At 37.8% G+C, this 72,089-nt stretch overlaps 4 protein-coding genes across 7 annotated transcripts; 3 read left to right on the top strand and 1 right to left on the bottom strand.

Moving 5' to 3' along the window:
* The first annotated feature begins 11,964 nt into the window (after positions 1 to 11,964).
* Positions 11,965 to 17,016, top strand: igfals (insulin-like growth factor binding protein, acid labile subunit). Its single transcript, XM_065255124.2, has 2 exons — positions 11,965 to 12,077; positions 14,069 to 17,016. The coding sequence occupies exon 2, from the start codon at positions 14,074 to 14,076 to the stop codon at positions 15,925 to 15,927; it is 1,854 nt and encodes a 617-aa protein (XP_065111196.1). The 5' UTR covers positions 11,965 to 12,077; positions 14,069 to 14,073; the 3' UTR covers positions 15,928 to 17,016.
* Positions 17,017 to 17,145: 129 nt separating this feature from the next.
* Positions 17,146 to 34,937, top strand: LOC135736793 (dynein axonemal assembly factor 8). Its single transcript, XM_073814034.1, has 29 exons — positions 17,146 to 18,278; positions 18,475 to 18,582; positions 19,165 to 19,189; positions 19,271 to 19,406; positions 19,484 to 19,681; positions 19,764 to 20,042; positions 20,116 to 20,239; positions 20,337 to 20,528; positions 20,619 to 20,771; positions 21,271 to 21,465; positions 21,550 to 21,663; positions 23,145 to 23,283; positions 23,348 to 23,627; positions 23,707 to 23,789; positions 23,899 to 24,053; positions 24,176 to 24,302; positions 24,386 to 24,517; positions 24,589 to 24,738; positions 25,857 to 26,150; positions 30,109 to 30,159; positions 30,233 to 30,271; positions 30,347 to 30,513; positions 30,595 to 30,790; positions 30,864 to 30,958; positions 31,034 to 31,516; positions 31,600 to 31,685; positions 31,764 to 31,833; positions 31,915 to 32,014; positions 34,483 to 34,937. Exons 1-28 carry the CDS (start codon positions 18,111 to 18,113, stop codon positions 31,984 to 31,986), a joined length of 4,311 nt encoding a protein of 1,436 aa, XP_073670135.1. The 5' UTR covers positions 17,146 to 18,110; the 3' UTR covers positions 31,987 to 32,014; positions 34,483 to 34,937.
* Positions 34,938 to 42,080: 7,143 nt separating this feature from the next.
* Positions 42,081 to 61,644, bottom strand: unkl (unk like zinc finger). Of its 4 annotated transcripts, none has more exons than XM_065255129.2 (16): positions 61,501 to 61,644; positions 60,437 to 60,646; positions 55,149 to 55,325; positions 54,433 to 54,566; positions 53,638 to 53,773; positions 51,688 to 51,805; positions 51,523 to 51,607; positions 51,255 to 51,421; positions 50,700 to 50,888; positions 49,805 to 49,867; positions 47,707 to 47,884; positions 47,286 to 47,378; positions 46,980 to 47,204; positions 46,650 to 46,846; positions 42,707 to 42,964; positions 42,081 to 42,497 (listed from the first exon to the last, which is right to left on the bottom strand). In XM_065255129.2, exons 1-16 carry the CDS (start codon positions 61,563 to 61,565, stop codon positions 42,342 to 42,344), a joined length of 2,451 nt encoding a protein of 816 aa, XP_065111201.1. In that variant the 5' UTR covers positions 61,566 to 61,644; the 3' UTR covers positions 42,081 to 42,341. The 4 variants fall into 4 exon arrangements, with proteins under 4 accessions (XP_065111201.1, XP_065111208.1, XP_065111289.1 ...); XM_065255150.2 differs by having other exon boundaries at positions 42,355 to 42,613; XM_065255136.2 differs by lacking the exon at positions 47,286 to 47,378.
* A 765-nt stretch (positions 61,645 to 62,409) lies between these two features.
* On the top strand, positions 62,410 to 64,244 carry h3f3a (H3 histone, family 3A). The gene is made up of 4 exons (XM_065255309.1): positions 62,410 to 62,507; positions 63,373 to 63,513; positions 63,605 to 63,758; positions 63,868 to 64,244. Exons 2-4 carry the CDS (start codon positions 63,386 to 63,388, stop codon positions 63,994 to 63,996), a joined length of 411 nt encoding a protein of 136 aa, XP_065111381.1. The 5' UTR covers positions 62,410 to 62,507; positions 63,373 to 63,385; the 3' UTR covers positions 63,997 to 64,244.
* The last annotated feature ends 7,845 nt before the right edge of the window (positions 64,245 to 72,089 follow it).

Genomic DNA, 72,089 nt, shown 5'->3' with positions numbered 1-72,089 from the left:
ATTATAGAAATGCTATGTGTCTGGTTTTTCCATTGTATAACACACTGTTTGTTTTCTGGCCTGTTCAGTTAAAGTTTTCCCCAGTGATTAATGATCTTACATTTGCTATGTTTGGAAAATATCCTTTGGTTAATTGTGGTCGGGGCAAGGATGATATTTTAGGAGTATGTGTCAGACCCTACTTCCCTGTTTTTAGTATCACTTCCCCTTATGTAGGTTGAACACAAAGCTGTCTTAATTAATCATACGATTATTGGCTAGATGGATTCGTCAATGTTTTGATCACAAGATTGTGCCAGACAACCCAGGTGACTAACGTTTCCTTTTTGCATCCTATATAATGTGAAGGATGTCTAATAAAATTTGGTCTATGATTGAAACTGCATCTCGGTGTCAGTGTCTTTCATGGTCCTCTGATATCAGATTTCTCTGTTGCTCACCTCAGATCCTCACCTAACAACCTAGGTACCGAACTTGAAAGAAAATCTCATACTCCTAGACCTGCTTAGAATTAGATTCTAACAGTTTCCTTACAAACAGATTCGACTATTAATGTCTTGCAGTCGCATATAAGTAGTATTCAGTATTTAGCCTTTTGTTTTTGGACAAATATCTTATCATTTAATGTGAAACTTTGTGAGTGTCGATCTAAAGCACAGACGATTGACTGACAGCTGAGCGGTCAGCAGCGCGCTGCGCTTATAGCCTGAATAACTAATGGCCAGATAAGTTGATAATATGAGTACAGTGATTCCAAATGAATGTCCAAAAACCTCGTAATATGTTAAATCAAAAGTTTAATAATGTCTTTTCTCGCAGCCCTGCGCTGTGTTGGTGTAGATTTGCGCCGGTGAACATCATATTCTTGATGACCTTGCAGCTTAAATTACCCTAAATTTATAGTCATAAAGATAAAAGTAAAACAACATTCGAAACTTCAAATGATGTATTTTTATTTGTGTAAACTCACAATAAGGAGAAAACCTTGTGCTTATTTATAATCATTAAAAACATGACGTGCTTTCTGCTGGTTTGGTTTTAGGGCGCGTCACAAAAAAAGAACAGAAACTCAAATACTTTTTTATTCGTTTAGTCAATTTAATAATTATTGAAGTGCAACATATTTCGTTTAGGCTTATTTATTTTATTATTATTTCTCAAATAATAATAAAAATAAATCCTCTGTTGATTTAATAATAAATCCTCTGTTGATTTAAATCTATTTGTGCATGAAACTAAACCCATGGAGGAAATTATTATATTTTAGGAGATTTATTTATAAATGAGTGAACAACGCAAATCCAGAAAGGAATTTATTTCTAGACAGCCAGTCTCGCAGAGCGGACATTTCGGTAGCTTTTTGCAAGCTGCCGCTGTGGGTTTTGTCTAGAAGGGATACAGCAAATGCCGAAAAGTTAAGGATTAGATTTGGAGGTATGATTATTAGGATGAAAACAGCGGTTCTGGCTAAATTAGATACAAATACATCCTACAATCGTGTGAAATTTTGTGTTTAGAGTTGGGTTTGGTTAAAGGATTAGGATAAAACAGTGCTCATCCAACGAGATTTCGTTTGCTGTATCCCTTCTATCCACAACGGCAGGCGTGGCGGGGATGTTTTAGGAGTGGCGGGCCCCACGGTTGAATGTATATAGCGGAAACACTGATTTTGTAATCAACCAAAGCCCAAGATAAAAGATAAAAATTAAATATTTTTGCTGTGTCGTATTTCTCCTTTAACCAGAATCCTTAATTTATGTAAAAAAACCCTAACTGTTTCTTTTAATGCCATTTTCTGTTACATCTTGTGTATGAATTCAGTAAGATTCCTAGGCAATGAGTGCGTTTACATGCACAGTCTTACGCCGATTATGCTTAATAAACTGATAACACGTGGGGTCATGTAAACGCGTAAATCGGTTTTCTTTAATCGGAGAAAGCCCATAAACAGCGCAAAAACCGATCGGCACAGGTAGTTTTTTGCTCATTACGCCGATTTCGCGTGGCATGTAAACACCTTAACCGGCTTTCTCACGGTTTTGTCCATGTGCGCATGTCTCCGCGTATGAAAGATAAACGTCACACGCGGAAGTAAGCGCAAAGTAACGCATAAAAGTCTCCGCTTGACTAAAGCAGTTGGCACAGAAACTGTGAAAATAGAAGCTTAGCAGAAGAGATACAACACTACAGCTTTAGACAGACATGCCGTTGGCTTTTTGATTGACTATTATGTACTATAGGTGGTGACGTCACTGCCTGCGAGAAAACTGATAATTCTCCATGTAAACGCAGTTGTCTGCATAGCCGGTTTATTGATTTGCATGTAAACAGTTTTCTATAATAAGCAGATTTTTGATAGTTATCCGCTTATTCTGTGCATGTAAACGCACTCAATGATTCTGGAAGGTACACTTTACATTAAAAAAAATTCCAGTTAACGCAGTTAGGGGAATAGCACAAGGCAAAGAAATACCCAGTTATGAAACTTGTGGATCCAATCTGGTTCACTGTGCACTAATGAACATTTAAATCAGTACACCTTAATTAAAAGCATTTCACTGCCAATCTCTCATCTGTCTCATGGATATCTACCATCAGCAGATGATTTACCTGGGATGGTTTTTCATTTGTGAACGTTCACAAAGGCATACCTACTGTGTAATACTCATTTACAGTCAATGCTGGTGGGAAAAGACTAAACCATGACAACGGTGAGCCAAAGAAAGGCCTGCAAAGTCGGTGCAGCTCGTTCTGTAATGATACTTTCCCATTGTGTGCACCTAAAATAAGACGTGATATTACAAATCATCACCCGTGCATTGTTCAGCCTAAACCCAATGACTATTAGGCCTGCATGTGCTGGGAAGCGAGGGCAAAATGATTCGCTAATCACACTGCAGAATAAATCACACTCTTTTATTACCACATCGATTTCAATGGGCACGAACCTTATTGCCGGAAGATCATGTGATACCTTACAACATAAAGAAAAAGCAAAACATATGTCAAACGGCCATGTATGGTCAGATAATGATTGCAAAACAAAAGCCAGAAGGATGGCATGACCGATAAACTCAGTGGTTAATTGTTAGATCTAAATGATGTTAATGGCAATGGGCATGTTGTGTCATTATTTCGGTTGTCTAGTTCACGTGGCACTTAGAGGTGTGTAAACAATGCTGCAATCATTTGGTAAGAGCTTACCGTTCCTACCTGTCACTAACAGACTATGTCGTGTTCCCAAAGGGAAAAGTGCATTGCCCTTATTGGACATCATTTAAAACCAAAGCCTTAGAGTTGTACTAAGAACTGCTATTTATGTAAATAGCACAGACTGAAATAATTATGCTGCCCTCATCCACAACCCGGTATATAAGAGGTGGATACAGTGGTTATTTCTAAATACTACTCAATGAAGGGAATGATTTGATTGTATGATTAGAAAAAGGTATAACTTCCTGGCAACAAAGACTCTGCTTTTGTGTGATGAGAAACAAACTGCTGTTTCAATTTGTTTCTCAGCATGTTTAAATCTGAAGTGAAATCTTGTTAAAGGTGGGGTACAGGAAAATATTTATTTTTTTACGTCTATCAAACATGAAATTATTTATGGAAGTTTATTTCTGTTTTGACAGACTGGATGGAAGTTAATTGTATAACATAAAGCATGTTTGCATTGGCACATTTATTGAATCTACCTACATAGCCTATATATAGCGCATGTGATTAAACTACATCTGCAGCTATTATGCTACAACATCTGTGTGAAGCTGATGGAAATTGACTTCATGCGTCCACTAAAATCACCATCAAAATTATAAGGCGGCCATATTGGGCGATGCATTGCCCCTATAGTAATAGGAGTGTTCAATCGTGTTATATTCCATATATTTGGTGATACTTGCTTGGCAAAATACAATTTTAATATATTAATATGTAATGCAATAGTTTGTGTGCCTACATTAAGGGAACATGGTGTAATCTTACAATTTACTGGCTGTAATACCTTCAATATTATTCTTTGGAAGGCCCTAATTTTATTTAGACTGAAGGTTGTGGTAAATTCTTACAGTGTTGCGATAACAAAAGCTAATTCTGTCTTCAAATCTTGTTCTGAATACATACATTGTCTATAATGTTATTGTATATCATATTCTAAAAAAACAGAGCTGTACAACTTCACTCAGTTGCATTACATATAATCTACCAGACACTCGAAAACAAAACCCAGAGGACTGTCAACATCTTTCACTACTTAATACAAAAAATTGTTTTCTATTTCTGACTTTACACTTTTTATCAAGCAGTTAGCAAAGTTCTGTAATAGTATGTTATCCCACTACACCCCTTTACATCTTTGAAAGTATCTCATAATCATCATGACTCTAAAAGCATATGTCTTTGTATCGCTAAGACGGATGTCCCTGAATTTGAACATTTATGCAATATCCTGAGATGGGAAAGCTTGCTTAATTTTATCTCTTTATACAGGGGTAAATAAATAAATAACAGTGGTGGCTCATGACTTAATTTCCGAGGAGTCATGAATGCAAAACTCGTCAAAACATTGTCATGTGTGTGGATCTTTATGTCAAAATATGTGTTCGTTGTGTCATGTCAAAATAAGTGCCTGCTACAGACACTTCGTTGGTTTATAGATAGATACTCGCTTAATCTCATGTGTAATAAGAGTTTAGTGTAAAGTACCTGTCTTGTGAGACGTTAGCGTCTCTTTTATCATGAACCCTTTCAACGCATATGCAGCAGGCACGCATTTTGACATGACACGCAATGCACATAGGTTACTATGACGCCCCAAACACACATTTTGACATGACGATCCACACACGACACCCAAACACTTTTTGTGGCCGCCACAGATAAATAAATTAAGAATTTTGTTTCAAAACGTGATAAACGCCATTAAAAAAAATTGTTACCACTAAAATCAGTATTGTATCAGGTCAGTATTTTCTGCAGAATGCAATAAATCCATTCAACAAATCAGAGTGCACTATTCCACGCATTGTAAACAACAATGGCGGCGCGTTGAATACACACAGAATCCTAGTTTTCCTCATCTACTTTGTCCTTCGTAATCAACAAACAAACAAAATAATACTTTTGATGGGATTGATAAACCTGTGTGGTGTTCTGCAGCGGGGAAGAAACATTAAGCCACCAAAATCGAATAATTTACGTGAAAGGCACGTGAGCGAAGGAAAAATGTCGGCTGTTGCTTGTTCTCCTGACAGCATCAAGCTTTTGTCATGTTAACACATTGACCCCAGGGGATCTTATGAAAAACTTTCCATTACTTTACTCAATCAACGAAAATCGAGAAGGACCAAAACATTTTACAGATGATCGCTGTCAAGTTCAGCAACGACGTCCCAAGGATGACAGCAGCAATGACAAAGCAAATGTTTTGCTATGTGAACATTTGTATCAGAAAACAGTGGTTTTCATCTTGTCACTTTCTTGGTAAAGAAAACACATTTTTACTGAAATTAGTCAAAATGGATTTATTGCGTTTTGGAACCAAACTCTTCAAATAAAGACTAGCATACAGCAAGATTCAAATTTGCAATATGCAAAGTCATGAGAAGTGGTATCACTTTTGCTGATGATTTAATTTAGGTTATAAAATGGTTAGTTTCAGTCCTTGATTCTGATTGGTCAATAGTTGTGTTTTATTTATAATAAAACACAGCTACGACCGCTGCACCCAACAATTTTGTGTATTACCGCACAGCACCCTTTGCAACGTAAACATTCTGTTGCTGTTCTTAATCGGTCAGAGGCTATTTAATCCAGCGAAATGAAGGTTTTTGTGTTGAAAGTTGTGTTGATACATAATTTATCCATATAAAATATTTTTATTGTGTGGTAACTGTTTTACAAAACCAGCGAAGTACTCAAGGCAAGTGCTGTATCGTGAATAAATCACATGATCGTGCCTAACAACGCCCTTCAGCCATGGCTACTAGGGATGCTTAATGATTAATCGCGATTAATCGTTAGCAGAATAAAAGTTTTTGCTTACATCATATATGTGTGTGAACTGTGTATAATAACTTTGTATAAATAAATGTACACACACGCATGTATATGTTTTAGAAATGTTTACATGTGTATATACATTTGTATATTTATGTATAATTTATATTATATATAAATATAAATACTTAATATATAAAAAAATTCTTAAAATTATACATGAATGTGTTCATATTTATATATATACATATTTATTATACACAGTTTACACACATATGTGATGTAAACAAAAACTTTTATTCTGCTAACGATTAATCGCGATTAATTGTTTAGCATCCCTAATGGCTACAGCGTGCACAATACCAGCAACTTTGTTGTTAAAAGGCGCCCCTCATCCTTTTTCCTAGTTATACTTAAAAAAAAAAAAAAGAGTAAACATCCACTGCTGTAACTGACAAACTCCCCGCTTAATTCCCATTGAAGATTTTTCAATTTTTTACATTGCTGAACAAACCCCATCCACCAAAGGTCACTGTCGCTCTTGACACCAGACATCACCAGCTCTCCATTAAATAATATTAATAATTAGTTACATTTATAAGTCGCTTTTCTGCAGCACTCAAAGCGCTTTACATATGAATGGGGATTCTTCTCAAACACCACCAATGTGCAGCATCCACCTGGATGATGTGACGGCAGCCATTGTGCACTAGAACGCCCACCACACACCAGCATATTAGTGGAAAGGAGACAGAGTGATATAGCCAATTAGTAGGCTTATATGAGGGGATGATTAGGCCAATGAGCAAGTTTGGCCAGGATGCCGGGGCACACCCCTATTCCTTTCAAAAGACATCATGGGATTTTTAAAACCACAGACAGTCATGACCTCGGTTAAACGTCATCTGAAGAATGGAGCTTTTTGAAAATGTAGTGTATCCATCACTATACTGTGGTGTTAGGACCCACACAGACCACAGGGTGAGCAACCCCTGCTGCATGGTCTCACTAACACCACTACCAGCAGCAACCTGGTTTTCCCAGGAGGTCTCCCATCCAAGTACTGACCAGGCTCAGCCCAACTTAGCTTCAGTGGGCAACCAGTCTTGGGCTACATGGTGATATGGCTGCTGGTTAAAATAAATGAGATCATGTCGCTTCGTCTATGCATGTCGCTTGTAATGCGAATGAGGCATTATTCCACATTACAGAACAGTCTCTCATACCTTATTGCTTATTTATATTCAACATCTGCATTGAGAAGAGAGAACAGAAAATGCAGCAGCCATAAAAATCCACCAGAACAGTGCGTCTCTGTGAAATATGTGGACTTCTTTATGCAGATAGGGAAAAGAAAGGAAGATAAATATCAAAATCACAGGTGTTTCTTTCTCTAACTCAATGTGACATCATGCCCTTTAGGCCTGCTTAGCTCTCTGAGCAAAGACAAACAACTTCTACCACTAGTTAGCTCAGTTGACGCAAGAGGCTGTTTGTGAAGTGCGCTAACATCACCGAGCGCCACCTCTGTCTAACAGGCAGGGTGTGTTCAAGCAGTTGGCACTGTCATTCAGACTGACACCTTTTGCGCTCATGGTGAACCAAAGCCAAATGACAACGCTCCAAACCTTTGTGTCTCATTGACTGTTGGAGAATGAGCCAATTAAGCCTGTTTGTCTGGGAAGAAGCAATCATTAAAAGCCACAGTGTGGCAGATTACCCTCCAGTAGTGAGTTGTTCCTTTGTATATTCTTCACAAATATTTAAGTATTTTTACAGGGAAGGAACTTATAGATAATAGTTTATTTCTTTTACACTCTTTAATTGCACTGCATGTGTGGAGGTCATTTTAATGTTCTCTTCGTTTTGATTAGATGCTTAACCCACTTATTACGTGGCTAGTTGGAATGCTTGATTCTGATTGGCCAGTCGCGACATTTGCAGGTTTGTTATTCCCAGATATGAACCGCTCAAAACTAATACAATTTCAAATTAATATTTAATGTTCCTTACTGTCACAGTCCTGTCTTGTGTTTCTCTTGTCCAAGTCTCTTATTTTGAAGTTATGTCTTTGTCTGCCATGTCTGTAGTCCTTTGTAGTTCTTTGGTTTCATTGGTCCTTATTTAATTTGTTTCCCAGGTGTGTCTTGTTATCTTGTTAAAGGAATAGTCTACTCATTTTCAATATTAAACTATGTTATTACCTTAACTAAGAAGAGTTGATACATCCCTCTATCATCTGTGTGCGTGCACGTAAGCGCTGGGGCGCGTTGCGACACTTCAATAGCATTTAGCTTAGCCCCATTCATTCAATGGTACCACTCAGAGATAAAGTTAGAAGTGACCAAACACATCAATGTTTTTCCTATTTAAGACGATTAGTTATACGAGCAAGTTTGGTGATACAAAATAAAACGTAGCGCTTTTCTAAGCAGATTTAATAGAGGAACTATATTGTATGGCGGAATAGCACTTTTGGGAGTACTTCGACTCGCCTGTGTTACTGCGCCGAGTCGAAGTACTCCCAAAAGTGCTATTCCGCCATACAATATAGTTACCCTTTTAAATCCGCTCACAAAAGCGCTACGTTTTATTTTGTACCACCATACTTGCTCGTATAACTACTCGCCTTAAAGGAATAGTCTACTCATTTTCAATATTAAAATATGTTATTACCTTAACTAAGAACTGTTGAATCATCCCTCTATCATCTGTGTGTGTGCACGTAAGCGCTGGAGCGCGCTGCGACGCTACGATAGCATTTAGCTTAGCCCCATTCATTCAATGGTACCATTTAGAGATAAAGTTAGAAGTGACCAAACACATCAACGTTTTTCCTATTTAAGACGAGTAGTTATACGAGCAAGTTTGGTGGTAAAAAAATAAAAAATAGCGCTTTTCTAAGCGGATTTAAAAGAGTAACTATATTTTATGGCGTAATAGCACTTTTGGGAGTACTTCGACTTGGCGCAGTAACACCCTCCCTCTCCCATTATGAGAGTGAGAAGGGGAGCGGACTTTTCAGGCGAGTCGAAGTACTCCCAAAAGTGCTATTACGCCATAAAATATAGTTCCTCTTTTAAATCCGCTTAGAAAAGCGCTACGTTTTATTTTGTACCACCAAACTTGCTCGTATAACTACTCGTCTTAAATAGGAAAAACGTTGATGTGTTTGGTCACTTCTAACTTTATCTCTAAATGGCAGCATTGAATGAATGGGGCTAAGCTAAATGCTATCGTAGCGTCGCAGCGCGCTCCAGCGCTTACGTGCACACACACAGATGATAGAGGGATGATTCAACAGTTCTTAGTTAAGGTAATAACATATTTTAATATTGAAAATGAGTAGACTATTCCTTTAAATAGGAAAAACGTTGATGTGTTTGGTCAATTATAATTTTATCTCTGTTTGGTACCATTGAATGAATGTGGCTAAGCTAAATGCTATCGAAGTGTCGCACGCACTAAGATGATAGAGGTATGTATCAACTCTTATAACATAGTTTAATATTGAAAATGGATAGACTATTCCTTTAACCCAAGTGTAAATAGCCCTAGTGTTTCAGTTGTCCTTTGTCAAGTATTGTTGATGTATGTGTTAGTTCCCGTGGTCAGTTCTTGTGTTGCCATTCGATGTTTATCTTATGTCTGTTTTACTCTTCCTTGTTTTGTGTTTATTTATTAAAGAGCACCTATTGTCTGATTCACGTTTTTAAATTTGCTTTGGTGTTTAGGTGTGTATTAGTACGTTAACGATATGCAAAAGGTACAAACCCCAAAGTAAACAATGACACGAGTTATCATCTATAAACGTAAATCTCTTTTTTTTTTTGGACAACAACAAACACACGGGTTGAAGGCAAGTTTACTACTTGGGATTGCTGATGTAGACAAGACCGACATTATCATTATTCCTGCCGCTTCAGACTCACAGCCAACTCACAGACTCACTTTCAAACATGGTAAGGAGCATCACGTTTCCTGCTGATGCAGAGGTATTCAGATTAGCTGGCCAATCAGGGACATAGAGCTTTTCAAATCCATGGGTTTCAGGAATAGAGTGAAATCTGGAGCTACAAAAATATACAGTATGTGGAAAATAATGTGTTTTTTAACCATAAACCACGCGAACACATTGTATTATACCAAATACACAAAATAATGTTGTTTTTAGCAATGAAATAGGTGCTCTTTAAAATGCTGCTTTTGGATCCCCTATCTCTGCCCTCCGCCCTCCAACCTTACACTTAACTCTTTCCCCGCCATTGACGAGATTTCTCGTCAATTAAGAGAAAACGCTTCCCCGCCAATGACGAGATATTCCGTCTTTCCGCAATACCGCTATTATCCACCAGGTGGCGCCCTTCCGCAACTTTTTAAAACCGGAAGTATTTCCCTATGCCAAGCTGCTGCATGTCCGTGTCTGTTTTAAAGATCGCTCTGAATCGGATCTCTATGAAAAGTCCGTCATAAAAATGGAATTATTTCTGCTTTTTGCTCAAAATATGGTGTTTTTGCAAAAACCTACCCATATTCAAAAGCTGATTGCAAAAGAACCACTAAAGGTAGGATGAAACGTTTTTTTTTGTTTGAAAGCAGAGGGTCTGTTCTTTCATTTGGTATATTGTATGTTTATATATTTAAAGAAGAACATTTTCTGGAAGGCATTAAACTTTGGTGAAAATCATGAAAAACGCTGGCGCTGGCTGGCAACTTTTTTTAAAAACGCTGGCGGTGAAAGAGTTAATACGTAATAATAAAGCCAAGTTATAAGCGTGATAATGTACAGGCAGCTGGTTGTTATTGCGAAATAAGCCCCTTTAGTGTGATACAAGACCCTCCACTTCGCGTCGGGTCCTGATCACACTGTCAGAGATTATTTCAATCGGGTGCCTATATATTATCCCTTACAAAGGTTGTACTTCCCTCTACTGGTGACATAACAGTAATGTGAACTTAATTAGTTTTTTGCTTGTGCCTTGTCAATTAATTACCATGAACTTAGATCTTTACAGCACAGTTTTTACAATAAACTGCTAACATAAATTCTAACCAACAAGAATTTTTTATATCTACGTTTCTATACAGTTACGCATGTTGTGCTTTGAACATAAGCTTAGCAAAAATATGTGACAATGGTCTTGACAAGCTTTTTGGATTTCACTGTGTTATTAAGCCAACACATTAGCATTTAAATTATATCTGTTAAAGCATATCTCAGGTATTTCAATGGTCTTTTATGGTTCAATAACCCTATGACAAAAACCACCTGCAAAGAAAAATTACAGTACAGTTTGTGAATGAGATGTCTGTATTGATTTTGTATGCAATGTTTGCCAGAGCAGGGTCCCATTACTGTTTACCTTTACAGTAGATGTCACTTCCAAAATTCTTTGAATGCCACTAAATGCTAATACTTTATGTGAAATGGTTTTACCTTTTCTTGTCGTAAATACTTTCTGTTGTTAATCTGTTATCAATATCCTGCTTTTCATAAGATAAACTAAAGTTTAAATTCAGACAATGCGGCTTTCATTTGGGTTTGTTGTTTAGCTGAATCATGTTTTAGATTTGGACATCATCCAACAGATAACCCAAACTGGAGTAAGTACCATCTGTGAAATGTTACTGATGCCTCGGCAGATATACATGAACTTTGAAACACCATTCACAGAAGTATTTTGTGAAGAGATTGTGGTACTTTTAGACAGAAAATTTGGTAAAAATTCAAAAACAATCTGTGATACGATTTAGAAACATTACTTAATTACCAAAACAATCAATGTCAGCATATATATAATTATACCAACTCATATGCAAAACATACTAAAGTTAGTATAGAAGCTGGACAATCTATTGTTGATAGCAAAAACATTTATTATACTGTAGTTACTTATTATTTTACTTTTTTGATTAGGATTATTGTTATATTCACTTGCTGAAACAACTGCAGAAATGAAGAGGTTAACTCTGTGTTTTTTCTAAGTGATATATAGGGGCAGAGGTAGTTTAGACATGACAAACACACATGCCACTTGTTTAGTGATCACCTGCTGGACTGCTGTCACAAATAAACGGTAGAGCCAATTTTTTTCATTGGGGATTTTTTTATATCTAAACACAAAAAGTAATCTACAATATTTTTTATGAAGTTTATTTTGATGATGATTATTGGGTGATTATTTTCTGTTATGAGATTTTCAATGCGTTTATGAAATGTGCAGGGGAGAGCGGGGCTGAAAGTAAAGTTTTTTTTTTTTTGCTTTGTCTTTATCCATGATCCTTCATCTAACCATCCCTGTATTATGCATCAATGCATATAAATATTTATATTTTTTTAACAGCTGCACAATTAGGAAAAACAAATCATAATTGTCAGTTATTTCCCCTATGTATTAATAGTTACAATTTTGATTAATAGTATTTACATTGTTTTAATTTCATTATCATTAACACTGTGTGACAACTAACCCCGCTGTGTAAAAAATATTTCAATCCCAGCTATCAGTTACTAAAAGTTGCTGACATGTTTTAAAATGGTGTTATGTTTTAGGTAACAAGACATTGATTAAAATAATATAAGGTGGATTTGGTGACTTACACACCCAACTCAGAAATCGAAAAAACATGAGATAATGAAATTTACTTCCATAAACACTCTTTGTTCAATATCTTAACCAAAACACATCAAAACTTTTCACAAATTCACAGAAGTTCATCTTCTGACAGTAAGAGAAAAAGACCAAAAGCACAGATTGCTCGGCCCTGTAAAAATATATAAAGGAGCCGTGTTACCATTAACCCAGAGTTTGTGTCCCGCTCACCCCTGCATATACGGGGCTGTTTACACTTGGTATTAAGATGTGTTTTCATCGATCGGATCATAAGTGGACGAGAGAGAGACATTACGTTTACACCTGGTATTTAAATCCGTCTCTTTTGTCCACTTTCGGCCGCTTCTGTCTGGAATACTGTGAGGGGGTGGTATGTGAGACGGTGGGCGAGTCTCTCTGCCGTCATTCAAACGCGAGCGGGATTAATTATGAGTTTATATGGACGCAAACTAATATTATGTCGGAGTTCGCTGCTTGTTTAGCAAGTATACATGCTTCACAGTGTTTTGTACGTTTATATGTTGGAGCTTTCTCTGAATTTTCAGCGCAATTGATGAAATAGGATCGCGCAACTTTCACGCTTTCAAAACGAAACTACGGAGAACACCCGCAGTAGTTTTATCAATGAAAGGCTAAAAATAGCGCTGTTCACCTTATGTTCACGCCAGAAGTAAAAAAAAGACGTAAAACTTGTGTTTAATACCTCAGATTAGATAAATGGGCGGAGAGAAGGCGGTCGCGTGTGGCTGTTCGAACACATTCAACCACATATGCGTGCCGCAACTTCAAAGCGTTCCGATCGAAAGTGGTTTCGACTACCTCTGGATGTGGTTGAAAGTGGTCGAAAGTGGACGCGTTCAAAACGTTTTGAACACCGTTTACACCTGGCATTAACATTGTCCACTTGTGATCCGATCGACGAAAACGCATGGTAATGGCAAGTGTAAACAGCCTCTTAGTGACTCACATGTGAAAACCCAGCTAAAGTCTATTTGTTTCCTACATAAAATCATCCTTCATAATATAAAGAACATTCTGTTTAAAATAACCTTGATATCTTTAATAATGATAAAAAACCTTGGCTATGTAAACGGTGTTAGACTTGATGAGACAAGATGAGTTTTTCTGTTCTTGTGTTGCTCTAATAGCTTCTTTTGTTTACCTCATTTGTAAGTCACTTTGAACAGAAGCATCTGCTTAATCGCTAAATGTAAATGTTTAATATATTGACTGAGTAAGGTCATGTCAAAGATTAAAATTAAAGTGAAATAAATTATTGAAATCAAACTTTGATGCTCCTAATCTCATTATTAGATTGAGACTTTGACATGGATTTTACAGACAGGGTCATATGTATTACATTTGAAATTTGATAGTATAGGTTGGCAATATGTACCAGTCCAATGTTTAATGCCAACATGTCAACTTTCCAAATTTCCTTTGTCATCTCTTAGTGGGGATGAGTCCCTTTGCACTGCTGTTTTTGTACATGCTGGGAACATCGGTGGTGCTGGCAGACCCCAACAAACAGGAATCGAGACCCTTAGAAGAGTCAAGGCTCTTGGTGGACCCAAAGCCCTCAGAAGAACCTGCTGGTACAAAGAGTGAGCCCTGCTCAAAGCGATGTACCTGCCACCAAGATGACTACAGCCTGGAGCTCAACGTCTACTGCAGTACACGCAACTTCACGCAGGTTCCGTCCGACCTCCCTGAGTCTACACGCTCACTATGGCTGGATGGAAACCTATTTACTACTCTACCAGCAGCTGCTTTCGAAAAACTGGCCAATCTGGAGTTCTTGAACCTACAGAGTGGCCTGCTGGTAACCCTTGATGCACATGCATTTAAAGGCTTGCATTCCCTTGCTCACATGCACCTCGAAAGAAACCATATTCGTTCATTACCTGGCATCACCTTTCAAGGCACACCAAACCTTGCGTCACTCAGCCTCAACAATAATCAACTGACTCGGATAGATGAAAAGTTATTTGCTGGGCTCTCCCAAATGTGGCTGTTGAATTTAGGATGGAACTCACTTTCTGTACTGCCGGAGACAGGTTTCCACGACCTACACGGATTACGAGAGTTAGTTCTTGCTTGGAATCGACTGGCCTATCTACAACCTCAGCTATTTCAGGGACTGACTGATCTCAAGGAATTGGACCTAACCGGAAATTATCTGAAGGTTATAAAAGCAAATGTGTTTCTGAAACTGCCAAAGCTCCAGAAGCTTTATCTGGCCCAAAACCAGATAGTGACCGTGGCACCAAGGGCATTCGTAGGAATGAAATCTTTGAGATGGTTGGATCTCAGCAGAAATCGGCTATCTGCTCTTCATGATGAAACTTTTCTTGGCCTGCACAGCCTACATGTGCTTCGCCTATCAAATAACTCAATCAGCAGCCTGCGACTCGGGACCTTCCGTGATCTGCAGTACCTCGAGGAACTCTGTCTATGTCACAATCAGATACGATCTTTGGGAGTAAGAGTTTTTGAAGGGCTTGGTCACTTAGAGGTTCTTAACTTAGAGTATAACCGGCTACAAGAGGCACGCATGGGCACATTTATGGGCCTTAATCATCTTGCTGTGATAAAACTTACTGGAAGTTGTCTACAAAGTTTACCAGATCAAGTTTTTAAAGGCCTGTCAAAGCTCCACAGTATTCACCTTGACAGAAGTTGTCTGACAAAAGTCACAGCTCAAAGTTTTATTGGTCTAACAGGCCTGCGTCGCCTTTTCCTACAACACAACAACATTTCTGTGGTGGAGCGGCAAAGTTTTGTCGAACTACAAGGGCTACAACAGCTTGATCTTAGATACAACCAGTTACCATCCATAACATCTCACACATTTTACGGCCTGAAGAACCTAGATTATCTGCTGCTGTCAGGCAACTTAATTCGGCATCTTCCTGCTGAGGCCTTTCTTCCTCTGCAACACTTGTCTTGGCTGGATCTCTCTGGAAACAAGCTAGAAATCATACTCAATGCAACCATACACATGCTGCCGCGTCTGCGCTATTTGAACCTCAAAGACAATGCACTCATCAATCTCCCAAGTTCTATACCCGAAGGCTTGGACCAGCTTTGGCTCTCAGGAAACAACTGGAAATGTGACTGTAGTGCTAAACCCTTGAGGGATTTCATTCTACAGAAGCCACATGTGGTTCCACTACAAGTTGAAATGCTTGGGGATGGTGAGGAGCCCCATACACTTATCACAATATACAATAACATCACATGCACCAGCCCATCCAGTGTTTCTGGACTTGACTTGCGAAACATTGCCAGTGAACACTTTCGGGACTGTTAAATTTAAAGATCAATGTTTACACGACAATGTTTTCAACCAAAAACAGGAATTTTTATGCATTTTGGTTGCTTTTTTATGTGACAATGACATTTTGGTGCCTGAAAATGCACACTTTGTTTTTGAAAGCAACACCATTACTGTTTCTATGTACACTTAAAAAATTGAAAACTGTGAAAACAGTGACATCATGCGCATGTGTACATGTTTAACATACAGACATGCACGAGTACCTCATAAACATAATAACAATACTGTTTTTGCGCTATTCAAGACCAACAGTTTCCAAAACTTGCTGCATTACAGTCCAGGGCCATCTGTAGTAATAAATCAATCCCATTGTCTATCCAAACAAAAGTTTGTTTGTATTTAGTGCTCTGTAGATGAATGTGTATGTGCACAGGATCATGGTGTTTGTTTACAAAGTAACATTGGCAAACTACTGGCCTGGCATGCATAACACAGCAATTTTTGTAGTTTTTGTGGATCGATATAAACACGGATTGTTGTGACAGGGTGGTAATATGTACACAACATTTTTCAAAAAGGCAAAGGGAAATCATTTCTGTTTTTAGTATAGTCATTGTCGTGTAAAGATATCCTCTTAATTAATCTGACTAAACACTGCAAATCCCAACCAAATATTCTTCATCCTGGAGGCACACCAACACTACATGTCTTTGTAATTTCTATATGACGCATGTATTTTAGGTTTTTAAGTACTTTAATAACAAGCTGACAAGTTGAATAAAATGTGTTTGATAAGGGGTGCATCCAAATTGTGTACTGTTGATGTCCCTCCAGGAAAAGCATTGGGAAACACTGTTCTAACCCATATCTCTTAGCTTTTATTTATCTCCAGTGTTGCCTTCTTTTGCAAACAGACCTTAATATGGACACATGATAGGCTGTCTTGAATGCAGGGGAAAATAACCAAAGGTGATTGTATTGATATTTTCAGTTGAATGCATTTTGTTGACAAATATTAAAGGAAAGCTTGAAAAGCTGTTAGACAGTGAAAGGTGCCCCATTTGGTGCCATTGGAGATTGCATTAAATTTAAAATGTAAAATAAAGATGTTTTTTAAAGGCACTGATTTGACTAATCTTATTAAAGGCACTGATTTGACTAATCTTACGTGAGTGTGCATCACTTTAAATATATTAGTCAAAAGTGCTATTTTGTCTTGTGTAAAACACTTTAATGAGCAAGAAATAACTGTGTGCAATTTTAAAAAGGCTAGCAGAGGTAATGTATTCTTCCCACTCCTTGTACTTTAGAAATTACATTCAAGTATTAAGTTTGTTTTCTTTAAAAAAAAAAATCATAGAGAATTCTGATCTCCAGTAAAGTTGTAATACATATACACAACAATAAACGTATAAAAACTATCATGCATTGTTTTAAAATCCTATAGTAAGCTTCCTTAAAAAAATTAAACAATCTTTGTTTGATCAACGATCTCCAAGTAAACAGAAGACCAAATATGGTTATATTAACATAATATTGATCGAGTCCAAATAAGACCTACTAAGCAACACCTTTGGTTTGATTTGATCAATGGTTCTTTTATACCATGCATAAAATAAAATTCAGGATTTCATCAACTTACCAGCAGCTATAGTATTTGGGAAACTGGGGTTTAGTGCTGGAACTAGGTTTGTCATAAATGTCTATATAGAGTACTCTATCTCCTTATACTCGTTTTTGCTTAATTATGTGATAGAAAACGCCTCATCTCTGCGGTCTTTAAAACCAAAACGTTTGCAAAAACTGACTTTTGTTTTATTCCAACGGCGTCAAAATCGCGGGAGCAAAATGCGCCTGAATGAACTTGTCTGCAGTGCGCATGCGTGTAATGATTTCTAATTTATGAACGCTGATTCATTTTTCAAACAGCTATTTTTTCACTATTTGTAATTTTGTGATTTGTAAAACCAATTTTTACTTTAGATTTTAAGGTTTGTTCCTTTTTATCAAGCGTCACTTGAAGAATAATTTAATTATCTGAATTACATTTAAATGATCGACACAGGAGATGATTTTAATGTTTTAATTATTTTTTTAAATATTTGTGAATTAAAATAATGTAGGTAGTAAACACTTTCGATTGCGCCCTGGCTTTGCATAAAATCAGGCGCGTCTTCAGAGCACGTGTAGTGTTCTGTAAAGGGCGTGCGGTCCCTATGACAACCAAAGTTTCGCTCCTTAGCTTTTGGGCAACAGATCAGAGTCTTTACATAAACGTTTACCTCAGGAGCGTATACCTGCGAGTACATTTGATAATGCACAGGAATTTAAATCTAGACGACATTATACCCAAGATACCATCTCTTGACTGGGACTTATCATCAGTAAGTTAAAACGATGAAAATAATATACTGTGTCTAATTTCACTTCATAACCTTATTTTTTTGTGATAGTTTTAATTGTAGTTATTATTTTTGACCAAGCCATGTCAAAGTGCAAAGTGAAAATGATCACAAGCTACATGTTTTCTTGGCAATAAATATGTGGAGAAACAGAAATATTGTTTATTTCACACTGCAGTCAGCTCAAGAGGAGATATCTGTCCTTAAACAACCACAAGTCCTTGTTTTGCCCGAAGACACTGGGCTGAATCTGGAGTGTGTTTCAGTCATGGAGCCTAAAATTAAGGTGTGTGCGCGCGTGCGTGCGCGAGTGAGTTTGTAATATCAACTGATTTCTTAGATCTACTTAGAGCAGGGGTCTCCAAACTTTTGTGAGCAAGGGCTACCACAATGAATGAAACAGTCTGGAGGGCTACTTTTTAATATAATCTATTTCAAACTTTTTTCTTTTACTTCTTTGTATTATTTTATTTTACTTGTCGATGTGCATAAAAGAAACCAAACTAATATAAAAAATATATAATTAATAAATAAATATTAAAATTGAGGCTATTAATAAATGCTTAGCAGGCAACTCACAGGCAACTTGTTGGAGACCACCGACTTAGTGGATCTAAATAAGTAAGATAGTAATTAATTTACTTAACTAATATGACCATAAAGGTGACTGTAATATTTAGCTTCCTACAGCTCCTAAAAGAGAAGGATCACCGACTAAACGAGTGCACATAAAACCGTCAAAAATTATTTGTTTGAGGAAAGACCCAGTCGTGTCCTATTTTATCACTGATTGTGAGTTTGGTTGTACTTCTTTTTCACCTAACAAAACCAGTGCTGGTACATAAAGATACTACTTTTCTCTTAACAGCCTCTCATTAACTGGGACCTCAAAGGTAGGAAACAAAAAACTAAAATTATTAACATAAAATCCACATGCATGTCAAATGAATCCTAAAATGACAATTTTATTACAGACAATGTAAAAAAGGAGCGTGAAAATACTGTTATGGACCAGCTTGTTGCTTTTTGTGAGGGGCAGGCAAATGAAATGGAGAGAAAGAGAGATACTTCATCTATGATAACACACAATACAGAACAACTATTGCTCAGGTACTTACTACAAACATAAAACTGCAATTTGACGAATTATATTTCACCTAACGTAAATGCATTTGTTTAATGCATAGGGGACAGATAACGGATTTCAAATGGACTTCAACACAATTACAACTCAAAGACTCTCCCACTATATATATAGATTTGCGCAACGACCAATTTCAAACAAAGCGAGCACCTTGCATTAGTCATAGTAACGTTCTTATAGATCCTGGATGTCTGGAAAAGCAAATGAGATCCTCCAAAAGGACAAGTAAAACAAATGCAAGGTACAGTATGTTTTAACTCTTTTATTATGATGTTTCCCCACACCTGAATAAGATAATATGCATGTTTGTTTTTGTTGTATAGTGAACTCACTGGCAAGAGTGTCTTACTCCAAGAAATCAGACAGTCCAAGCTAAGTTTTGCAAGGTTATCTGGGAGCAAGAAAAATCCACAAAATTCTACTAAGCCTCAAAAAATCAGTTCAGGGGTAAAGAAAGAGCACCTCAGTAATTCAGAAACAAGCTACAGTGAGCCTGCTTGTATTCAGCAGGCCAGCATTTGCCGTTTCAGTGTTGAACATAAAACGCAGCACAATGCATCCTCTCAAACACCAACTGATGTTCATGCTGAAAACAAACAAAGGTACAAAATCTCTTTGTTTGTCATTAGCATTTTATATGCAAAGTCCTGTCAATGTAATAACAAATTTTGTTAGCAGTGGCCAAGCACATAGAGAACAACACAATGATGAAGTCAGACATCAGAAGGATCTGAAGTTCTTGGAAGAATTTAAACCACAAAGTTCTGCAAATGAGAAAACTGATATTCTTTATGATCCTGTGAGTTATTCATCTGGAAAGTAAAATCTATGGAGTCCCATTATCTTTTCATACGAGAATAACACACAGTGCTAATTTCCCAATTTCTCTTCATTAGGAAGCATCCTACCTTCCTTCGGTGAACACATTACCTCCAGATCTAGAGATCAGAGAGTGTTTGTTGCTCACCGTGTCTTTGTCCATTCCTGGGGTTGTGACTGGAAAAGCACAGAAGAAAGCACAGACAGTGGATTCAGTCTCACTAAATTCACATGTTTACAATGCACTTGTAGCTTGGTTCTTGTCTTTGGTGTGTCTTGTTTTTACAAATATATATCAGAAGTGACAAAATATTTGTGCTCTATTGCGTTACTGTTATCATTTGTTTGTTCTGTGATAGACTGAACCCAACACCTGTAATGGGAAAAGTATGATGATTGATGCCCCTTTCTGGGTGGCTGGGCTGCAGCAGTTGTATATAAATGATGGCCTGGCCTTATATATCTGTGCTGTATCGCGGGAGGATGGTGGACCTGTCCGTAAAAGATTGAGGGTAAGGCAAATACAGTTCGCTTTTCTCATATCTAGGCCTGTGGATAATCGACAGCTGCAGAATTTATTCTTAAAGCTGTATACATAACTCACCCCAGGTATATTTGTTTGCTGAATCTATTCGACTAATTTAAAAACACATTTGGCTACCCATGGCACTTATACCCAGCAAGCAATAGGCATCATTTCACCATCTAGATTAACTATAGACCTGATAAAGTCCGGCTACAAGTAACCCATTTCTACCTTAAAATAATTGTTTGCAATAAATGCGTTTTGGCAAAATAACTTGCGAGATGTATGATATTCCATCATGTAAGCAAAGTCAACAGTGTTTATTTTTTGTTTATTTTTCGGTCATGCTTAGACTTAGTCTTTCACTGACAGCCCAAATTTTGCCTTGTTTTAGTCTAGATGTGTTTGGATGGCTATTAGACGTTGTTTAAACACATTTTTCAATAGACTAACACTAATATATGTAATCTACTTTTCTTTCTTAGGGAAGGGATGTGGAAAAGAAACAGAGTTTATTTCACAGACGAGTCTTCAAGTTCTTGTCTCAGACGTCATTGAATACTGTTGCATTCTGGGTACCTGAGCTCAATCATGTGCTAGAGAAACAGGCTTACCCTGAGCAGGTCCTCTTGCCTTCATCGTACCTGGACTGTTTCATCTCTGTCAATCCAAATCGAGAGGTCTATTCTAATATAAATCCACTCTGTTTGCTGCGACTAAACAATTACATAAAAAAGTTTCAGCATTAATTTAATTTGTTTCAGGCTGTTGAAAAGGCCTTTGATATGACTCCAGGATTCTTTTGGCAAACTGTGGAGATAGAAGACCAAAAATGTCAAAGAGCAGAAGCCACAAGTTCCCAAGAGTCTCATACTGAGGTGAAAAGAGTTTTTTTTCTATCTTTCTCTTAAAGGGCACATATTACGCCCATTTTTACAAGATGTAATATAAGTCTGAAGTGAACGTGCCCAGAATGTGTTTGTGAAGTTTCAGCTCAAATTCCCCACAGATCATTTATTCTAGCATGTCCAAAATGCCCCTACATGGGTGGAAGCAAATCACCCTTTTATATGTTTGTACCTTTAAATGCAAATAAGCTACATCTCCTCATTCCCTTACCAATGTGTGCTTTTAGTTAAAATATATCTGATTCCTGTGAATGCAGGTTGAGACAATAACATCTTAAGTTACTACTGAAATATGGTAGACAGGGTACAACTAATTGAAGGCTGAAGCTACTGTATGGTAATGCATGACTGTCAGTCAGTGGCTGTGGGTGGGGCTTTATCAGTGTGATATCACATTAACAAAAGAATTGAAACAGCATGTCTAATGAGACTGCTTTGGTTTAATGGGGATTTAAAAAGGAGTGGGTGGATTTTTTTTGTCATTGTAGGGTGGTTGTGTTCACATACATTTATGGGTACCAATACATTTATGGGTTATGATTTATAATAAGGTCCATGAATCAGTATGAACTAAGACACACATTTATTTTTATTTCAGCATGAACTAATGCTGAGTTAATGCATGTACTAATCATAAACTAGTGAAGAGTCATCGTCATTAAGTTCAACATTACATGTTTTAGTTGTTAGTTAAAGAGCACCTATTGTCCGAGTCACGTTTTTGCATTTCCTTTGGTGTGTAAGTGTGTATTAGTACATGTTAACAATATGCAAAAAGTACATAACCCAAAGTAAACGATGACATAAGTTATCGTCTCAAACGTAAATCTCTTTTCTTGGACTACAATAAACACACAGATTGTAGGCAACAGTTTACTTCCTGGGATTGGTGATGTAGACAAGACCGTCATTATCTCAATTCCTCCCGCTTGGACTCACAGCCTGTAAATTAACTGCTGTTAGCATTGCATTGTGACCGAATCTTTCAAACATGGTAAGGAGCTTCAGTTTCCAGCTGACGTCAGAGGTATTAAGGCCAATCACAAGTAAAGATTAGCTGGCCAATCAGAGACAGTGATTTTCAAATCTGTGCGTTTCAGATAGAGAGTGAAATCTGGATCTACAAAATTGTACGCTATGTGAAAATAATGTGTTTTTTAACCATTAACCATGCAAACACATTGTATTATACCAAATACACAAAATAACATTGTTTTAGCAATGATATTGGTGCACTTTAAATATTAATTAACAATTAATTTGTGTGTTGAGTCAGTTTGTAGTTAATGATGACTCAGCATTACTTCATATTTAATTTAGGTATTCATTCATTATGATTCATGGACCCTTATTATAAAGTGTTACCCATTTATGTCCAATCTGTGAATTATGCATAATAGGTGTGCTAATAGGGTGCTATCACATGGTAACTAAAACATTTTTTCTTTCAGACTGCAGTTGTTCTGATATACCGGGCATTGCATCTTAACCCACTAGCAATGCATCACACATTTATGTGCAGTTCAGGCCTAGATATATGTGGTCTTCGCTTCCTTTACCCGACTCGAAAGCTACTGACAAACTTTGCAGGTAAATATCATCACACACCATAATTATTCAACCTTGCGTGCGTAATACAGATCCTGTGTTACAGTCGGAATGTTAAATATGCATGGAGGAGATCACTCTCATATGCCAGTCCTCACACTGACTCTTCGGGGGCCTCACGCTAAATCACAGTGGCGGGAGATCGCAGGGCCGCCAGACCCCAAGCTGGCAAGGAAGACAGACCCGGCATGCATCAACGCCTTGTACTGTCACAGTCGAGACCAGCCGTTGCTCTACTCACCTCAACTACTCAGTCTCGTGCATCTGGGCCTCTGTCTTTGGTTTGGTGGTAGGATGGCAAACAACAACCTGGCAGGGTCTGATCAGTAAGTGCTTTTATGCATTGTTATGCACTAAATGCTTTAAATGACAAGTGGGTTTGAATTAACTGCTGACTGCTTACAGGATCCAGGACGCTAGTAATAGAGAAAACACACGTTCACATTTTCTGATGTCTTCTCCGGCAACTTTATGTATTACTATGAAAGGTGACTGAGAACAGAATAAATAAATATTTATACATAAACCCCAGCAGATCCTTTATGGGCCTGTAGTGTAGATGGTACACAAATTACTTTCCACCTCTTTTGTCTACAGCGGATATATTTCTCCTGGCATCTCCAGTAGTTGGACCACACTGCTACAGCTATGTACTCGCCACTTGTGCCAAGAGAGGCTTCAGTCTGTTAGGACTTCAAAAGGTGCAGATCTCTAGCAAACAAGCTCGACATATAGGTCTCACAGCAAAGCAGGTGAATAAACCCAACAGCGAATGAGTATAAGTATACCAAGATGTATCGAAAGTGAGAGTGGGACGCAACCGTGACATTGACGCTGATGGCGTTTGTCTGGAAACTTCATCTATCTGCATTAGGTTGCAGTGTTCTGTCACGCTCCCACAGTGTTTCTGGATGGAGAACAGGTTGAGCTGTCCTCTCAATGCCTGGTGATGCTGATGAGGAGAGAAAGTGCAGTTCGGCACTCATCTGGACTGCCTGCAGGTACAACACTGTGGATAGTAGACATCATATCAGTCTTAAACCCAAGTATTAAGTTCACCTTTTTTTTTTTTTGTCTAATGGAGGTTTGATGAACGAACTTGCTGCTCAAGGGTTTATTGAATCGATCCATGCAAGACTAATGGATGATGTTATGGTGGCTCCACATCTCTGCTTTCACACGGTGCCCTACTCGAAAAAAATCTTCAATGTGTTGGGTACCTCAGTTTGCATTTATAAAATTGTCAATACTTCTAAGACAGGTTTGACTTTACATGATGTGCCACAGGTGGGCGCATGTGGACGGCACCAGATTTTAGCCACGTGGTTTTGTCCAAACACAAGTATCTGTCTTATCCAGATACAGAGCAGGTCGTGTTTCTGACACTGATGGGTCCAAACATATTAGAGAAAGAGATTGACCTGCTTCATAAAACAGGTATGGATTTGTTATTTCTATAAATATAGTTTGAAATATGGCAACCCAGATAGCATGCAAACCATTGAAACAATGTTAAAAACAGTTGATTTGTCAATGTTAACTGCATTGAGTCAATATCAGGTTTGCACCCTCCATTAATATTGAAAAAATATTGAGATTTCAACAAACCACCATTATTGTGATCAGTGTTTGATTTAGTTGGGTCCTTGACTCTTGTTATTCACGAAGTTAAATCTTTTTCTGTTTTTTTAGTGTTTGAATGTGTTTATGTAGAAACACATGTGCATTGGAAAAGAAAGATGTGTTTCAAAGTTAAGTTGAAACTGATTGCTTTTTGTGAAGATGTCAAGATTATATAAAATGAAGCTGCTTTACATGATTATGTTGATCCATTTTTGACAATTATAATTGTTTTGGTTTGTAAATACACCGTGACAAGACAAACAGAAAATTGCTGACACATTCAGACATCATTACTCATCCTACAAATCTCAACAATGGTGACAATCATCAAACAAATTCATATAAAACGATCAACTGCAATGCATGTTGGGAGTTATAAATTTGTTTAGTACTACAATGATACCCAGCATGCATTGCAGCATGAAGCTTTCTTTTGTTGATTGTCACCATTGATGAGATTCATAGACCGATTCATGATGTCAGAGATAAATTCAGTAGTTTAACTTTTCAAATGTGTTTTTGTAATCCTCAAAATAACAGACCTGACACAGTTTCCAACTAGTACTGTAACATCCATTTTTGCATAACTTTAACAGTATTTCATTAATATCATTTAGGTATATCTACAAGAATTAAACTACTTGATAACATTAGATCTTTGTTTTCTTTGCAATAGCAGATGTATTTTAAAACACTGCTTCAGCAGCCAAAGAAAACTTACCATTAAAACACAAGAGTAAAGGGCCCAACTAAAGCAAACACTGATCACGAAAATTGTGATTTGTTGAAATTTCAATATTTTTTCAATATTAATGGAGGGTGCAAACGTGATATTGATTCAATGGTATTAACATTGACAAATCAACGATTTTTAACATTGTTTCAACGGTTGCATGCCATCTGGAAAGCAACTTTACATTTATCTTGCACAGGAAAAGAAGGTTTCGAGTTGTTGGCATTGAAGTGGCTGCCCAGTCTTTCTCTGCAGCAGGCACAAGAATTGAGTCCATTTGAGATCGGGGACAGGGAATGGCAGAGTAGTGTGCCGAGTCTGATGTCCACCCCTGCCCTGGTCATTGCTCTGAGGAGGATAAGGGCATTCATCACCTTACGCAGACTCTTGCCCCCAAATTATCCAGGAGACCTGAGTATACTGATGTCTCCCACTCCCGAGACGGCTTTTAGACAGATCTGTCTCTTTTTCTCTGAGACAGAATTGATTCCAGGTGAGGATTCAACCATGTTGTTTCAATCCATGGTTGGATAAAATATGGATGAAACTATCCATTATGTTAAAGGTTCACTGTGTAGATTTTAACGGCATCTAGTTGTGAGGATTGCAACCGACTGCAGTCCACTGCTCACCCCTCGCTTTCGAAATGCATAGAGAAGATTATAATTTAGGGGCGGTTTCCCAGACAGGGATTAGATTAGTCCTAAACTAAAATAAATTTAAGAGCTGTCCAAACTGAAAACAACTTGCACTGACATATCTTACAATACATCAGTGCCCTTCAGGGCCGGAGTGGGGCCACTTTTCAGCCCAGGAGTTTCAGGCCCAAGACCGGCCCACTTTTTCCATGGTGGAATTCCAAATAAGCACTTCTCCCAAATTGGATAAATGAAGCAACAGTTCAGCACTTAAATAATAATAATATACTCATTCATTACAAAAAAAATAGTAATTAAAATAATAATACAAAGTAATTTTATTGCATACACAGATCAAGCATGAGTTTTGTTATCAATATTAAACTGCATAATATAGTCTACGAATTGCCATGTATAGGGTGATACCCAAAAGGCTAATATTTTGATAAAATTTTATATTTTGCTTGTGAATAGGTAGACAACAGTATAAGCCAAACAATTAAGTTGCTGATGCTAATCATTCCTAGGCCTGTCTCTCTTTACCTGTCACCACTTGTGTTTGTCCTCTTGAAAAAAACCGGTAAGCTTGGCACATTTGGCAGCATCCTCCTCCAATGTCTTTCTTTTCTTCAACCTGGCCCTAAATGGCCTCTTCCTTTCTGAAACAAGTAATGTTACGGTATGGCCGTCCCAGCCGACCAGCCGAGAAAATAGGGTTACCATACGTGCCATTCTTCCCGAACGCGTCCTGGCCAGAATTTTGTTACGTTTTCCGGAAGTCGTATTTGTTGACCGCATACGCCATTCAGTTAAAAAAAAGCCATGCAATCATAGTTTCATTCTTACCTTAAAATGTGCTTTTCTGTAATAATAATAATAATCCTCTATGACGTATGCAGTCGACAAATATGACTTCCGGAAGACGCACCCGAAATCCTGGCCAGGGAAGAATGGCATGTGAAGAATTGCACGTATGGTCACCTTAGAGAAAAGTTTCGGAAAAGACGCGCTATGGACAGAACCAACTCTATGGGAGGGGGGAACTCACTCACATGGTACAACCCATACAGAGGCTGCGCGCTGCGGTGTCAGAATGTTATTAAGAGTGTTATTTAAAGGTGCAAAAGAGGATGTTTGTTTTATACATTTTTGCATTATTACTTGAAACTGTCTTTACTAAATGATAAAAGACTATTTATTAGCTGCACTGAAAGTAATAATATTAATATACGTCATCTGTGCACAAGATAGGGCCTTAAAAGCATCAGCCAATTGCTCATGCGGTCATCGCATAAGCGATTGGCCCTCTGGCTTGTCAATCACTGCCATTACGATCCTTGTGAGAGACGTGCGCGCTCCAGTAACTAAACACAGGCGACGCATGCGCATAGCGCATGAAACCCCGTCTTAAGTTTCGGTTTGTTTTCATTGTCGATCCTGCTTTCCTCCTCGAATTTGCACCACGGTAGAGAAGAAACTCGAAGGAGGATGCAAAAGAAAGACTTTATTAAGCCGCTGGGAATAGGAGAAAATTGTCAGAAGAGCATAATGTAAACAGAGTCGTTATTGGAGAAACATTTCAACGCTGGAGAGCAATGAAGGAACAGAGAGGTGTCAAGACAGACGCGCAGTTCGTAAAATTCTTCCCGACAGGTAACAGTGATTATTCTTTCTTTGGGGAATAATTATTGTTGTACTGTTATTCAGGTATTTTGACGTTGTTCTTGTACTGTAGTTGTAAGGCAGTGACCAGTCTGCTACATGCTAGTTGAAATGGGAGTAGCGTCGACTGATCTTAACGTTTTAACGTCTTATGTGTTTATTATCAAATCATTTCACATAATGAATCCACTGACGCGACACAGCATATGCCGCTGGTAAACAAACACTCGTGTTCAAATATTCATGCACGAGTTTTGGAAGGCGTTCCCTAGAAATGAGCTGTGAAGGAGGGAGGCTGTTCTTACGCATGCGCTCATTTAAAAAACTCAGAAATCGTTTTTGGATTCTCAGTCGGCGAAAAACATCCTCTTTTGCGCCTTTAAAAAAAGGTAGACTCACTAATGAGACAAATGTAAAAAAACTTGATGGGCCCAAAAGTGAAGCGGCCCACCGGGAATTCTCCAGGTTCTCCGGATTACCCATCCCGGCCTGGTGCCCTTTGTTTTGCCTCAAAACGCACACAAATAATGCTTTAAGTCAGTGTTTCTCAAACTTTTTCAGCCCAAGGACCACTTCATCTTCCAATATTTTTCTGAGGACCACCTAACAGAATCTGACTCTAACACGCCCCCCAAAAAACAACAAAATAGGAAGGATAAGCTAAATTTAAGTTTATTTTGCAACTGTTTTAAGTCAAAAACTAATTTTTTAAACACAAATGCAATGCTATGTTCAGAAATTATTATATGATTATTATATTTTATTTCATTTGAAAAAGTAAATGTAAAATGAGTTGCAGCTTAATATGAACAACAAACTGCACATGTGAAAAAAACTGCAATTAAACATACTGTAACAGCCTAGGTCCCACTTAATGTCATTCCAAAGAGCCATAGATCTGTGGATTTTAGCTGCTTTCAGTTTATGCTTGACATTAAGCTTTATTCTACATTTAAATAGGTAAATAAGATCCATATCACACTCATTGAGAATTTAACTCATTTACTCACTTCAGTGCACATATCAAAAAAGTTTATAACATGGAACATAACATTGTTTTATGCAGTTTTTTGTCAAAGCTAATTATTACAGTAGCCCTATTTCAACAACAACAGCCATCTTAATAATTGGCAAACATTAGGCTAGCTTCTAATAAGACAGAATATGTTTTTAGATTTCGCAAGAGCAGTGAAATCAGGTGTATGTTTGTCAGCACGATACGCATACAGTGGTGCAAATGAACTGTTACTCGTTTAAATTGCATTATTGTGTGAGAACGATGCTTTGAATTTTGGAAAAACGGCAGTTTCATTTATTAAGACATGTAACGTAAATGTCATTGTTGATAAGCAAGTCATAATTGAGCAGACTTATCAGACAACAATTGTCGGAAAAGGCAGTGTTTTAAAGCTGGAAATACAACAAATAAAGTTAAAACAGCCATAGAGTCCGGTCTCTTAACTCACCACAGTCAGCTATCACGTCTTGAGACGTGGGCGCGAGCGGGGGAGGCGATCGCGTTGAACTTGTGGACCAAAGCGCGAATATAAACACGGGACACAGCTGCTCGCACCAGTCACGTGACTCGCGCTCTGCAGCTCATGCTGTATGAAACAGACGCACGCGCATCAACTCGTAACTGTAGGGCCCGTTGTCTAACTTACTAAATTTATTCTAGAGATGTCTTTTTTACAGACTACATAAAGGGACGGATCAAATTACCTTGGGGGCCGGGTCTGACGCGCGGGACGCCAATTGAATAGCCTATCATCATTTTGCATCATTGAAAGAAGGAAGTCTAATATCTTTGTCGAGGCGATGAGACTACAAACACCCCTTTTCTCAGTCAAATAGGCACCAAATTCTTAATTGATGTTACATTTTGACTACAAATATGACAAACTTTCAATAAAGATTAATGTTCCTACAGGTGAAATGCTCCTTTAAGCTAATCTCTGTCTTGGAAACCAACCCTCAATGTTTTATTTTTACAGACCGTTTAGTTTCATTTACCACGAAAAACTATTTTAGTGCAGTGTTGGATCATCACTTTACAGGCAATGAAAACTGTTGGCCCTGATGCAAACCAAGTTAAGAACCAAAGGGATGATCTTTTCAGATGTTTGCATAACTTAATCCCCTTTGTCTTAGATCACAGCAGTCGTCCATCATTGAAATTCCTACCACCCGTTCACAATCTTGGTATGTACAGAAGCATCTGTTTGCCTACATACTTCACACTGATGATTGACTCTCAATCTCTGACACCTTTCAGATCGCAGAAGTCAGTCGCTTTACACTTACATGACGGATGGTAAGTGATGTCTCCTCAGAACATGTCCTTCTCAAAGCTGCACTTCTCTTAACTTCCTCTCTCTGTACTCTACAGGCCCAGAGCCTCTTTTAACTTTGGCTCTGTTCAAGCCTGGAGTTTGGAGACGTTGCTTTGGTCAAATTCTAAGCATGATCAAACACGACGGCTTTACCGTAGTGGGCCTACGTGTGCTTCAGCTGAACTTGGACATGGCAAATGCACTGATGCATCCACCAGAACAGGTCTTTCTATTTTCTTAAAATTCTAGAACTGGAAAACATTTTAGTGAATTTCATATTGTTGATATGCTACTTAAACTTTAGGATCACACTGAAAGGAAGCTAGAGTTGAAATACTTGACGTCCGGCCCATCGCTGGCTCTGTGTTTAATGAAAGTGAATGCAGTAATGGGGCTATTAGAGCTGACTGGTCCTGAGGATCCGGCTGAAGCTCGTATTATAGATCAGAATCTATGGAGAGCCCGCTACGGCTCCAACCGAATACATAACGGCATCTACGGTAACAATAAACATCAGTGTACAAGGTTAAATATCCGCTTAAAGCTTATTGCCACTTGTATGTACTAACACAGGATCAAAGTCATATAAAAAGGCAATCAAGGACATCAAACTGGTATTTCCAGAGGGTGTGTGCAGCCCGGAAAGTTCAGTTATGAGACTCGAGCAGGTAACTTAACCCGTTTCTCCTCTCGTAAAAGTGTATTGTTAGACTTCCTATCACATCTCCCATCTCTTATTTCAGATACAATGTCTGCGTTCAGATCCTCGGGCTAGTTTTGAACGTGAACAGACACACGCTCTTAGTTCGGCTGTTAAGGATCAATTTTCACAGTCTTTGATTGCATCAGGATTCTGTCAAGGCAAGACAACATATCTTTATCCTACCGTATCTTCTCAAAGCGGTGCCAACAAAACAAACATAAACCCACAGTTATTGATGTTTTACCAGCCGCGACCGACCTTTGAACTGGGACGGGAACTGTTATTTATTTGTGTTTCGGTGCCAGCAGGGCGTTTAGTCTGCAGTGCTCTCTGCCAGACCACCTGCTTGCTGATGCCTTTCGACCTCCTGCGGCAGAATCAGCCTCCCCTTTACTCAGAGTTATTGCATAGGATGCTTTGGGCAGACTGCCACCTGGTGGCTGGAAGGTTTTGCACACTAGACAAGAAGCAAAGAAGCCACATAGCTGAGCTTTTGGGGTCCTCTGCTGGTGGAGCATGTCATGTCAGTGAACTCTTAATTTCTCATTTAAGACAAGTTTAATAAAACATTTAACACATTTTTATAAAAAAATTAAATCTATCTAGGAATCTCTTTTATCTGAGGGTCCCTGCCTTATCATTGCATTACAAGGAGACAATGCTGTCACCTGCTTCAATGTTATTCTTGAGAGGTACAAACAAGGCTTAAACAAACAAAATGTTAACATTAATGTGGCTTGATATGACCAATTCTGTTTCTTCCATTGTAGTATTTGTATAGAAAGACCTGACTTTGAAAGCGTTAGGATGAAACTTCTTTATCCAAACTCTGAACGTGGGGTAAGAAACATTAACCTGCACAGTAAGGATCTTTTGAACTATTTTTCATTTGATTGCTTCAAACCTGTTTTGTTTCTACAGGCAGAAAAATTGCTTTGTTACCTGTTTGATGTTCTCAGTTGTGACAGTCATCACAGCATAGTACAGAAGTAACCAGTTAGCACATCACAGATATATCATGGTAAATATAGATCAGTGCAGTGTGTCTATCTTTCTATCTATCTTGTTAAAGAAATATAAACACTTGTCTTTATTAGAAATGCACCGATATATCGGCCAATAATCGGTATCGAAGCCATTTTCCTTACTATCGGACGATTGTTTAAAAACAGACGATAGTCATGGCCGATACACCCTGTCAATGAACAAAGAGAACAGAAAAATGCAATGATGCAAATGTAAAAAAACATCACTAGTTTAATGTTTAATATTAATGGTCATTATATGAATGAATAACATTCAGAAACTGTAATCTTCAGAATTTAGTTAATGCACGTTAATATAACCACCTGCATCGATAACAGCAGATAACAGTCTGAATAATTGGCTTAGTATTGGTGGAAAAAATGAATATTGGTGCATCTCTAGTCTTTAAATAACGTTTTCTGTGGTTAAAGGATTAGTCAATTTTCTTATAAAAAAATCCAGATAATTTACTCACCACCATGTCATCCAAAATGTTGATGTCTTTCTTTGTTCAGTCGAGAAGAAATTATGTTTTTTGAGGAAAACATTCCAGGATTTTTCTCATTTTAATGGACGCCAACACTTAACACTTAACTCAACACTTAACAGTTTTTTTCAACAGAGTTTCAAAGGACTCTAACGATCCCAAACGAGGCTAAGGGTCTTATCTAGCCAAACGATTGTCATTTTTGACAAGAAAAATAAAAAAATATGCTCTTTTAAACCTCAACTTCTCGTCTATCTCCGGTGCTGAAAAGCACCAGCGCGACCTCACATAAATGCGTAGTGACGTAGAAAGGTCACGTGTTACATAACCAATAAACTGACACAAAGACATTAATTAATATCATTCCACATACAACAATGTCAGAACGGTCCTCTTTCTCAACACTTGTAAACACTGGGGCGTAGTTTCGCGTTCGTCCTCTGTGACCTCTTGACGTGATGACGTATTACGTGAGGTCGCGCTGGCGCTTTCAGGACCGGAGATAGACGAGAAGTTGTGGTTTAAAAGTGCTTTTTTTTTTTCTTGTCAAAAATGACAATCGTTTCGCTAGATAAGACCCTTATGCCTCGTTTGGGATCGTTTAGAGTCCTTTGAAACTTGAAAAAAACTCTTAAGTGTTGAGTTAAGTGCTAAGTTATTAAAGTCCATTAAAATGAGAAAAATCCTGGAATGTTTTCTTCACAAAAACATAATTTCTTCTCGACTGAACAAAGAAAGACATCAAAATTTTGGATGACATGGTGGTGGGTAAATTATCTGGATTTTTTTTTAAGAAAATGGACTAATCCTTTAAAAAATGGCCAAAAACTACTTCATTACATATGGGGTGGTCAAAATAATATAAACATCCATTGCTAGTGCAGGGGTTTTTAAACGTTACCTAAATTATGTACTTAAAGGAACAGTATGTAAGAAATTTATATCAATTAAGGGATCATTTTCATTTCAAATACTTATATCACTGACAACAGCGGTCCGGCCAGGATATTGTCATTTAAAAAGTGAAGTTGCAGCCCTCAACTGATGTTTATGTTGTCATGTTGTGTATTGGCCACCAGTTGTGTGATTGCAGTACCAGTTTTAGCCCCAAGTTTTGTGATTGCAATACCAGTTTTGGCCACAATCCTACATACTGTTTCTTTAAAGTACCCCAAGATAAAAATTTTTTTACATAAAACTTAGTAGCACATTTGCATGTTTAACTTCACATAGTTATTGTTTGTTTTTGAACCTTCATCTGAAAACACCATACTCTTATTTTATTGGTACACAAAACGTATCTGTCCATTTTCATGACTTCTCAGTTTTCTGATATATTGTAGTGTTGTGTAATGGTCACATGATATGCAGATTATATTATGTTAGTTCATGTTTAGATCTTTTATTTTAAAAAATATATATATTTACAGTTTAGGATTTAATTATACAATTTAAGGAATTCGCAACGCCATGCAATCCCCCAGTTTGGTAAACCCTGCTATAGTGCTTAATATTATTTGGTTGTGAATACTACTGTGAATAAAAACAAACATTGTGTTTATCTTTGGTTACTTTATTTTGTCTAGGTCAGGGGTTTTCAAACTATATGATGCCAAATATGATGAACCTCTTTGTAAGGGACACGTTAACCAAAATAGTTTGATATATTTTTTAAATATAACGAATATAAATTTACTACACTTAAGAGTAATCCTACATTTTCAATTCAAATGTATTAATATTGCATTAATACTTTTTGAAATAAGGAAAACACTCTAGAAAGATACAATGTTGAGATATAAACTATTTTAGAGATAAATCTAATTTTGGAACCTAAATGTCATTTTTAGGTTACATACCAAAACAAGGTGTGAACAAATTGTGCGTGAACAAGTTGTGTTCAGCAGTGGTTAGTACAAGAAATTGGTGACATTGGTAATGATTTCCTCTGTAACCTTAACTGTTTGGTGTTTCAGAAGCAACAGTCTCTACAATGATGAGAAGATTGAGAAGCAGGTTCACTAACCATTGTAAGAAACAAGATGATGATGATGCAATGAATGCTACAACATTTCTCGGGACACTGTTCAAAAGTTATATGAATCTATTGTGAGAAGATTTCCAGTAAAAGCAAACAGTCGTCTAACACCTTATAAATTAAAGAGCTATAAGCATTTACCACAATGTTCACATTATTTTATTTTACCTCTGTAGATTGTAAAAACAAAGTCAGGATTTGAAGAGCTCAGATGCAAAACCCTCTTAATGAATAATGTCAACAAATCAGTTTCTGTATGACCTGAGGCCGGAATTAAGCAGATTTGAAGCTGAAGTATTGATGAACATGCAATAGAGACAGAGCACAGAGCTTCATAACCTGAAAACCACGCCCACCGGGGGGAAACAATCCATCCATCTGCATTGACTTTGTATTGCGAGAGGCTGCCTTCTTGTCATTTCTGGCTTATAACAAAAAACAGAATAATGCCTAAAAGCTGCTGTGTTACAATATGTACAGCTAACAAGCCAAAAAAAACAGAAATAAGTTTTTATAAGCTGTGAACCCCAAAAAACAAGCGTTTAGATACGCAACTTTTCATAGTACTACTATTAGTAGTACTGCGCCCACTAGAGTGTAAACGTAGTCGGCGATCCACTTTTTCTCTTTAAAGGCTGGGTTTTATGACTCCACAGCTTATAAAAACTTATTTCTGGTTTTTTTGGCTTGTTAGCTGTACACCTTGTCACACAGCAGCTTTTAGGCATTATTCTGTTTTTTTGTTATAAGCCAGAAATGACAAGGAGGCGACCTCTCGCAATACACAGTCAATGGAGACGGTTGGATTGTTTCCCCCCCCGGTGGGTGTAGTTTTCAAATTAGCATAACTGCGCTGTCTCTATACTGGCTGGCTCACACTAGGTTTTTGCATAATGCAATGTGACGCACTCATTTGCGCTTGAAAAGCTGAGAAATGTTCAACTTCTGCTGCGAACAACGGCAGTGACGCAACGTTGATGGATCCACAATTCAGTTCGACAACACATGACGTCATTAAAAGTAAATGAGAAGTGTTAACGTTTTCGCCCCATGTGAATGTACCGTCACACTACCGCCGGTGAGAGCGTCAAACTGGCCATAAGTCATTCATTTTCAATGTGAGTCGGCGGCAAGCAGCGGCACGTCATGGATGGCACGAGCATTCAAAGAGAGTTGAAATTAGCTCAACTTTATGATAATGAGCTGTGACACGGTTTGGGAGCAACTAGGGGTGTAACGATTAACCGTGCAAATGCGCGTTTTCTCAATGAATGAATTTGAATGAATTACGGTGAAATCTGGCACATCCGAACGCCAGGGGGCGCTCTCATGCAGAAACTCCCTGTGTGCCACACAAGAAGTATCATTGCAAACACTATTCCAGGAAATGTCTACACAGGAATATTTATACGCTGTTCTTCAAATTGTTTCAGGTATTTTCATGATAATAAAGAATATTTTGAATGATTTTGCTTAACGAGTGTTGCTTTTTTAAATGCACGTTATAAACGACTCCGACTCATAATGATTTTAGATTGATAAAGACTTCCTACTGACCAAATGCCGTAGTACACGCACAAGCTGTGCATAAAACAAAGAATCGCAGGCCTTGCGATTCAGAATCGATTTCAGACAGGCATTTTTAATGGGGACCGCGATTGAATCGCGATTGAATCGTTACATCCCTAGGAGCAACCAATCGGAAGGCGGAAACCCATGGAAGACATCCGATTAGGAGGATTCCAGAAAATGCATTCAATAGTTAGGAGCGTCCACTAATGTTTTTCTATAGAATCGTTTGCAGGGCAGCCAGAGCGTTTTTTGACGCTCTCGCCAGCGGCGGTGTGAACATACAGGAACTGAATGCATTTTCTGGAATCCTCTTAAGCGGAGGTTTCCGCCTTCCAATTGGTTGCCGCCGAACATTTCCGTCTTCCAATTGGTTGCAGCCGAACCGTGTCAAAGCGCATTACATTAAAGTCGAGGTAATTTCAACTCTCCTCAACGCTCACACTGTACATGACGCACCGCGCCACTGATCACCAGAGCTCGCCGCCAGCTCTCATTTAAAATGATTAACTTTCGGCCACTTTGACGCTCTCACAGGTGGTGGTGTGAACGCACAGCACAGTCACACCGTACACTGCGCCACTGCTCACCGGGGTTCGCTCCCGACTCTCATTGAAAATGAACGACTTCCAGCCACTTTGACGCTCCTGTCGGTGGCGGTGTGAACACATAGTAAGACTGTGCATGTAAACGCACTCAGTATCTCATTTTTAATGTAGGTGGCATTTAGCAGCTTTTGCAACTGAGCTCATAGTTTTTTCTCATTACATTAAGTAGCCAATGAGTAACACATACTAGAGGGAAGAAAGCAAAAACACTTGAGCCGGGTTAAAGATCAAAAATTATTTAATTCCCAAAATGATAAAAATAATTCCATGAATTCTGTAAACCATTGCATAACTGCTGTAGTGTAGACAAGTGTTAACAATTTTAAATGATACACTACGAGAAAAAGATTATGCGTTATAAATAATACCATCTTAAGTAATTCTAGTAAAGAGAAAACTCTCCGGCCTTACATGTCATCGAAACATACAACTATATCATAAAGAAGCCTCCATAACTTAAACACGTAACTCCCAGTAAATGTTTAAGGTCTCGTGTTGACAACACATACACAAAGTATTATAATAACAGCAAATTGTATAGTATTTCAACACTAATTAGAATATAAGCTGTTCTATATACTGATGCATACTGTACCAAAATAAGGGATATGTTTCTTCCTCATAATATAAATGTTTTCCTTATTTCGAGTTTTTTCAGCAAGTTTGCAGTTTTCTTTGAAAATTGGACATCTCTCTCTATTCTACAGTTCTCCTGTAAAACCCTGAGAAAAATACATCTCGTATATTTCCATCAAATTTTTACACTAATAAATACACAAACTTGAAAACTGCAATTGTGTTAACTTATAAATTTTTTTTTTTTTTGTAACGTAATCGCAATTCACAAAACTAGTGCTACATTATTATAGGTTAACTGTTCTCTTTGCTATTCCAGTGACCCATTTTATAACTAATTTGAATGGTACATTCAATATTCAGGGATTTAATGTTCGATTAACCGTAACATTAATTATAGGGAACAGTGGTTACAAAATTCTGTATTTTTATACTCTTAAAAATTTACTTTTGCAATAGGTATTTTCCCTGGCTAGTTTGCTAAATTTAACCAGTTTTAACATATGTAATATGTATATACAAGATTGCATAAATCCTTAGGTTCAATAATCACACTATACTGACAGACAACAAAATTCAAACGAAAAACAAAACAAACAAAAGAAAATCCACAAGAATGCAAAATAGAAAGAAAATAAGATTATTTTCACTGCAGAGCATTGTAGTAAATTTTCAATACAAATTTAAACATCAACAAATTACATTAATGCTAAATGTTAAAGATTACAGTTCGCATAAAAAATGGCTGATACAGACAGAGAGAAAACTGTACGGATTTTATATAGTAAACATACAAATGTGTAAAATTAAAAGGCTGCGGGTTTATACGTATGTGACTAAGAAGCTACATGAAATAGTGAAAATCGACATTTAGGAATATCGATAATACAAAAATCTCTTTTTGTCATGCTTTACAAACTTTTCAGATGAACTGCTGCTTGAAACACATTCATGGTGCAGAATACAATTGCATAACTTTAACTGTTGATCACAACTCACATATGTACCATGTAAATGAAATGTCATGCTAGTTGTCAACATATTTTTGTCAAAATCTGAATAATCACTTTAAAGGCACACTCCACCTTTTTTGAAAATATGCTCATTGTTCAGCTCCCCTAGAGTTAAACATTTGATTTTTACCGTTTTGGAATCCATTCAGCTGATCTCTGGTTCTGGCGCTACCACTTTTAGCATAGCTTAGCATAATTCATTGAATCTGATTAGACCATTAGCATTGCGCAAAAAAATAACCAAAAAGTTTAAATATTTTTCCTATTTAAAACTTGACTCTTCTGTAGTTACATCGTGTACTAAGACAGACGGAAAACTAAAAGTTGGGATTTTCTAGGCAGATATGGCTAGGAACTATACTCTCAAAATGGCGTATTAATCAAGGACTTTACTGATGTAACATGGCTGCAGCAGGCGTAGTGATATTACACACTGCCGAAAATAGTCCCCTTGGTTACTTTCAATAGCAGGGGACAATTTTCGGGCAGTGCGTAATATCACTACGCCTGCTTCAGCCATGTTACATCAGCAAACTCCTTGATTATTACACCAGAATGAGAGTATAGTCCTAACCATATCTGCCTAGAAAATCACACCTTTTAGTTTTCCGTCTGTCTTAGTACACGATGTAACTACAGAAGAGTCAAGTTTTAAATAGGAAAAATATCGAAACTCTTTGGTTATTTTTTAGCGCGATGCTAATGGTCTAATTAGATTCAATGGATTATGCTAAGCTATGCTAAAAGTGGTACGGCCAAACCCGGAGATCATCTGAATGGATTCCAAAACGGTAAGAATTAAATGTTTAACTCTAGGGGAGCTGGAAAATGAGCATATTTTCAAAAAGGTGGAATGTCCCTTTAATAAGTCATTTAGGGATTTAGGGGTTATTTCTAATTAATACAGTGTGGTAACGCCTACAGATATCTGTATAAGAATTGGTGCTTTGAGAAATACAGGTTAAAACATCCCAAGGCACTAAAATTCGGCTCATCATATAAGCATTTGTTCAACGAAAATACTTTCAATATGTTGTCTTATTAAAGGCACAAATTTGTACTTGATCAACAGAAAACGAACAATATTAATAGTATTACAAAACAGCGATACTATCCTAAGTGTCTATGAGCTTATGTTTTTGAACTCATACAATTAGTGTAAACTAATTTATCACATGCAAACTTCACTAGGCCAAAAAAGTGTGATTTAAGGCTAAGAAATCTTTAAACTTTCATAATGTGACCCACTGTCTGTCTCAGCCATTTCAACTAGCATGAACAAGGGACTCGTTTTACATCACATTCAATTATGTTCTACAAAGCCATGGTGGACAACATTTGACAATACAATAAAAGACTTCAAATGTTAAAAATAAAAATAATAAGTTAGATTTCTCATTTCATATCCAAATTCGGAATCATCACAACTAAACAGACAGAAAAAAAACAAAACACACCAGTCAAATGGAAACTAAAGCAAGCACCTTACGGGCCAAGTATACTCATTTAAATTCCTGACAGCATACAAGTAGTGCACAACCACTAATGTTTCGAAACAAATAAGTACTATTAATAAAAAAGAAATAATATATACTTCAAATAAGCACTAATTCATATGGCCACTTAAGAATATTAACACAAATATTCATTCATTACTGTGACATTCCTCAACTGTAGATTACAGCCAATTCAATACTACCGTATATGATCATTTCAGGAATTGAAAAAAAAAAGGATCTCGTATAAAAGAATTATGATTACATTAGGACTTTGAATGCACACATTACGTAAATAAAGTATGATTTGGTCATTTTCGATACCAAAATGAAAACGCATGTAAAAAATTAAAAATAGAGAGAGAGAGAAGTAAAGGTCTTTGGTAGAAACTACAAAAATGGGCATTCAGTCCATTAATATTGTCAGCAAAAGCAGTTGGCATAGTTGTTCTGTCAAATTAAACATTGAAAACTGACGTAGTAATTGTACACCACTTCATTTGAACTCGAAAAAAACAAATATAAACTACAATACCACTTTGGTTCATATGTGTAAAGTCCACATTTGACTTGCCCACACTCTTTGTTTGAGAAGCAAATCTCAAACATTGATTTTCTACCTAAACGTTATGGTCCGATAACCAAACAAGTGACATCTGCAAAGCCCACGAACACTTTCGAGTGTTAAAAAAAAAGAAAATCACGAAATTCAGAGCTACTTTGATCCATCACAACCCGTCTTACTAAAAATACCACGCCTTTGCTGATCGGACTAGAAAAGATAATCACGTAGTCAATGCGTTTGAAGCACTGTAGAAAAATATTTTGAAATACTTAAGAGCTATCGAATGTGACGCGCCTGACCGACAAATACATTTGGCAGTGAGATCTAGAGCTTTAGCTGGTTAACAAAATGAATATACTGACACATGCAGTGACTTTTTTTGTTTGTTTGTTTTTTAACAAATCAGTCCTTACGTCGGGAACACGAGCTACATACGGACCTTGTGGATTTAGATATGAACTCAAGAAACAGAGAGAAAATTTTTTTTTATATACATTGTCTGTTCCTTTTAACCTAAACTAAAATATTAGGATCTGGACAATTAGACCCTCAATAACCATCCCTTTTGAAATAAAGCATTTATCTCAATAACAAACGAAGAACAAATCTGTGTACCTGACAATTTTCCGCACAAACTCATTGCTGTAAATATAAAAAGGAACGAGAAAAGAAAACTCAAATAAAAAAGTTAAAGTTTAGATAACACAGTAGCAGGTCATTTCAATTAGACTACCTAAGCACATTACAATGTCGAATTTGGATACGAAATAAACAGATGACTTTTGTTTGTAAACACTACAGAGCACTACGATTGAACAGAAATGTACTAAGCCAGTTTGGGATTACATGTATTTCCCGATTTGAATATCCCTACACATTTCAATTAAGGACACTAATAATGAAGCTGCACCCAAAAAGCACCATCATCGATGAAGAAAGAAGGACTGAGAGTTGAACATCATGGCTCAGGCACAGACCTGGATGAAGTCTCTCGGAAACACTTAAGTTTTACATCGTGAAATACATCGTTTGCAAGCGTTAACTAACTATGGGTTTGGTACTACAATCCTAAACTCTTCACAGATGAATATGTTTAAGGCAAGGCACTTATAAAAGGGAGTGGCCAGAAATCAGGTCTGTCCAAAAAACAAAAAAATTACAGTGTCGCCAATGACACATGTGCTCATCTAACATCTACGTATACGTAATGTATAGTCACTATAAGACGGAGAAATCGATTCACTAAATGCCTTAGCATACAGTATGTGCCTTAGTGATATTACAGCTGCTGGTTCTGCCTAAAATGCATTCAAAATTTGCACTTATTTGATTGAAAAATTGAATGAAATTAATAACTATACTATTTAGTACTATACTTTTCGTATGAAAACTAGCAAGATATATACACTATACCATGATTTAACAGTAAGAAAAATGAAATATTCTATTATGTTTCACAGTACACACAAAAGCTTCATACTTTTTAGCGTATTTGGGAACAAAAATATATAATTCTAAGAAAATAAAACAAAAAATACTACAAAGCAGCTCAAAGCAAAATTTCTAAAATACCCTTTCCAAGTCAACAAAGTGCTTTTACAAGAAATGAATCCTCTTCATGAAACTAGTAATATGATGTTTGACGTCTGACCGATTAATTTATTTTTAACAGTCGAATCGTGGAAATCAAACTACGAGTGTCGCCAAACGACAATAACCAAGGGGGGATTGTTTAATGGTTTATGAAAATGAATAATCTAGCTTACAAAACAGGTATTGCATTAAAGTACTCGATTTGTATCAGTCAAACACCACTTATTAGATTCTAATAAAACTATTCGATTTAAATCACTATATGAAATACTGAAACACACAAAAAAAAATGCTATTTAGAAATTGTAAGCATAATATATGTATTAGTAGTTCTTCAAAGGGCTAAATCGTTAACTAGTACCTCGAATAGCTGTACATCACCACTTCAATATTTTTGTCTTACAGTATGGACATTCTGTTTTACCAGACGCGCAGTTCTGACAAAGTACATAATGTTGGCAAGGCTGCAGGACAATGGAACGATCATGCTTTTGGCAAACTATACATTTCTTTGACTGAAGCTGATATATTACCTGTGTTGAGAAAAAGAAGAGTTAACGTCAGTCACACCTTACAGAAGTCAGGAGCATTCAATGCAGTGCTTCATGCATGACTGACTGGTGTGGGTGTTACTCTTCGCCCGTTACGTCTATGTGACGAGAAGAGTACGGCGCTTTAATTAGAGTGTGTGTAAATGTGACATGGTGGTGGCGTATGCGTGTTGGGACCTGCTCCTTCTTACCCCGTCTATGAGGTCTAGGTCGGAGCGCAGCCGGCTCTGGATGGAGCGGAGCTTTTGCAGGGGGAGCTGGTCCAGCTCGCCGTAGCTGCGCAGGAGGGGTGTGTTGGGGGAGCGACACAAAGCGTCAAAGTCTCCCTGCAGTTCCTTCAACTTTCGCTCGGTGTCCTCGCGCTTCTGCTCCGCCAGCTGCCGCTCCGCCTCTGCAGATTTAGCTTGTTCCTTCGCTTCGTGAGCGTCTTTCTGCCACGCTTCGCAGGCCTGATAAAGGAACGATGCTAATGAGTTTGTGATTATCTTAATTGATTTTACACCCTATTCCTGTCATTCCTTGCATTTGTTTCGCGCTGAAAGGCTGAAGGACAATAGCTGTGAGATAATAAAGTCGATTAATATGCAAATCTGCACAGCGCCGGTATATGTTTTCTACAACTGAAGTGATTGTTTTTTCGATATTTTACACTGTAAGGCACTTCATAAGAAATAACCTAAATCAACATTGTACTGTGTTACTTAAAGCAAGACTCCAGCCAATTATCAAAATACCCTATGATTTACTCACCCTCAAGCAATCCGAGATAAATATGTCCATCATCTTTCAGATAAACGCGTTTAAGAGTTATTTTAGTAAATTTTCTTGCTTTTCCAAGCTTATACTAGTAGAAAACAGTGATTAGGGAATAACTTCTGACTTTAAATCCCCAAAAATGTGCATCCATCCTTCACAGAAGCAATCCACACAGCTCCAAGGGGTTAATAAAGGTCTTTTGCGGGTAATTGATGCAATTTTGTAAGAAAAATATCTGTATTTTAAAGGAAAACATAGACAACATCAACATTAGGGGTGTGCCGGTTTCAGAATTGGTGATGACGGTTATGACGGGAGTCAAATGTGACGGTTCGTCACATAACCGTCAGTGGGGGGCGTTTTGCTCGTTTAAATGCTCGTGGATTGACGGGAAAGTGTCATTTTACCATAAAATCATGAATGTGATGCCAAGTGTGTTTTAAACAGTAATAACTTTGAACAATTAAACAGAAAGCAATGAAATATTTCAAAAAAACACACGGTTGCCAGAAGACTGCGCTGTCACTCTCTGCCCAGCATAAATTAATCCTCTATCTATCATCTATTTTAATAATCTTCGGAGAAACATATTTGTGCATTGGGCTTTTTATGTCTGTAATTGTGTCTATATCTGTCATTACACGGACCAGAACAGCACGAAAACAATGTGGATTAAAAGCGTATTGAAGAGGTTTTGCTCATAAATGCAGGTAAAAGAAAGTAATGTGAACTTGAGATTGTTATTAAACGCAGCTTAATTTTGAATAAACTAGACACTGATTAGCTACTTGCTCTACGTTTCTTTAAAATTAACAAGAAGACAACTAGCAGTGAATGTGCGTTCAAGAGAGTTAGTAGATTAGCATGAGAGGATTTGAACTTGAAAAGCGGAGTGTACTGACGCCTTTCCGCGGTTAAAACAACATTCCTTCTTATGGTCATTCATGTTTATTTGATGCTATAAATTAACTAGAAGGAAGAGATGATTTGAAAGGTGAGACTTTGTTTAATATGTTAAATCTCAAAAGTAACCGAAAAGTAACCTGGTCTGTCCTGTATGTCAGCGCGTTGTCAGTGTCTGCTCCGCTCTGTATTTTTCACTGCGTGGGAACGTGAGGGTGCGTATAACACAGACTGTTAACAATTGTTTTTAATTAGTATTTAAAAAGTCTTTATGATAAAAAATGTTTTAATAATTTTATTTTATTTTAATAACACTGTTTTGGCGGTTATAGAGTTCTAATGACGGTGTTCAACTATAACCGTCGGTCTCACGGTTATATAATGACCGTCACACCCCTAATCAACATAGACAAATTAATACATCCCTATCTTTTTTCAATGCGTGCACTTAATCTTTGTACAGCACGTTGTGAATGTGTTAGCATTTAGCCTAGCCCCATTCATTCCTTAGGATCCAAACAGGGATGAATTTAGAAGCCAGGAAACAATTCCATGTTTTCCCTATTTAAAAGACTCTTACATGAGTAGCTACACGATTAAGTATGATGTCACAAAATAAAACGTGGCGTAGTAATATTGGCAGATGTTTGAGCGAGAGAGGGAGTAGTCAGGAGTGCTGATGTTACTGTGCGGCCGAAGTGCTGCAAACTAAGTGCTCTTCCGCCATACAATATAGTTCTCATTTTTTATCTGCTTAAAAAAATCGCAACGTTTTATTTTATGCCACCATACTTACTCGTGTAACTCCTCATGTAACAGTCTTTAAATGGGGAAAACATGGAAGTGTTTGGTGGCTTTTAAATTCATCCCTGTTTGGATCCTAAGAAATTAATGGGGCTAGGCTAAATGCTAACATATTTATGACGCGCTGTACAAAGATTAAGTGCACGCATTGAAAAAAAATAGGTATGTATTCATTTGTCTACGTTGAGGTAAGAACATAGTAAAATAAAATAAAGTTTTCCTTTTAACTAACAAAACCATCTTGGATTCATGCAATCCAAAAGAGTTTTAGCATAGTTAGCATAGGTTGCCATAGGTACACTACACTGTGACTCTCATGAATCGCGTGAGTCCAAGATGCTGTCCTTACCGGAAGCTAGTTATTATAGTTTAGAACAGGGGTTCTCAAAGTCCGGACTCCGGTCCGGATCCGGACCCGATGGGAACTTGATCCGGACCCGCGTCCACTTCATATTACAAGTGCATTAATTTCTATGTGATTGATTAAATGTGTGCATTTGCTAATTTACAAATGCATATTAAACTTGTAAACCATTCGTTTAGTTTTTTTTTTTAATTTAAGAGTATTCCTGGTCCGAAAATAAAACGAGTTATTTAAAAATTTCCTGTGTGACGCTGTAGCCATCACACTCAGATATTATGCACAGCTACTTCATGTACTACGGCTTTTGATCAGTAAGTCCTTATCAATCTGAAATCACTGTTGGTTTGAGACGTTTATAACATGCATTTGAAAAAACACTCGTCAACCATAATCTTTATACATATTCTTTATTATCATGAAAATACCTGAAAAGGTTTGAAGAACAGCAATATAAATATATCCAGACATTTCCTGGAGCTGCGTGTGTCTGGTTCTTCGGCTGCAGCGCATATTGAGTTTCTGCACGAGAGTGCCCCCTGGCTTTTGGATGTAACGGCATTTCACCGTAATTCATTGAGGAGCATATAGCAAGCATCATCATCCAATTTATAGGTGCACCCCTAATTTTGGTCATTGTCTCCGCCAACCAATCACACTTTTTTGCCTCGGTTTATGTCTCTGATGGAAAACTAATTTTGCCATTTCTCAAATTAGGTTGCTCTGTATTTTGCACCTGGTTACTTTTGGCATATTTCTTGTGTTTGTTTAAAAAATGTTTTTACTTAAATGCAAAATACACTTGTTATGTTTTTCCCAAACTATATGTGTTGATTTGTTATATAAACAAGTGATTTACATAAAGTTATTACCATGCTTGACAATTTTTGTAATAACCAGTTTTTCCGGACCCATGAAAATGATGAGAATTCAGATTTGGACCTTTGAATGTAAACTTTGAGAACCCCTGGTTTAGAAAGTTTGAAATATGGATATTTTTCTTACAAAATCGCATTGATTTCCTGAAAAAATACCTTTATTAACCCCTTGGAGCCGACCATGTGGATTACTTCTGTAAAGGATGGATGGACTTTTTTGAGCTTTAAAGCCAGAAGTTGTTCCCTGATCCCTGTTTTCTACCATTAAATGATTGGAAAAGCAAAGACATTTACTAAAATAACTCCTAAAATAAGTGCTCGTTTGAGAGATGATGGACATATGTATCTCGTATTGCTTGACGGCGAGTAAATCATGGGGTCATTTTGATATTTGGCTGGAGTCATTGAAAATGTAAATGAAATGTGCCTGACCTGTTTAACTTGGTGCCAGGCATCCTCCCATTGCTTTATCTTGCGTTTGGCCTCATCCAGTTCTCGGAGGAGCCGGCCGATGTCTGCGCTGTTGGAGCTGGCCGTGCTGGAAGTAAGGCTGCTAAACACTGGAGACGGACTGGGAGAGAAGCTGCCACTCATAAAGTCCCATATACTCCCCGCTCCGCCATTCAGACCTGAGGCCAAACATTATTCCATATACTCACTTAATATCGATAATACATCTTTTCACTTTCAAAAAGTTCATTACTGATAAATATTAATATCACAAAGCAACATACGTTTCTCAATAACTAAAATAACTTTTACCTAAGGAGTTCTGTGTAGACGTAGGTGTTCCTAAAAGGCCATGCTCGGTTTTAACAGGCGGCACCTGTGCCTGGCTCTGCATTCCAGTAAGGAGAGACTGGGACAGCGATTGGGACAGTGATCCGAGCGGGGAGGCGGAAAGAGAGGAGGATGAATGCAGAGAAGAAGAACGAGCCAGAGAGCCAGGAATATTGACAGGAGCGGAGCCTCCTAATAACCTCTGACCTATGGATGAAAAACAGTTTAACATCAACTTTGGCCACATCTAAAACAAGCCGGACAACAACAGCATAGACAATATCTTACTTGTTAAACCAAGGCCATTGTTGTCCTGGTCCTCTAACTCTTTGTCAAGGGAGGCAACATTGATGTCACTAAAATTTAAGTCAAGTGCAGATCCTACAAGCAAGAAAAGTAGCATATCTGTGCAAAAATCAAGCTATGCAAAGATCTTAATGCGATATGGCTGAACACATTACAAAACCACCTGCAGGCCATATCTTACTTGCATTTGACGAAAATCTAACTTCTCATGCATCTCATTCATTATCCAATCCTGCTGATTTAGTGAGTTTAAATAGTGGATTCGCTGACTTATAACTAATGCAATAACAGAAAACAGCTTCAACATCACTAAAGACACTGCATTTACTCATTCGGTTTCACGTCACTTAAATTGAGTTAAGACACAAAAGCAAGTGGTGGTGAGGGGGACAGAGGCACTTACCTATGACTGACTCTACGGTATTGCTGCCTGGATAAAAAGGTGTGGCTTTTGCATTCATGGTTGATAAAGTGGTGGGTGATGAACTGTCAGATCCGATGCTGGAAGCCAAGCTAGACGTGATGCTCGATGTTATGCTGGATGCTAGCGGGTTTACCACTGAGAACACTCCGCCGTGAGTCTGTGAAAGGAGGCAGTCGGATGGGACATTTGTAAAATGTTACACTGCATCTTAATATTGCCTCAAATCATTAACCGGTCTATGAAAAGCAATGCATGTCTTTGCAAAAACTAAAACAAATGTTGATTTGATTACAAGAACATTATGTTTAATGGTAATTAAGGCTTAAAGGAAAACACCACCGTTTTTCAATATTTTACTATGTTTTACCTCAACTTAGACTAATTAATACACACCTATCTTTATTATTATTCAATGCGTGCACTTAATCTTTGTACAGCACGTCGTAAATGTGTTAGCATTTAGGCTTGCCCCATTCATTCCTAATGGTGCATTCACACCAGCCGCGGTAGAGGCGGCAAAAACGCGCCATTCGCGTGTAGGTGATGCTTGAAAATTTTGAGTTTACTCGCTTCATTTTCGTGTGAAATTCTTGTCATTCGAGACCTTCACCCGAAAAATTTGCGTCATGGGAGGGGCTTCTGCACTCCGCTTGTTTCCTGTAATCACATCACTACTACAGCAAGGTCCTGATTGGTTAACTCTTTCCCCCGCCAGCATTTTTCATGATTTTCACAAAAGTTTAATGCCTTCCAGAAAATGCTCCTTTTTAAATACATAAACATACAATATATGAAATAAAAGAACAGACCCTCTGCTTTCAAACAAAAAAAAATCAGTTTGATCCTACCTTCATGTGTTCTGTTTTTATCACCTCTCAAATATGTGTAGGTTTCATCAAAAACACCACATTTTGAGCAAAAAGCTGAGATAATTCCATTTTTGTGAAGGACTTTTGATAGAGATCAGATGCAGAGCGATCTTTAAAACATACACGGAGATACAGCTGTTTGCCCTAAGGGCAATACTTCCGGGTTTTATAAGTTGCGGAATAATAGCGGTATTGCAGATTGACGAGAGAACTCCGTCAATTTCAGATTTTTTAACTCGCGTGTTTCCCGCCGCAACGCCCAATTTGTGCTCATTCCGCGCCATTCGCGCTGCAGGATGCCTATTCGCGTCTTTGCATTGACTTAACATGTAAATCCCTCACGCTTGCCGCCTCTACCTCGTCTGATGTGAACCCTGCGTTAGGATCCAAACAGGGATGAATTTAGAAGCCAACAAATTCTTCCATGTTTTCCGTATTTAGTCACAAGAGTAAGTATGGTGACTTAAACAAAACATGGAAATTTTTAAGCTGATAAAAAATGAGGTCGAAGGGCTCAAAACTAAATGCTCTTTCACCATACAATCTAGGTTCTCATTTTTTATCCGCTTAAAAAAATCATCACATTTTATTTTGTGCCACCATACTTACTTGTGTAGCTACTCATGTAACAGTCTTTAAATAGGGAAAACATGGAAGTGTGAATTCATCCCTGTTTGGATCCTAAGGAATGAATGGGGCTAGGCTAAATGCTAACACATTCACGAGGCGCTGTACAAAGATTAAGTGCACGCATTAAAAAAGATAGGGATGTATTAATTCATCTAAGGTGAGGTAAGAACATAATAATTTATTTAAAAACTGTGGTGTTTTCCTTTAAGGTTAAAGGAACAGTATGTAGGACTGTGGTCAAAACTGAAATTGCAATCACAAAACTTGTGGCTAAAACTGGTACTGCAATCACACAACTGGTGGCCAATACACAACATAAACATCAAATGAGGGCTGCAGCTCCACTTTTTAAAAAACAATATTCTGGCCAGACCACTGTTGTCAATTGTATGATTAATTGATATTAATTTCTTACATACTGTTCCTTTAATGTTAAATTCTTTCTTTTAATAAAAGCAAACAACAATTTCTATAAAATACAGTTGGAGACTTTCTTCATTCCTCTAAACATGTTATGGCACCTACAATCCATATGTGTGCAGTTGTAATGTGCAATTGTGAGGACTGGGCTGCTTTACCTGTTTGTCTTGGTCCATTAACTTTTGATTATTTTCCACAGACTGGCTCTTCTGGTTCTTTGCCTGAAATTAGATAATACACCATATCATGTGCAAGTTGTTAAGGCAACCAGGAGTGCTATTATGTGGGAAACCGCTACCTGCTCAGGAGAGAAACAGTAGCGTAATAAACCCTTCGGTTACAGGGATAGCTGTAATCATTTACAGGCCATCATGCTGTTCCAGACCCGTGTGACTTTTTTGCATGACAGAATGTAAGACAGTCTCAGTCACTGTTTACTTTTTAAATGAATGCTTTCATCCAAAAGGACTTATAATGCATTACAAGGTATGTATTCTTTAAGCTAATCTGAACACATATAATAGTGATTGAAATAGTGACTGAGTTAACATTCTGCCAATCTTTTGTTTTTGAAAGAAAGGTTTGTAACAACATGAGGGTGCACATGACCACACTTTGACAACACTTTGCTCATGGGACCTTTTAGTGTCGGTCTAATTATCCTGCTATTATCCTAACACTTGCATTGGATGCATGCGCAACTCCACGTGCGTATGCAACCACACAAAATGGATCCAATAAAATATGCTGACATACAAGTTCATGTGGTTTGCATTTCGAAATGTGATGCTATAATATCCGGGTAGAACGTTTTAACCACACCGTGACTTTGACGAATAGATCGCTTTCACTGACAACTAAACAGTAAAGATTTTAAGCTGGCAACAAAGCATTGAAAAAACAGAACAGAAAACCAATGACAAGAAATGAAATGACCCAAAGGACACAAAATCAAATAGAAACAGAAAGTAGTTTGCAGTATGTGTGTCATGCCTGCAGTTTTGAGCAGGAATTCCCCTCAAATAAAGGGCTAGAGAAAACGGTCATGTGTACCTGATCCTCCCGTTCAAAACCCGGAGCTTTGGGATAGTTAGACGTCGGAGAGGAAACACTGGACGTGGTGGACTCTGAACATAAGCTACCATTAGTAAAGCATTTTGGCCTGCTGATGGGTCCGATTGGGGACAACGAACTGTTGCTCCCTGAGCTTGGCGTAACAGTCGGACTATTAGAGCAAGAGACCTGAAGGAGAAAAGCACAGATGGTCTTAAAGATCCGCAGCCAAATAGTCTTGCGGTGTTTTTCCTGATGTGTCGATTTAGTAGGCGCCACAAGAATAGGGAGGTCTCATTTTGGTGTAAGTTAAACAGCATTTGAGTAGAATTGAATCTGAATTTTAGGTAATCCCCCATTCCAACACAGACTGCAATATGCGCAAACGAATGCAAAGCAAACCAACGTAAACAGAACGAAACACTGCTGAAATAAAATGAAAAACAGCGGATCTCAAAACAACGATGCTTTCTAAAGAAGTTACATCACTACAGCCGTGCAACGAGACAATCCCCAAACAGGTGAACCCATCGGATATAAAGCAGGTGCACATACGTTTCCTGTCTGGCCGTTGTTACTGGCGCTGCTGGTGAAAGTGTTGGTGTTGCTGCTCCACTCGCTGATTGGACACTCTGGGTATTGCTGAGAGCCCAGCTTGGACTGAGACCCCGACTGCATCGCTGTGAGCAACGTGTTCATGGTCTCTTCTGTGGAAGGAATTCCTGCAGACACAAACATATGGGCACGAATCAACATAAATAAATACACTTAACGTATTGACCAAAAAAGTTTTTCTATCAATTGGTATGATTTACATGCTTACTTTCCACATGTGCAAAAGCACAGAATGGCCCCCTTGGACAGTATCCGGTTTGCCTCATGTCATTGCATTTAGTAGATTTGTAAATCTTGAAATGAAAAGAATGAATATAATATCAAGTTGATGACACCATACACGTTTAGCGGCATACAGGTGTGGCAGTCTTACCTCTGGGTGGAATTGCTGTTCTGTGCGCGAGTGACAGTACTGACAGCTGTCGCCACTCTCACACTTTGAGGGTTCACCCCATTCGTCGCCATGTTTTACACTCGGGCACGGCGTCGACCTGTTACACACCAAATAGGCAATGAGCAATATCCAAAACAAAAATAGTGCGTGGTCAAACAAAAGCAAACTGATCCAAATAAAACAGAATCCTGGTCACTAATTACGGTTGCTCTGTAGTAATTAAAGCCACAATATGTAAGATTTTTGTCCAAAAACCACCTGCATAGTGTGTTATATTTAAAGGATTAGTCCATTTACTTAAAAGAAAAATCTAGATAATTTACTCACCACCATGTCATCCAAAATGTTGTTGTCTTTCTTTGTTCAAACGAGAAGAAATTATGTTTTTTGAGGAAACCATTGCAGGATTTTTCTCATTTTAATTGACTTTAATAGAGCCCAACATTAAACACTTAACTCAACACTTAACGGTTTTTTTCAACAGAGTTTCAAAGGACTCTAAATGATCCCAAATGAGGCATAAGGGTCTTATCTAGCAAAACGATTGTCATTTTTGATAATAAAAAATATGCACTTTTAAACCACAACTTCTCGTCATGTAGATCCGGTCGTGATGCGCCAGCGTGACCCTACGCAATACGTCATGATGTCAAAAGGACGAACGCGAAACTCTGCCCCAGTGTTTACAATTGTGTTGAAAGAGGACCGTTCTGACGTTGTTGTATGTCAACTGATACTAATTAATGTCTTTGTGTCAGTTTATTGTTTAAAATGGTCCGCAAATGTGCGTTTTATATATGTAACATGTGACCTCCCTACGTCACTACGCATTTACGTTAGGTCGCGCTGGACCGACCTAGATGAAAAGTTGTGGTTTAAAAGTGCATATTTTTTATTTTTCTTGTAAAAAATGACAATTGTTTCACTAGATAAGACCCTTATGCCTCGTTTGGGATCGTTTATAGTCCTTTGAAACTCCGTTGAAAAAGACGGTTAAGTATTAAGTGTTGGGGTCCATTAAAGTGAGAAAATTCTGCAATGTTTTCCTCAAAAAACATAATTTCTTCTTGACTGAACAAAGAAAGACATCAACATTTTGGATGACATGGTGGTGAGTAAATTATCTGGATTTTTTTTTTTTGAAAATTGACTATTCCTTTAATAATGTGCCATGCACTTTTTATGTCTATAATTGTGTATTGTGTCTATATCTGTCATTACACGGACCAGAACAGCACGATTACAATGTGGATTAAACAAATCACAGTTATATAAATTACACTGACCTTCAAAAAGCATATTGAAGAGGTTTTGCTCATGAATGCATGTAAAATAAAGTAATGTGAACTTGAGATTGTTATGCTGCGTTCAAAGCAGCCGCGGTAGAGGTGACAAGCGGGAGTGATTTCAATGTTAAATCAATGTAAAGCGTGCGCGCCTGGAGGTCTCTCGGTCTTCGCACATATGGTTTGAGCGTTGTCGCGGAAAAACGCACTGCAGCTCGTCCCTTGTCTTCCTTGTAATTGTCGCCATTTTAGTGACTTGGGGTGGTTTCATATTAGGTTTGAGTGCCTGGTTTGCAAACTCGCAGTTGTAGTGCCTTGCAGCTAATTCATTATGATGGCATAAAATAATAAGATGAAAAGTACAGGTAAAAGAAACATCAATTCATTGCATCATCAGTGAAAATTATTAGTGAATTCAATACGCCTCTGAAAGTTGAAAACAACATCTCTCATTATTCCACTCTCATTCGTAAAGTCATTAATCTTTGCCTTTGTTATTGTGTAATAGTGACCTCTAGTGGTGAAAATCCTACATATTGTGCCTTTAAAACTAAAAAGAGAAAATAATCTAGGGGGGTGATTCAGGGACCAGGATTTGTTATTTGAAAAAATGAGCTTTTCTATTAAAGTAATTCCATCTCACCTGTATTTAAACTTTCTGGGATTTCTTCTCCTATCTCTGCTGTTGTGATAGTGGGGACAGGCATAGCCTTGTCTGCATAGACGCGGAGGCTTAGTGCACTGCTCAGTTTTATAATTGGCCAAGACAAAATTGGTGTCTGCAACAAAAATAATTCGGTAAGAGAAACTTCAAATTACTGCATTTACCACCCAACATGCAGGGGCGGTTTCCCAGACAGGGTTTAGATAAAGCAAGGATCAGACTTAAGGTGTATTATGACATTTTAAGGGATAGTTTACACAAAAATAAAAAATCTGTCATCATTTTCTCACTCCCATGTTGTTACACACCTATATAAATGTCATTGTTCGGATGAACACGAAGGAAGATATTTTTAGGAATGTTTGTAAGCAAACCCATCCTGAGCGCCATTCACTTCCATGGTAAGAAAAAAGAATACTATGGAAGTGAATGGTGAATTGTTTACAAACATTTCTCAAAAAAATATTCCTTCATGTTCATTAGCACAAAGACATTTATGCAGGTTTGTAACAACATGGGAATAAACTATCCCTTTAAGTATTTTTTACATACTTTTCCATTTATAAAACATTACTGATGTCTGTATTGATATAGTTTAAGATATGTCAGCGCATGCTGTTTTCCATCAAGACAGCTCAAACATGCATTTTAGTTGGGACTAGATTTAACCCCTGTCTGGGAAACTGATTTGAAACTCATTTAATTTTATTAATTGCTTTTCATTAATTTGCACATCTCACAAACTAGTTATCTACTTGGTAAGTCTAGTGTCACCTTGCCAGCGAGGGTCCTCATTGAGGGTCTTCTCAATCATGGCCTGGCTGGCCAGCACACCTGGCTGTAGGTCAGGAATTCCCTCTCCGGATCCTAACTGGCCGTTCTGCAGAGCTTCCTGTGCCTGGATCTCCCTGTAAATATATTTATGCAAGTAAGCCCACCCATGCAAAACCACCAAACCATTCTGCACGGTAGATGCGATAAAACAAGACCGGACTTGATGTAACAGCTATTTCCAAATATACGTTGCTAGGCAACTGCTGAGACGGCATATTTCTCATTTAATCACTCGTGAGCCACATACAGACCAGACCCGAATCGTTTGCAGCTCTTGACTGCTCACCAATGCAAACAACAACAATAGGTACGTCTTTGCAAAGTAGGTTAACTTTTAACCCCCACCCCGTATGAGCACTCAGGCCGCTTGTTTTTAAATAGAAATGGTATGCAAATATCCTAGGTGGCAATCATCCGAAAACGTGTGGTATTTGCAATTGAAAATAATTGGCATAGCTAAAGGATGTCTGCTGTTAACTGATGGTATACGTTACTTGGGGGTTGGGAACGGCAGACGAATTTCCTTCTCTGTATGAGTGCCAAAAGACCTCCTTTTTCTTACTACTGCCATAGTATGTGTATAAAAAAAGATCAGAGACATGCTGTATGTTACAAATGTCCCTTCGCTAACCACACAAGTAATAAAGTAATATTACCTTATGTCATAAACTGGTGGCCGAAGATCATGTGGTCCATGAGCGAAGGCGCAGTGGAGGCCGTTCTTCACACAGTGTCCACGAGCGTCTGTCTCATGGATGCAGGTGCCAGTCTTGTAGTAACGTAAATGATACTTGCGCTCTGTGTCACCGGTGGTCCGGTGTAAATAGGGACAACTGTGAAAAACACATGCGAATTAAATAAAATATTATATTACTGTGTTTATTACACATTTTCACAAACAAGTTAATCAATTCAAATTAATGCAACACTGCCCCTGTAATGTGGGTCGGTTTCATGAGGAACGCTTGTTTTACATCACGCACGTCTCATTGTTTACTGCTATTTTTTGGGCCATAGAAAATGATACAGAGAAAATATATAGAACCAGACATACTGCTGCAAAATAATTATTTATAACGTGTTAAATAAATCTACCACAAAATAAAAACTACTAGACTACCAACTAACAAACAATTACGATACCAAGCATACTCCAGGGCTCCAGACTGCTACCAAATGGTGGCATTTTGCCACCAAAATTTGAGAGTGTGCCACTGAATTTTAGATCCAGTCGCACATGTGCGACCAGTAAATTTGACCTTTTTTTTGTGATGGGACACTGAATTTGAAACGGCACATTGTACTTTCTGCATCTATCATTACTTATTAGTAATACAGTGGAAATTAGTAGAAATGTGAATATTTGGTTAGAATGTTGATTTACGGTATCTGCTCCTAAATTTTCTGGTTGTGCCCCTAAAATTTTCAGTTGGGAGCCACTGTGCTCCTAGTGAAAAAAGTTAGTCTGGAGCCCTGTACTCCAGTCTTGCATGAATTGCGTGACCAACAATACATAAATATATATAGATAACAAAATGTTTTATAGTGATGATATGTGCATCAAAACACAGATCAGGTATCAACATCAATTCGCTGTGCATTCCCTTTTCCATGGGTACCAAACTTTTTCATTTCAGGACACACCACATTATAGAAATTAAAGAATAACTTTTATTTTAAAAGTCAATGAAATATAATTTATGTAATTGCAAAACAAAAATTTTTATGTTAAGGTATCCAAACCTTCAAAGTTACTTGTCATTAATTGAACTAAATTGTGTCAAAAAACCACACTAGGCATTTAAGATGTATTGAAATTTATGGGATATCGTCAATGTGCATTTAGCAATAGCCATATCACAAAGGTTTGCAATAACCAAATTATTTTAATACTTCAAAAAGTAATGCATAGTCAGTGTTTTAGGTCAATGCACATAGCAGAGAGAGACTGGTAAGACAAAGAATAAGAAACATGTACGTTGTATAGTATAATATTAGTGATGCACCGATGTATCGGCCGCCGATATTTATCGGCCGATTTTTTATGAATTTGAAATCATTGGCATATCGGCAATACATGAGAAAGGCCGATACCGATTGTTTATTAATAAACTGCATAAAGAAATCCATTATATGTAAAAAATGAGTTAATGTTGTTAATAAAATAAATGCTGAATAGCAAAAACCACCTTTGAAGGTTGTCATGCTGTCTTATTATATTTGTATTAGCTTAATTTGTCCCTCTCTTATTATGTTGGTCAGTTGAATGTTAATTAGATCAAATCCATGTTCAGAAAAAATAATTTGATGCAGAAATAAACTAGCTAATAGACCAACTGTATGGTATTGTATACAAGTGTTTAATATCGGTATCAGCATCGGTCAGAAGTCGTCTGTTTAAATCGGTATCGGCCAAAAAAATCCTAACGGTGCATCCCTATATAATATATGTTGTATAATATTTTATTATTATTCAAATTGTTATTGCAATATTGTGCAGCCCTTAAGCACACTGCAAAAAAAAAAACACTAATGAAAAAGCACTTGAAAAATACAAACTTACTAAAATATTAAGAATCAGTGTTTATTGAGCTTTAACTTAAAGCAAAATAAAGACATCTAAAAACCCCACTTAGGGGCAGTTTCCCAGACAGGGATTAGATTAGTCCTAGAATAAAATAAAAAATAAAAAAGCTGTTCAAACTGCAAATAACTTGCACTGACATATCATCAAATAAATCAGTGTCCTTTGATTTGCCTCAAAATGCACACAAGTAATGTTTTTTTGTAAAGCATGTTTGTTAAAAAACTAGTTATATTTCCTAATTAAACTCAGGCCTAGTCCTGGCTTAAGCTAAACTCTCTCCGGGAAACCACCTCTTAGGGTGGGTTGCACCAACAAGGATTAAGCTTAAATCTGGTTTAAATCAAAGCTTATTTAATAATTCAGTTGCACCAAACTTTAAACCTGTTTAAAAATAAACAGGTTTAAATTTAAACTGTCATTTTGATCCAGGTTTAAATCTTACAGTAAATCTAGATTATCTTTAATCCTGTTGCTCCATTACTTTAAACTCTGTTTTAAATCTCAGTGAGGGATTAACTTTAAACTTGCATATGAGGAGGTTTAAATATGTTTTTTTTTACAATTAAATGTCTGGTTGAATGATTAGAAACACATACCGCGAGCTTGGTGGCGCTATTCAAAGATGCGTTTATTATAACGTCTCAACAAAGTGTGTTTGGCGGCTCAAAAATATTATTAACAGCACCGCTGAAAGCGATGCTCGTATGTGCTTCTCCTCTGTCACGCGCGCTCCAGTCAGGCGAACGACAGTGAATGAACGGACACATGGTGGCGCTTCATGACAAATGCGTCGACACATCTTTTTCATTATATCACAATATCTGAGCTTTGCGATATTTCCTGTCACAATATTTCCTGATCTGTTAATAAATACAGTTGTTTTAAAAGATTGTCAAATGTTTTTATATGAATCAGACCTTTAGATTAGCCTACCGGCGTATGTAGGTGATTTAAAATCAAAATAATGAAAAATTACATTACCTTTGCCTGCATAAACTGTTTATTTCCTTTTTGAATGACAACGTCAACATTGTTGCTGTTTATTAACACCGGAAAATTCAACATGGCGGACAAAATAAATCGCAGATGAAGGGTTTAATACAGTTTAAAGTTTTAATCTAAGATTTGTTAATCTGTGTTTAAATTTAAGTGGTGCAACACAACTCGAATTAAAATTAAACTGAGATCAACAAACCCTAGATTAGCTCTAAACTCTGCTTAATTTAATCCTTGTTGGTGCAACCCACCCTTAATGTTGTAAATGATTTCACAACCTTAAAACAGTCAGATACTTGTGAAATACTTCCCGATTGTAAATTGCGTTGCAACATATGTCAGTAAAATACAAAGTTTAAGAGAGAACTGAGGTCTACATAATGCACTGTGCATATGAAACAATAGCACATTCTCTCTTTGGTCGAATCAGTGCAGTACTAACACCGTTTTACAGATAATTTCAGTGTTGTAAACTGAAAACACCCATGACATGACAGGCACAAAGCATATTGCTCCTACAAGATGAGATTAAGAGAAACAGTTACACAGACATTTTACAGAATTTAAAGAAAAACTGGGTTACAGTATTACAAACAGCACTCTGGCAGAGCACAGACTTGCACTGAAAATGCTACATTCCCAATAATCTTCTCAAATATAGCAACTGCATCTTGTTCAGGTAGCAACAGTAACTATGGCAACAGCTATGATGTCAGCACAGGACGGCTGCTACTGGATGAATGGATGTGTGATCTATGCCTAGACTGAAACTATGTGACATACATTGTGCAGGGAGATACAGCATGAACCCATTTTTAATAAGGATTGCAACAATCAAAAAGATGAAATGCTGCAGATGGAGAAAAGACATTAAATGATGTAAAGATGCATGGAAAATCATTAATAGACTAAACAGTTTGTATATATGGGGTTAAATAGAGTTATCTCACAAATCTGATAACAATCTTGCAGCAAGACCAGAAATATTATCTGAATAAAGCAAAACAAAACCAAAGTGCAAACTGGTAGAGCACAACATTAGCAGTGCAAAAGGTTGTGGGTTTGATCCCAGTGAACACACACACTGAAGGCATGTATAGCTTGAATGTATTGTAAGTCGCTTTGTATAGAGCGTCTACCTAATGTGTAAATGTAAAGTTGATAGCTAACTAAGCCTAGCAGTAGTGCCTTTAGTGAGTTTTAAGGTGATGACACTACAGTAAACATCTGAACCTTTGAACTGCACCTACTGTAAAGCCACTTTTTAATATACAATTACAGTTAACGAGAAAAACAAAGATCATTTACCACGAAAGACCAATAATATACCAGGTAACACTTTATAATAAGGCTGCATTTTTTTACATTAGTAAATGCATAAGCTAACATTAACAGTACAGTTTTTAAGTATATATATTAATCTTCTTGGTTAATAATGCCAATACAATTGTTCATGTTAGTTCATTGTGCATTAACTAATGTTAACAGTTACAACGTTTGATTAAAAAAAAAATATTAACATGAACACAAATAAATAAATGCTGTAGAAATATTGTTCATTGTTAATTCATGTTAGCTATGCATTAACTATTGTTAACAAATACAGCCTTATTGCAAAGTGTTACCAAAATACATATATTATGTCTATACTGAGCAATGCTTACTAGGAAGTCAAACTATGTTTTTAATTTTTATAATTTAATTAGTAAAGCCTCGAGCAAAGATCATAATGCTGTTAAACATAAAAAGGGACTCGCAAACACAGTATATCTGTAGTGAGCCATTCAGAAATAAGTACGTGCAGCGGGAGAGCCAATCACAATCCAGAGAACAGGGGGCGTGTCCAACCGTTCCCCCAGCGCAACACATAAGGAAAACAACAAACACAAGTCCACAATCGTTGCGCCGACCTTCATTTACAATCTAACGATACATTAAGTAACACAAACTAGGAAGTCTAAGCGGCAGAAAACACTGCGTATTGTCAAAGACTGCAAATGAGAAACAGATATTGATCAGGCAATCTAAACACGGAGAAAACCGAAAAGGGAGTCAAACATTAACATAAGAGCAAACAGTGGCTGAAATTAACTTCATGTTTCAGCTAAGGGGGCGTGTAGTAAAATACTATCAGGCAAAAATCTTGCTTAGGGTTGTTCTGATACCCAAACATTTGCATTCCCGACCGACATTAGCATTGCAATACATTTAAATCTCAGATTCGTACAATTGGAATAAAAGACAGCAGATTGATAATGCAGTTTAAGGTAATGCATTATAAACACCGTGCAAAAAGATGACCGCACGCAATAGCTTTATTATCTTTTTGACAACTGCTGTCTAAATTAAAAAGTTACTCACTCGTCTCCATCGGGACATATTCCTGTTGTTTCATCATACTTGGTGCAATACACATCGGGGCTGTAATTAAAAGTCCCATCTCTTCTCCGAATGGGTCTTCGTCTTCTCTGATTGAGAAAATGCCAGTGGAAACAAGTAAAGGGTCTATGCTGTGTGCATTTGTGCTGCAAAAACAGTGGGCACTGTTCAGTCCTGAACTCCTTCAAATATCTACAATAAAAATAGGACGTCATGTTAAAAACATTATCTCGACATTTAAAGCAGTGCTGAACGTGATTGATGGAAACAAAACAATATCGAGCTGGGTTTTATGACGAGCAGCTGCAAGTCAAACTTTATAGCTGTCGTGGCTGTTTACACTGCGTAGTTTCTCAGATGCGACAACAGAACTTGCGCTAACATAAATGTTTTACTTCATCATTTAAAAACATGAAAATATACTCATTATGGCTGTTCATAAAACCGCAAACTCGATTTCGAAGCATTTACTGTAAGCTATTTATGAACGCTTCCCACTACAACACTTCAAGCTTACGCTAAGTATTCCACGATTAGCGTTTCGAGTTACGTAAAAATGTTGACGTGCGTTCCATTCAAACCATTAGTGCGTACGGCGTGAAAGGAGCGTAGAGTAGAGAAACACGGGCCGAGGAAGGAGGCGGATGCAGCTAACAAACCAGCCTGTTAGCTACATCTAGCGAGCGTCTCGACTCGTTCGCTTTGCAGTGCAATGTATGTGTCTTCAAGCTTCTGGACAAGTAAGCGTTGAGTAAATAAGCAAAGAAGACCGTTTCAAGTTTCAAAATGCACAAAACGCAACAAAAACGTCAATATAAAATACAACGCAATGTTTAGCCAAGACGAGATTGTTTGGTTGATCAACATTGAGCTTAAAGAGACGCGTGCATTCGGAAGAATTTACAAAAGGAAAAGCACCATTTTAAAACGAACGGAGGGAGAAGAAACAGCAAGCGTTACAAATGCAAATCCGACAGACGCATGTCGAATATGTACCACATTCTACAGAAATGTATTTTCGCGCGTATAATGTTAACTTTACTTACGTATAGTGGGTTGGTTTCTCGGTTTGAGGAGAAGCGCTCGCCGCCGTTTTCGAAACCGACGGCATTTTCAGTCAAAACAATAATAGCGCGTGCGCGGGGACCCTCTCGTCTACTCATGCTCTCGCGCGCCACTGCAAGGCCAATATGAGCAACTGGCGGGACAAACAAATACGGGACAATGACCATGCTGCATAGCAGCACTACTATAATAAAATTATGGCGGCCACAAGTGAAGGCTTATTTAGACTGTAACAACATTGTTCGACCAAATCATTCAATACGTTAATAAAAAATAAAATAAAAACATCAAATGTATACACAATCACAGTATCATAATATTATACACATAATAATATTTTATTTGTTATTTAAATTATATATATATATATATATATATATATATTTATAATATATAAATAGTTCTACAGTGTACTTAAATATTTACTTCAGTAAATTATACTAAATTCAATTGTACTTTTGATATTTTTCAAAACACTATAACTTAGTATTTAGGAATTTAAATGAAGTTTGCTATAAAATGAAGTTTGCTATAAATACTAAGGTACTTTTAATTTGTGTGCATAAAAAGGCAATTTATGCAACGCAATATACATGCAATAATTAATAACATTTCTGATTGAGAATACTTTTGCCTCAAGATTTATACGACTAAGTTAGTTACGCAAACAAATATGAAAAACAACACTCATTTATCTATTTCAAATCAACTAACTACACTTTCCCACTTTTTGTTACATTTTCAGCTGCAACACAAAATAATATATTCAAAATCAGACCCTACTTTCTATCTCTTCTGACATGTAAACAATGTAAAATGGAGCGAAACAGCTAGGAGGAGGACTATGTTAGGTTAAACCAATCCGAAACGATAACGTCATATGTGGGTGTGTCTAACTGGAAGCAACACACATATATAAATCGAAGCCCAACCTTTATATTTTCAAATACGGTATTCGACGCGAGGGAGTTCGTCCTGACTCATCGAGGTTTGTCAATATTTTATGATTTCAAAACGCATTTCTGCATTGTGGAGTAATCTAGTAGGTCATATAGTGAATGACTGTGTCACCCGTTAAAAATCGGGTTTTCGGTATTTTGTGCTCGGTAACTGATAATTTGCTAGACAACGTACAGTTGCGCGCTCAAATAACGTTACCATGATTATTGTTCATTTTAGATGTCCATTGTGTTAACTTTACTTGCTACTTCAGACCCATTAAATCTGTAGCTTTGTGGAGGTGCTTTGTAGTATGTAGTATTATTTGATATTCATATTCTGGCTGGTAGTTGTATGGTTTCTATCTTTTTGCCCGCCATTTTGGACAATGGTCTATTCTCGGCTATTTCCCACTTGAGCTTTGAAGAAGAGCTCGAGTTGCCGGTTGGAAGAAATACTGGCATCAAATTACCTTCTCCTTGCCTTTCCACAGTTTTGCCACTTATTTCTAAATTATGTACTTGTTTCTGCCCTAAAGACTTAAGGCTAGGGATTTGAATGTCTAATATGCAGCTTTGGAGGGTTTGATCCGCGTTTGCTGCTGATGGAGGCTGATGTTGCTGGTCTTGTTATAGTGTAACAACACTATCGCTTGCACCGAAGCTCTAGGATTTGGTTATTTTGTAGTTCACAAGTTGTGTTTTAACCATTTCCACTGCCTTTAAAAAAAATAAAAACACGATTGCATTTAAATTTAAAAGGATGCGCGGGTAGTTGCCCTGTGGTTTGGGCGGAAGTGATCAAAGCGAAAGGCAGGACTATGACGATGCCGCCATTTTGAGCCGCTTTTCAAAATATTTTCACAAACGACAAGTTTTGTGCATTTCTAATGGATTTGTTTTATTTAATTCTAGAAACTGAGAAACAATGGCTCGTACCAAGCAGACCGCGCGTAAATCCACTGGCGGTAAGGCGCCCAGGAAACAACTGGCGACCAAAGCCGCAAGGAAGAGCGCGCCCTCTACTGGTGGTGTCAAGAAACCCCATAGATACAGGTGAGGATGCTTGCCACTGATGCAGTAACATTGCCAATATCACATGTACAGTTGAGTTTCATGTTAAATTGTATTTCTGTATTTATTTAAGGCCTGGAACTGTTGCTCTGAGAGAGATTCGTCGTTATCAGAAGTCAACAGAGTTGCTCATCCGCAAGTTGCCCTTTCAGCGTTTGGTGAGGGAAATTGCACAGGACTTCAAAACCGACCTGCGTTTCCAGAGTGCAGCCATCGGTGCCCTGCAGGTAATTTATTATTTGTATCATGGGATTTTTTTATAAAGTGTTTTGTTCTTTTTCAGTTTTATTTTTGATCTCTCAATCATTAATTCATATTAATTTTTTGGTTAAACAGGAAGCTAGCGAGGCCTACCTTGTCGGTCTGTTTGAGGACACAAACTTGTGTGCCATCCATGCCAAGAGAGTCACGATCATGCCCAAGGACATCCAGCTGGCACGGCGAATCAGAGGAGAGCGAGCATAATTTAATAATCTCCCATGCTTTTTTATTAATTTTAATGTTATTTTTAACTTTTAATGAGACACTCAAACGCAGTGGATTTGTACATTGGAGTCATTTTTGTAAAACATTCCTTACAGACTCAGGTTTTTAAAGTGAGTGTATCTAGAGAACCCATTTTAGAGCTCATTGTAAAGCGGCTTTAGTTGCATGCTTCAAGTATTTATCACTTATCTTTTTACATTGAGTTGTAAATAAATTACACTACCTCAGTTTTGTGTTGCCTGTTTTTAAATGTGCATTTTGTCTTTGCATATGTTAAATCCAGCCATACAGTCAATGTTTAATTGTTTCTGGAAAGTGCTACATTGGAGTAGGCCTACTTCAATATATGCATTGTATGTGTGAAACTTCAAATGCATTTTGTTAAAATTGATAATAGTGTGCCAGTTAAGAAACTTTTGTAAAAAAACCCCAAATTGGGTTCATTCAAATCCAGGTAAATGACAGCTCTCCAAATGTCCATATGTAGGATTTTCTTTTCACCACCAGATGGCAGAAGTGTTTTTTGCAAATATGCAGAAATTTACTTTTTTTTTTTTTTTTTTTCATTGGGGTAGTGTGTCTGCCTTAAAAGGTTTTAGGAATATAATGGAATTTCTCATTAAGAGTTTAAAAATCCCACATCTTTAAAATTGGGCGATTCTGCACAAGGGTTTACATGCATTAAAGCTAGGAGAAATGTTCATTAAAAATTTGCTTTATTGCATAATGCATCACTATCCTTAGCTAAGTCGATATTTTATTGCGTTAGTCGTATAACAAGAGAAAAGCTGTAAAATGTTTTCACCTTCGGGCATGTTGTCTCGGGTATTCGTTCTCTGGCGCGCTCTAGTGGTCAAACTGCAGCTGGAGATATCAGGAATATTGTATTTTCTTGTTTGGCCTATAATATCATGCTGTCATTTTCCAGTGTTTAATTCAATTTTATAATATTTGGAATTCACAAAGTTTCCCTACAAAACTAAAACACACTTTTGCTTTGTGTGTGGCGTCTTGTTCATGATACCCAATCAGTTTCTTTCCTGAGAGAATTTTAATATGTAAATGTAATTGTGGATCAGATCTTTAATTCACACTTGTGTTCCTCAAGCATATGCATTAACTGTCACCGACCTAATTACACTTGACAAAAAGCAGTGACCCTTTTGTGCTGGATGCTGCAGTCTCGGGCTGTCTTTCGTATTTCTTTTATACATTCAGATTCCTTACCACCCAATTCATCATTTGGTCAAATACAAAGAACTCTTAAGGCTGAAGTGGGCTATAGGCTGCATCTGAAAGCCTATTGCCTTGCTGCCTCATATAAACAGTGCCTTTGTGTTGACTAATTCTATATTTAAAAACTAATTTCTTGCTAGAAATGCAATCAAAAGGTGTAAAAAGAGAAAAAATGCATTTATGTATACTATATTTATGCTCCAACTGCTTTCTTGGCTGTCATTTTATTTTTTCAAACTCGACCAGCCTCAACCAATCACATTCCCTGTGCATGCCCACACATAGAATTGTAGGACAGAACAATACAGGGGTGCTTCTCAATTCTTATTTGTGCATCCTCGTTTCCTTTCCTTGACGCGAGGACGGAAGAGAAGTATTTAGTGAAATTATATCCTCTTTCCTTACTCTCTTTATAACGTTTATTCTCTGTTATCAAATTATCAAGTGCATTAAAAACCCAAATATTTAAGAAAATAAATTCATACTTGAGTTATAGTTCGTATCCTTACTACATTAAAATAAAGACATTCGTAAAATTAATAGATATGTATCACTGATAATTTATATAGATCGGTGGTTTAAACATAAATATTAAATATACTGTCTGAAATGAGTCTACATTTACAATAATTTTATGATTAATAGCTAGATTTATGTGTGTTTAATGACGTGACGATGTGAAGGGGGTGGAGATTTATCCGTGCGTCAGGTTTAGTTGATAAACTTGTGTATCCTCGCTCATGACTCCTCAGAAAGCCTCCTAACTCCTCGTTCCTCGCCTCCACATGGTGCAATTCAAGAATTGAGATGTCCTACATGATGGTGGAGCTCGATCAGTTTCCGGGTCGTAGGACGTAGGAGCGAGCGAGGAGACGAGGAAGCATATTGAGGCCCTGTTCCAAATGGCGCACTTCATGTGGACTTTCGGTCTCGTGGCCTTAAAGCAACACTATGTAGTTTCCATGTAAAAATGACTTACAGCTCCCCCATGTGGTTGAAAAGCGCAACAATGCCTGGTATCAGACACTGTTTTGCAGGCAGGGGGAGGGGCGGGGCTGTGTTTCCTACCCTCCACCGCCACTTTCAGAGTGTGCTTGTAGCAGCTAGGAGGCTGCTCAGGTTGCAGCAACAGTACAATTTGTCCAGTTAAAAGTTGTTCTATCACTGAAATCATTTTAAAGACATTATTTAAAGGTAAAAAAACTACATAGTGTTGCTTTAAATTGTGCATTCTCGCTTAGTCTACAAGTCCGTAGGGTGTCCCATCTGTCATTTTTACGCTTTGAAGTGTTCTCATCTTCACCTCCTTTGCCCCCTTGATGTAATTGACTGCAGCAGGCTTTGCGCACTTTACCAACCCAGAAGTCCTTGCATCAGACGATGGAAGGGAGGAGTTCACACTGACGAGCAACTTCTCTACCTATTTCCAGTGTGATGCTCGAGTCTGTCCCAAAATACGACTCCGGTGAACCCAAGGGGACTCGTATCAAGGGCCCCTAAAGTCTGGACTACGTGATGTCATCAAAGTGTGGACTTTGAGGAGGACCACAAGTCCAGAGTGTGCCATTTGGGACAGGTTCTGAGAAGCACCCCAGGTGTCTAAGGAGACAGGAAGTAAACCTAACATTCGCTGCGTCCCAAACTGCCTACTTCCCTACTATATAGTAGGCAAAGAGTATGAGAAGTAGTGCTTTTCACCTACTATATAGTATGGAAGTATGCGGTCTGGGACGCAGGGATTGGATTCGAATAAGCCTTGATGTCATCATGCCTTGGATTGCTGCCTCCGAAGCCTCCATTTTAGAGCTTTCGGACGCAACCCTTTTTTAATTTTTTACATGTATGCGAAGCCCTGCGTACAGTGCATGTGACACAATTATCATCATCAAAACAGTGCCCCTGTACTGTACACACACCGCCGGATTTTTTAAATCCTGCGAACATTATACGTGTTGGTCGGACATGTGCCTACAGGAGACTTCTGGCTGTGTTCGAAAGCTCTGGGCATAAAGGCATCAAGGCATGTCCGAAATCAATTTTAGGTCTACTTCCTGTCTCCTGAGATACCGGCTGCGTCCAAAAGCTTAGGCAGCTGACTTGTTGCCTCGCTGTCTCATGAGGCAATGACTTTGGAGAGATGAAGGAAGCCTTTATGTTTTGGAATGATGCCTCCGAAGCCAACATTTTAGAGCTTTCGGAATCGGATGCAGCCTGTCCCACAATTATATGTGCGGGCGTGCACAGGAAATGTGATTGGTTGAGTCTGGTCGACTTCGAAAAATAAAATGGCGGCCAAGAAGCACAAATTGCCCTGCTGAAAAACCAGCATACCTGCAAGACCAGCATATGTTGTGTTTTGGTGCTGGTTTGCTAGGGAACATCAACTAAACCAGCACCAAACCAGCATCAGGACCAGCATCACCATGCTGGTTTGATGCTGTTTTTTTCAGCAGGGTGAGTGTAAATGAGGTTAGATTTTCAATTTTTACACTTTTAATTGCATTCCTAGCAAGAAGTTAGTATTGTAGTTTTTAAATATGGGATTAGTTATCACGCTCCTTTTATTTTCAACCAGAATTCCATTACGCTGTCTATGAAGTCTGTCCGAATGCATTACTCGGTGCTGCCTTCATGCCTCTGAAGTTTCCAAAAGAGGCAACAAGTCAGCTGCCTAAGCTTAGACGCAGCCATAGTATGTTTTCAAGGAGATGCATTGCATTTTGTCGCAATATGCATGCATCGAACATCTTCGTACACGTACAGGTCAAATAACCTTTACTTTGCAAGGCTGTGCGTTCGACCCTGTGCATACGTTTGTGTACATGTAAAAAACAGTCTGTACTTCTGGCTTTATTGTATGCTCGTATGAAGTAGGCTATATTTAAGGTTTCAGTAGTTGTACTAAAGTATATATATATCGGTGGACACAAACAGTAAACATTAAAACCCACGAGACAGCAGGAGTTCTGATAAATAGTTTCATTAAACCGCATCAAAGTTTAATCTCAAAGACCAATCGAGCACATGACTGCACTGGATCTCAATGACGTCTGTCCCTTCAACTTTTGAGCCCCGATCCGGTTTCCAGCTGCACACATGCACCCTTCTCACAGTCTCTGTCCCTCACCTCTTGCTCTTTCTCTTTCCTAATCATCCCGTGTCTTTTGATTCATATTGGGGCACATATAAAATTGAACATCTTGCCCCCTTTTTTCCCGGAGGATCATCTATGGGGGTTCTGCATGGCGTCACCTCTGCTGTCTAATGATCATTTCATCATTTATTACAGTACATCACTCGTCTGCATCTTTCTATGGTGGTCACTATTATTAAAAAACATCCTCGGGCTGTTCTCATTACATTGTCCCTTTTCGAGACAACCTTACCCATGCCCTATACATGTCTGTTTATCACACACGAGTCACCCAAGTCTGACATTGTCCTGATGTCTGTATGCATTTATTAATTGTTATTCATACAGTGGTTGCATATCTTTCCCAGGCTGGGTTGTCACAGCTGGAAAAACAATTCTTGATTTTACCAGACCTGTTTATTTTGCTGACCACACCCCATGCTCTGGTGTATACAAACCCATCGGTCTGCACCATCACCAATTCAAGACATTGAACCATGTCTTTATTATGGTCTTTATTATGGTTATTATCTGCAACTTAAGAATTTACAAAAACTGTAACCCGACTTAATTAAGTTCAGACTCAAATGCATTACATCATACTTCACCCAGTCTGTCTTATTGATGAAACATTTTTGTGTGATCTATAACTTAATGGGAAAAAAACCCATAAACAAAAACGACCAAGGTTGGGATTATTTTGCAACCCTTATTTCCTTTTATTTGTTTATGGCTGGTTTACTTGGGAAAGCATGCGCTGTGTTTTTGAATGATTTTATTTATATATTTTTTCTGCCCTTGGCACAAGAGGGGGCTCACTCCGGGGAACAATATTGACTTCCTGTCACTGAGATGCTCTTGTTATTATAATGGTATAATTATTTGTGATTTCTAAATGTGAAAACATGTTCAAATGATATTCAAAGTTACTTCTCATGCTGACATCCGGTCGTACTGAATATATCCACAATATGTCAACCACTGTCTCTACACCCACAGTGGATACTTTGATTGTAAATGAATTAGACCTTTGTTGAATTACTTCCCGCTGTTCAAAGCAATCTACTGACAAATGTTTTTGATCGTAAGATCAGCATGAGGGCATTAAATGAATGGACATTGTGGCTGTCTGGATGTTATTCTGGAGCAAGTAAACAGCACCAGTGGACCCAGCAACTCTGAAGCTTTGAATAATAAGTTTATATCCCTTCATGCACCCTGAACACCACCTGCCTACTGACTCCATTCGCAAAGAAACAGGAGCCAACACCTGGAGTTAGTGCCCATAACGCTTGCTTCAAATATGGTTAGCCTTGAATCTACTTTAATGTTTTTCTAATGATGTTTTCCACATTGTTAGAAAAAATGGTCAAATATGTAAGGGGCAGCTCTCTATAAGGTCCCTTAAGGTGTATACATTTGGTACCAATATGTACCTTTGAAGTACTTATATGAGCTCTTTATGTGCAAAGCTGTACTTTTGAAAAGGTAATGCTCTAGTGGGGTACGTATTTTGTCAATTTTTTGAGAGCGCATTCAAACTACAGTATGTGAATTTTGTTTCTCAGACATCATTGTTATTACTGTTTGGGAGGCTGTGTTTATATCTTACATTCAGTAAAATTGTACAATGTTCAATTGGTAGATCATTGGGCTGCAAACAATTCTCATGAATTGCGTATAAATGGCACACCTTTCGAAAAGTCATGCTTTACATAGGCCAATTTTGCGTGGATACTGTATGATACGTCTTCATGTCATTTTATGTACTGGTTTCTCAATTTACTTCTATTTTTAAACCATTGTTGCTTGGAGTTGGGGTTAGAATTGGGGTTTGGATTAGGATGTCATTTAATGTAACAAAAAGTTGTTCTAACCTCAACCCCAAGTGATAATGGTAAAAAATAGAAATAAAACGGAAACCAATAAATAAAATGACACAAAAAGATATTAAAGGAAAACACCACAGTTTTTTATATTTTACTATGTTCTTACCTCAACTTAGATTAATTAATACATCCTTATCTTTATTCAGTGCATGCATTTAATCTTTGTACAACGCGTCATGAATGTGTTAGCATTTAGCCTAGCCCCATTCATTACTTAGGATCCAAACAGGGATGAATTTAGAAGCCACCAAACACTTCCATGTTTTTCCTATTTAAAGACTATTATATGAGTAGTAACACAAGTAAGTATGGTGGCACAAGATAAAATGTGGGATTTTTAGGCAGATAACAAATTATACAACTATATTGTATAGCAGAAGAGCACTTAGTTTGCAGCACGTCGACCTTGGTGCAGTAATATTGACAGAAGGTTACAGTAGCGCCTCACTGCAGAACACCACATCCAGGGGGCGGGGTTGTATCTGGATCCAGCCCCGCCCCCTGGATCTGAATCCAACCCCGCCCCCTGGATGTCGTGTTCTGCAGTGAGGCGCTACTGTAAACTTCTGTCAATATTACTGCACCAAGACATCTCTTTCCACTGCATTTTGATTGGTCGGCAGTTTTACCACAAGACACATCATACACGTGTTTATGCGTTATCATATCCGCATTGAGTCATAATTAAATTAAGTTATTTTTTGACAGAAAAACGAACTTTACTTATGAAAAAAGTAGTGCCTTTAAGGTGAAATGTAAGTTTTTTTGCTATAATGTTTTGGAGTAAAACATTCCGGGTACTACGAGTAATCTAACCACATGCAGTTATACCTATTAATGGATACAGTATAAATATGCGTAATTATTAACATATATATTGCATGTTATTTAGAAATTCATAAATTGAGTGTTTATCTTGTATGGACTTTGAACTTATTTTAACGTGTCTTTGCTTACAGCCATTAGGAAACAGGTTTCCCTCGTAGATGGTTTTCTTTTTTTTTAAATGCTATAAAAAGATATCAAATACATTTCTGTTTTTAAATTTACTCGTATAGGAATAACCGTGTAATAGGTGGGATAATGTACAGCCAAGCGGGTCGCAAATAAATCCCTTCAGTGATACCACGCTGTCGGGAACGTGCGCCTTATCTTCCCTTACACCTAACTGTGATACTTTCTAAATTATGAATCTTTCTTGACTATATTATGAATCAAACGTAGACTTAAACTGATAAGAGCAAAAGTTGGCGACCACAGGTTGCAATTAATTGCAGGCTGCAACAACGGCGGAACAAAGTATATAAAGTGGGAGGAGTTGGATCTAGGTCCAACCTCGCCCCCTGGATGTCGTATTCTGCAGTGAGGACCATGTCGAAGTTTGAGCAAGAGGGGGAGGAGTCAAGAGTGATGATATTACTGCGCCAGAGGCCGAAGTGCTGCAAACTAAGGGCTGATTCACACTGGCTAAGTGGCGTGAGCATCTCAGCTGCATGGAGGCTCCCATGTTAGCAGGTTTGACCGTGCACACCGCCTGCATGACACGCACGTCTCAGGCGCGTGCATGCTAGGAATAGGACCGACGCCTATTTTTCACGCCACACACAAGCGTCTTGGAAGCGTTTCCAGGCAAAATATATGTCACCTATAGCAACAGCAGCACATCAGCGACGCGTCAGGCAAGCTTCTGGTATGTACAGACACAGAAAACGCTACGCTGCCGCCACGCAACTGACATGCAACAGATACGCCACGCAGCCGGTGTGAATCGGCCGTGCTCTTCCGCCATACTATATAGTTCTCATTTTTATCCA

The sequence above is a fragment of the Paramisgurnus dabryanus genome, chromosome 3 (genome assembly GCF_030506205.2).
Source record: "Paramisgurnus dabryanus chromosome 3, PD_genome_1.1, whole genome shotgun sequence".
NCBI lineage: Eukaryota > Metazoa > Chordata > Actinopteri > Cypriniformes > Cobitidae > Paramisgurnus > Paramisgurnus dabryanus.
The sequence above is the reverse complement of the archived record's forward strand: the minus strand, read 5'-3'. Positions and strand labels throughout refer to the sequence as shown.

Excerpts from the sequence above, each read along its gene's own strand:
- igfals (XM_065255124.2), top strand. The coding sequence starts at position 14,074 with ATGAGTCCCTTTGCACTGCTGTTTTTGTACATGCTGGGAACATCGGTG.
- LOC135736793 (XM_073814034.1), top strand. The coding sequence starts at position 18,111 with ATGACAACCAAAGTTTCGCTCCTTAGCTTTTGGGCAACAGATCAGAGT. Across the intron at positions 23,628-23,706 it reads AACCTGGCAGGGTCTGATCA|GATCCAGGACGCTAGTAATA; the intron begins GTAAGTGCTTTT and ends GACTGCTTACAG. Across the intron at positions 30,272-30,346 it reads TTACACTTACATGACGGATG|GCCCAGAGCCTCTTTTAACT; the intron begins GTAAGTGATGTC and ends TGTACTCTACAG.
- unkl (XM_065255129.2), bottom strand. The coding sequence starts at position 61,565 with ATGCCGTCGGTTTCGAAAACGGCGGCGAGCGCTTCTCCTCAAACCGAG. Across the intron at positions 50,889-51,254 it reads ACAACGGCCAGACAGGAAAC|GTCTCTTGCTCTAATAGTCC; the intron begins GTATGTGCACCT and ends TTTCTCCTTCAG. Across the intron at positions 47,379-47,706 it reads TACCGTAGAGTCAGTCATAG|GATCTGCACTTGACTTAAAT; the intron begins GTAAGTGCCTCT and ends TCTTGCTTGTAG.
- h3f3a (XM_065255309.1), top strand. The coding sequence starts at position 63,386 with ATGGCTCGTACCAAGCAGACCGCGCGTAAATCCACTGGCGGTAAGGCG. Across the intron at positions 63,514-63,604 it reads AAGAAACCCCATAGATACAG|GCCTGGAACTGTTGCTCTGA; the intron begins GTGAGGATGCTT and ends TATTTATTTAAG. Across the intron at positions 63,759-63,867 it reads CAGCCATCGGTGCCCTGCAG|GAAGCTAGCGAGGCCTACCT; the intron begins GTAATTTATTAT and ends TTGGTTAAACAG.